This window comes from Tamandua tetradactyla, chromosome 5, assembly GCF_023851605.1.
Source record: "Tamandua tetradactyla isolate mTamTet1 chromosome 5, mTamTet1.pri, whole genome shotgun sequence".
Taxonomy (NCBI): domain Eukaryota; kingdom Metazoa; phylum Chordata; class Mammalia; order Pilosa; family Myrmecophagidae; genus Tamandua; species Tamandua tetradactyla.
Genome location: NC_135331.1, coordinates 146,238,177 through 146,307,166, shown reverse-complemented (window position 1 = coordinate 146,307,166; position 68,990 = coordinate 146,238,177). Strand labels below are relative to the sequence as shown.

The 68,990-nt window shown below is 42.4% G+C and overlaps 1 protein-coding gene across 2 annotated transcripts; it reads left to right on the top strand.

Moving 5' to 3' along the window:
• Positions 1-8,414: 8,414 nt before the first annotated feature.
• Positions 8,415-49,642, top strand: LOC143684954 (gamma-aminobutyric acid receptor subunit rho-2). Of its 2 annotated transcripts, none has more exons than XM_077162400.1 (9): positions 8,415-8,642; positions 9,383-9,489; positions 31,909-31,976; positions 34,527-34,750; positions 35,582-35,664; positions 35,870-36,010; positions 40,500-40,652; positions 42,037-42,233; positions 45,892-49,642. In XM_077162400.1, the coding sequence occupies exons 2-9, from the start codon at positions 9,471-9,473 to the stop codon at positions 46,201-46,203; spliced, it is 1,197 nt and encodes a 398-aa protein (XP_077018515.1). In that variant the 5' UTR covers positions 8,415-8,642; positions 9,383-9,470; the 3' UTR covers positions 46,204-49,642. The 2 variants fall into 2 exon arrangements, with proteins under 2 accessions (XP_077018515.1, XP_077018516.1); XM_077162401.1 differs by lacking the exon at positions 8,415-8,642 and adding an exon at positions 8,648-8,762.
• The last annotated feature ends 19,348 nt before the right edge of the window (positions 49,643-68,990 follow it).

Below are 68,990 nucleotides of genomic sequence, written 5' to 3'. Positions count from 1 at the left end.
GAGCATCAGACACAAGGTTTTCACATTCACAGAGTCTCATTGTGAAAGCTATATCATTGTTCAATCATCATCAAGAAACATGGCTACTGGAACACAACTCTACATTTTCAGGCAGTTCCCTCCAGCCTCTTCGCTACATCTTGAACGACAAGGTGATATCTACTTAATGCATAAGAATAACCTCCAGGATAACCTCTCCACTCTGTTTGGAATCTCTCAGCCATTGATACTTAGTCTCATTTCACTCTTCCCCCTTTGGTTGAGAAGTTTCTCTCAATCCCTTGATGTTAATTCTCAGCTCATTCTAGGGTTTTTCTCAGTCCTTTGATGCTGAGTCTCAGCTCATTCCAGGATCTCTGTCCCACGTTGCCAGGAAGGTCCACACCCCTGGGAGTCATGTCCCATGCAGAGGGGGAGGGTGGTGAGACTGCTCGTCATGTTAGCAGCCTAATTCTTAATAGCTAAAACTGGAAACAATTCAAGTGCCCATAAGTTGATGAATGGGGTAAACAAAATGTGCTATGTCTACAATGGAACATTTGGCAATAAAAGGAATGAAGTAATGATATATGCTACAACATGGAGAAGCCTTGAAAACATGCTAAGTGATAGAATCCAGATACAAAAGACTATTTTTGTATGATTCCATTTATATGAAATGTCCAGAATAGGCAAATGTAGACAGAAAGCAGATTAGTGGTTGCCAGGGGTTGAGGGGGAATGGAGAGTGACTGCTTTGGATTATAGGGTTTCTTTTGGGGATAATGTGAGTGTTCTAAGTGGTGGTATTTGCATAACTGTGAATATGAAAAAACCCACTGGATTGTACACTTTAAAGGGGTGAATTATGGTATGCAAATTATATCAATAAAGTTGTTAGAATAAAAGTACCATCCAACTGTGGTTTTCTCCCTACTGTAATGACAATAATCAAACTATAGTAATAGAGGGGCTTAAAAGAAAAAAAAAGGACCAAAAGTTGTATCCAGAATGCAATAAAACTAGTATTTCTTGAAAAGTAACAGCATCCAGGCACAATTTTAAGGCCAGCCAGTCCTTCATAGTCTTGTTCCAAATAGAAGAAAGAAGAGCTCTTTGACAAAATGTATGGATTGGTACTTTAAAGTCCCACCTTTCCCCACCAGATCTTAAGGAGTGAGACTTTAAACAAATTACCTGGGTAAATTCAGAGTGGCCAGATTTGGGGACTGCATTTGTAGTCCCCAACTGAATTATTTCCACTCCTGAATTCCCATTCAATCCATTATAATTTGGCCTCCTGCCACATCTCACAACTAAAACTGCATTTACTGAAGGTAGGAAAAAGTCTGGTTGCCAGATCCGATAACCTATTTCCTGCTTTCACTTTCCTTGACTTCTGTGTAGCACAGACTGATAACTACTTCCTTCTGATGAAACTGTACTTTGGTTTTCAAAGTCAACAAATTTGCTAGTTCATCTGTTTGTTCTGCTGCCTCATCTATCCTTCAGGACTAGATACTCCAGGATTCTGTACTTGGACCTCTTCTATTTCCTGCAAAATCCCACTTTTCCCTATGGTTAAACTGCCACCCATGTACTGATGGCACCAAATCTCTAGACCTTTTTGCTGAGCTCAAGACTCATATTCCAGTTGACTGTTGGGTATCTGGAGGTCCCACGGCCTCAAACTCCAAAACGTCAACATTTTTCTCATCTCCCCACCAAACTTGTCCACCTCTAATAGCTTATCAATTAATGATGGTATCATCCACCAGATTTCTGAACTAGAATCTTTGCTGTCATAGTTGATGTCTTTCTCCTTCACCTCCTACTCTATTCAGCCACCAAATGTAATCTACTTCAGAAATCACTTGACTAGGACTATCTCATTCCTCTGCCTTCCTGCCTCTTCTCCTTCCCTCCTCCCTTGCCTTAGGATAGGACCTCATCCTCTTTCCTTATTGCAACATCCCTCTGTGTCCATCCTTCCAACCGATCCCAACTAGGAATTCCTCAAAAAATAAAGTGAATCAAGTAATCCTGTTTTGCTTAAAAGAGTCAAAAGAGCCTCTTCTGATTTCTCTTTCCTACATTTTAATAGAGTTCTCATTTGTGACCACTCCTGACCCCATCCCCATCTCCCTATGTTTCCATTACACTAATCTTCCGTCCATTCCCAGGACACAGCAGGCAAGCAATAAGTAGTTTACAAACAATTTATCCTGTTCACTAGATTAAATATAACCACATATTACTTTGTGCTTCTAATGTGCAAAATCTCAGGGGAGGAATCAAACCGTATTTATAATATTTGACTACAAATTTTAGGGTTAAAGACCAAAGTTAGTCTAATGTTTATGATAGGAAAAAAACTTAAATAATCATGAATTCTCCTTTAGTTTATTCTTTTCTTCAAAATAAAAATATGTTTTATGCTTGGATATGTATTTTAAAAATTGATGTATATTTGGGGAAAAGCAAGCCTCCTTGGTGATAGGCAAAAGTATAGTCTTTTAGATCAAGAAATAAAACAACCTTATGAAAACATAATCATCGTGTGTTTATTGAACAATTTCCTAAACAAATTCATGCACTCACTCATCTGTGTATCCACCAGTGCTTCCTTGCCAATCCACTCAGAATCCAGGCTGGCTCCCTGGCGGATGGATGAAGCTAGACTCGTTTTATGTAGTCAGAAGGATTAGTGATCTCAGCAAAAACCTGGCATGTTCATGAGATTAACTTTAAAAAATTTTTTTTTTTTATGTAACAGTTTTAGCTAAAGCTGTTCTAGGACGGTGGAAGCAGAGTTTAACAGAACAAACTTTTTAACTAACGGCCAATCATTAAGCATCAGGAAGGAGAAAGCTTTGGTGTTTGTGTCATGGCCTGCCAGGAGGTAGGGGGTGGAGGTGGGGCAAACATCAGTATCAGATATAAAATCGAAAAAATCAGCCTTGCTAGCTATGTCCTCACAACTCCAGGAAGCTCCATCACTGTCACGAGGCAGCAGACTGAATCAATGGTTAAGCCAGGGGGATTTGCCCTGCCGCAGGTTACTGGAAAACAGCTTGCTGCATTATAGACATCCACAAAATGCCTTGTTTTACAAGACTCATTTTGATTGTGTTTTGTCTGATGGTTCTTGTGGAAAGCAGAAAGCCCAGGAGAAGGAGATGGACAGGGCAGCTGGAAATGCCCAGATCAAGGTAAAGTCACCGGGAAGGGGGATCGCTTCGCAGCAGTAGTCTCAGTTCCTGTGAGACAGCTGTCCGGGAGGGCTGGGGGTTATATCATCTTTATGGGATTCTGTTTTCCAGCAGGAGCTAGAAGGGGGTCTCAACCTTACTGAAAACACTCTCTCACTGGACACAAATACTTTATCTAGTCACAAGCAGTGACAGCAGAGTTGCACTGGGTTGAGCCTTTCATTCTGAGGCTGGTATCAGCCAAAGCATTGTGATTTAAGGCAGATAAAAGAAATACTCATTGAAGATTTAGTGGATTAAAAAATCTTTGTACTTTTCAGATTGTGATGCTTTGCTTCTCAAGATTTACATCTTATAGGTGATCTGCTAAGTAATTATGCCCTAGTACTTTTTAGAACTATATATAGGAATTTAGCCTGAACTATTGAGAAAAATTGCATCTGGGAATTAACATCTTTATTTGATTGGGAATGATCTTGTAAGGTTACATTTTACTGTTTTGAACCTTAGAAAAGATATTCATAATTTGGTAGATTATCAGAAATATATATGTAGACCATATATGTACATGAATGTCATTTGTTGCTGTAACGGAAATATTTCCAAGAAAAACTGATTGGGTCCAGAATTTTCATTCAAAATCATTACAGTTCTAAATCTAAGTTCTGTAATAAGTTTGCTTTAAACTGGATGTATAAAGCCTGGTACTTCAGGCCTGATGTAGACGTAAAGACCATTAGACATGAAGATAAGAAAAGAACATGCAGTTAAGATATAAACGCCATGTGTGAGATGTTATGCCTCTATTTTCATTCTACTAAGCATCATGTGGCTGAGTGGTTATGACTAATATCATAAGCCATATTTTCTAGGTCATTGGTCTCCAAATATGTTTAATCATGCACTGTTATCAGTGAAAATTTTTTGAAGCCATGCCTCCAATATATATTTACTTACAAATTGTATACATTTTTTATTATAAATATATTAAAGAAAAGCTTGATTGCTTCCTTGTTTTCTAGATAAAAACTAAATAAATAAAAGTTACAATCTTGACTTCCCATACCCCATCTTCACCACCTCAGGTGCATGCCCCTGCCTTGGAGACTGTTGTTCTGAGCTTAACTCTCTATAGGGTTTACTCCTTTCTACTCAGTCAGAAAACAGATTAAAGCCCCTGCAGAATGACAAGAAAGAGGCACTGCTCTGAGAGACTCCTAGTAATGTTGCCAGAATCATGGGCTGTCGAACTGGAAGGGACTTCAGAGGCCATCTGGCTGGGCAATTACTCTGAGGTCTAGTTCTGTGAGATACTGATATGTGTTGGGGGTTCCAGGGCCAAAGAAGCATGAGAATCCCTGGTTTCGACCATTTTAAACAGATTTCTTTATAGCGAACTTCTCAGAACACGTATTATGCAAATAGGCATTGTGAATCATGAAGAAGAGGATAAATTTATCCAGCATTTCCCAAAGAGAAAACAAACCCTATTTCCTTTGGAATATCTTCTGGGATTCATATTCCAAGAGACCCACATTGAGAAACACTGTCCAAATCCAGCTCATTTTACCAGCGTGGAAACGACAGCTGTGAGGCAAGAGTACTCATCAGCTAGTGGCTTGCCCGGGACCAGAATCCGGCTCCTGGTTTTATGCAGACTGGGGGGAAAACATCTTCAAACTCTGTTCCCCTAAGGATAGTGCTGATGTTGAGCATGGGCCCCTCAGGGATCCTTAAGGGATCCCTTGGCTGTCACATCCCTGTCACTTCTCCTCAAAAGACCCACATTCTCCTCAGAGAACAAGCTTGGGGATAGATTGAATCTGACTCTTAGGAAAGAGGAGAATTTCTTAAAATTGCATCCTACGAGGCATTAAAGTCAATGAAAAGATGAACATATCCATTCAAAGAAAATAAAAATTATTGAACTGAAGTTGGAATAAAAGGGAGAATGTCGCATCAGGGAACACGGTTCAGGGCCTTTCTGCTATGTCTCTCTCTGAAAAATGCCAGCCAAGCATCTGACAGTTTGAATTTTCAAAATTATTTTCATTGTTGACACCCAAGGATTAGGCTATACCAATATGTAACAGGAATAAAGTGCCCTGATCTTTTCTGTCTATAGTCCTAGCGCTCTTTACATCTTAAGGATATTTCCTTTTCTTAGAAATTTCTGTTCACATGCAAACCCACAAACACTGTCACACACACACACCAGACTATACACATGATTTCACACAGTCACACAACATGCATGCACAATGTACAGTCACAGTTGCACCTACAATCACACACAGCAACACAGTACTCACAACCCATGATCACACGCAGTCATAATTACACACACACTCTCAAGTGCTGGTAAGACCTTTTCTGACCTGCCTTAAGCAATTCCCTGCTTTACCCTGCAAACGTGCCCCACAGAACAATCATTCTGCCCAGCAGCTTTTTTTCACAAAAACCACCGGGTTTTCTGACCCTATGTGTCCCTATTTATTGACTTGCTGCTGAGTGAGGCTGTTTTCTCTTAAATTGTTTATTTTGGTTTCGCTTTCCTGCTTTTTAGTCTCCCAGCTTCATTCCAGCTCTTCCTGCTCTGCCTGCCTAATGCGCAGCCAGTGACGCTCATTCCTTCTCAGAGAGGCCCAGAGAATGAAAGGGGCCCAGATGTCAGGGAAATCAGGTTCCGGCCCTGGCCGTGTGGCCATGTTTCCTGACCTTCTGGCCCCTGATGAGGGTGGTGAGATGGTCCCTACGAGGATACCATGAGAGTGGGGTGAGCTCAGGACCTGGCGCACAGAGGAGTGCTGATGACTGCCATTGCTGTCGCAGAGCCCACCACACACTGACGCCAGCCCTGCTTTTCCTTCTCCTCTTGCCCTTCCCTGGTTCTGAGGTCCTGTGATGGTTCCAGTTGTCCCAACTGGGGTAGGAGCTCAGGATATGGTCCCTCAAGTCTGAGATTTGAGGGCTGAGGCTCTCAGGCAGGCTATGCAAGGATGCTCAAGAATACACAACTCACGCAAATAGTCCAAGGCTTAAGATATTAGTGGCCCAAGTTATCAAATAACTGGTCCCCGAAAACAAACAAACAAAAAACCCAGCTTCCAAGCCCTCTTAAATGGCACCCGGGTTTAAATCTCCTCTCTCTTGCTGGGCTGCTGGCATTCTGGGACTTCCGCTCCCCAATCCTCCCCTCTAAACGGATATGGAAACTGTGCTGACCAACAGGGATTTGCGGTCTGTGAGAGAGAGAGGCAGTGAGCCGGCTGGACTCACAATTTAATGTCTGCAATCTGCTAAGTGCTTGGGTCAATTTCACCAGTCTTCCTGGGGCATCTGAACAGAGTCCCTCACACAACTGCTGCCCAAAGAACAAGACCTGCTCCCACTTGTCTCCTGGAGACAAGGCTTAGAAACACTCTGACCATGACTACGAATACTTCCGTGGGAACTGGGCATAGGTTGCATATTCCCACTAACGGTGAGGAAGTTAAATTGAACTTTTCTCCTCTGCATCTGCAGCTATAAGGTCTAAACGAGAATCAGATCATGGCTTCCTCCTTCAACTGTTTAAAACACTTCACTGTGTTCCCATTGCCTTTGGAAAAAGATAAAATTTTTAAGACCTTTTTCTAGGCTCTGCATGCCCTGACTCCTGCTTGTTCCCTCAGCCTCATTCTCTCCATTCCGGCCACACCTTCCCCCTTTTCATCTAGTGTCCACTCACCCTCCAAGCCAGGTCACTGCAAACACAGCTCATCCCAAACCAAATAGCACTTGAGGGCAGGGGACATTATACTCTGCATTCCATATCCTTGGAACCCATGTATATGCTAAGTTCAAATTTCTGTAGGTATGTCTTAGGTTCTTAGGGCTACAGAAACAAGTACTACTAATTGGATGGCTTAAAACAATAGAAATTTATCGTCTCAGCTCTGGAGGCTAGAAGTCTGAAATCAAGGTGTCAGCAGGCCCATGCTCCCTCTGGAAGATCTAGAGAATCCCGCTTTGCCTTTTCCTAGTTTCTGGTGTTTGCCACAATGCTTGCTAAACCTTGGCTTGCAGATGCATCATTCCATCCTCAGTCTTCACATGGCCTTCGCTCCTTGATCCATCTGCTGTTTCCTCTCCCCTTCTTAAAAGGGACACCAGTCATATACGATGAGGGCCCATTCTAATGTAGTCATATCTTCAAAAATCCTATATCAAAATAAGGTCATATTCACAGGACCAGTGGTTAAGACTTGGCCATATCTTCTTGGGGGGACACAGTCCAACTCATAACTGTTTAACTGGAGAGATTCAGTCAGGCAGTTAGATGTAAAGGTCTAGAGCATTATAAATTTGGGAATTATCAGCATGTTAATGACATTTTAAGCGAGGGGCACAGGAAAACCTACCCAGGAGAGTGTAGAAGGAAAAGAGAAGGTGCTAGGACAGAGCCTGGGGACACTGGCATTATCAGGGTTGAACCAAGGACGAGGGGGCTGCAATGGGGACTGGGAAGGTAAACCCAGAGTGCAGCCAGATAGGGTGAGAAGTTCCTGGGAGTGAGGAAGTGGCATCAGCTCCAGGAGTGAAGCAGTGGCAGCAGTCCACAGAGCACAGCTCCTTGAAGGTAATTATTTACTTACCGGAAGAGGGAAAAAAAAGCTTTTCAAAAGGAAATACAGAGAAAATGTAACTAACGCACATATTCCTACTACTTCTCAATAAATTTTGGGTCTACGTAGTTTCTCTGCTTTGATTCAAAGTGGGAGAGACTTGAATCCGGTTTCAACGATGACCCGAGTGCGCAGAACTAGGGAGAAGTCAGGGTGAGGGTGCTTGAGGGCGGAGTTCAAAGGACTCTGGGGAGGGCCTGGCACTTCTCCCGAGCCCCCAACTATCCCCAGAACTGGCCCCAGAAATGGGCCAGTTTTTCCCATTTGTAAAAGTTCAAGCCTTCATTCCTTCCCACCCCAAAAGTACATGAATCCCCCAGGGGTGAGGAAAAGGGGATAGGAGAGCCTGGAAGGTAACGTGTCCGCCGGGGGGTGGGGGTGGGGGGGCAGTTCTCTGGCCATATTCCCTCCAGCTGAACCCGGCAGAGGCAAAAGGGAGGGTCTGGTGAGAGCGCCCCCACGCGGCAGGCGCCCCCAGCCGGAGCCCTCCGCAGAGGCGGGGCGGATGGACAGCGCATGCGCGCCCGCAGTCTCGCCGCTCCTCGCGTGGCGTCTGCCCTCGCGGCGGGGGACCCTGACCTGCTTTGCCTTGAGGGGGGCACGCCGCCGGCATACTTGACCATCTCTCTCAAAACCAGCTCAGAGCACCCAGGAAAAGGCACAGGCTGGCCCGGCCATGCTGCCAGACGACGACAGAAAGAGAACTGTGACTTAACATAGATTTTTTTGTTTTACATACATCGGGAATTAAAGATCTTACGTGGTTAGAGGCTCCCCAGCGCAGGTGAGGGGGTGATCCCTTACGTCGAGGACAGACGTAATGAGAGGGGGAGGGGAAGGCAGGCCCATGGAGGCGTCGTGACCCAGATGTGGGTTGCACGCGGCTTGTATTTCCTTTGTTGAGGTAGGAAGTGAGGATACGTTTTTGAATAACAGGGAAGTGATGAGGGAGAAAGTTTGAGGAAAGTGAAAAGGGGTGGGAATAGCCACGTGGAGAATGGGGACAGAGGTCACGCGATTCCTGGGCAGTGCCGTGGGCCACCTGGAGCAGGACACGGGCACCGAGAGGGGCCCCCACCTTCAGGGCAGTGTCATTTTCTCGCAGTAAGCTGTGTGCGTGCTCCCAGACGGCAGCCAGAAGCGCCGTTCTCAGGAAGGGGCAAAGGAAGGCCACTGAAGCAAAGAAGTTGAGAATATCTGCGAACTGTTGGCTACAATGCAGAAGGAAGTGAGCATAGGGTGGGAGCAATTAGGAAGATGGTGATGAAAAAATTTGAAACTAGATAGTGGTGATGGTTGCACAGCATTGCGAATATAAATGAATGCTACTGAATTGTACGCTGAAAAATTAAAATGGCAAAATTTTACATATGCATTACACCACAATTTTAAAAAGGGGTCGGGTGGGGTGGCTGGGAGAAAGGGTGTGTGGCCAGCACATCCCGTAGAGCATAAACTCTGAAAAATCATCTCTTTCAATGTCTTTGTGGGCCGATGGGAAATAGTTCTTTCTTGTCATTGCAGTCACTTCTCTAAGAAGAATCTCGATGTAACGAAAATCCAAAAAGGAAAACCTCAGCCGCTTCTCAGGGTGAACGAACATGACTTCACCATGAGGCCTGCCTTTGGAGGTAGGGCTGTACCCTCCCCTTGTCCTCCAGGGCTGCGTGGGCTCTGCTTTGTCGGTCTGTCAGGTTCTCCTCGGTAGCCCTCCCTCGGGTGCTGTGAGTTCCACAGTCACAGTCAAATAAGCTCAAACCCACTTCCACAGTCACCTGTTTTCCTGGGGAGAAAAGAGCTGGAAGGAATTGAGTAGAGAGGGTGGTTGACCAAGCAGAAGCTGAGCAGTCACTAAGAAGTTTATATTCAGAATGGAGATCACCTACTGCTGCCAACTTTCTTTTCGTAAAAAAAAAAAAAAAAAGAACGGGTCGGGTAAGCCTGGACACAAAACTGCTACTCAGGGGACTAGCTGGGAATTTCCCAGTGCAGCAACAATTTGATCCGTTTAAGTGGCCCCTCTCACAGACCTACTCCTGGAAGGGATATGGCCAGTGGCTGTCCTGCCCAGGAGCTGGAGAAATGCCACAAGAGGGCCGGAGAATGAGGCCCTGCACTTTTCAGGCAGGGAGATGGGCGAGAACAACAGAATGCAAGAGGTCCTTGGGCCAACTGCTCCTTTGTGGTTATGGGGAAATGGAGGGAGGCCCAGAATATTTCAGAGCATAGACCCAGCTTTTCTTTTCTACTTTATGTCTCCTTGATCTCTTAGTGTTCCCCTGGCGTGGGGAGGAGTAGTGGTAACCTTTGGTAAGTCATCTAACCTCTCTGAGCCTTCATTTGCTCCATTGTAAAATGGGGATCATAATCCCTACGTCTGTAGATGTGAGAATCAAATGAGATAATGTATGTAAAACCTCTGGAACATATCAGTTCACTTCCTCTCGGAAAAATCCAGCTGTCAGAATCTCCTTTTGTGTGACTATTAAGGGATTAATGAAATATAACCCTGAGGTCTTCGCATTTTAAAAGTACACAAAGCTTCCCACTAAACTGAGCTCCATCGACACCTGCCAAGCGGAAGGAGGAAAGTGGATGGCAGATTAGTTCTGTAACTCTCCTTCCCCACCAGTGACATCCTCTCTCAGGTCAAAGCCTGCCGTAGTTTGGGTGCCCTTGGGGACCCTTGCGGACATCTCTCCAAGGCTCCCCATATTTTATAAAAATACATTTTTTTTCTGAATAAGCAACTTGAAAGTAGCGTATCTGCCCCGGGAGGTCCAAGCAAGATGTATCTCAAAGTGGGATACTCTGCCTTGTCTTTCTTGGGCAATGTTGGTTAAGAACCAGAGGGTCAGCCAGGTGGATAGGGCCAACAAGAGCAAAATGATAATATTTATGACAACTAATACTCATATTGTGATTACTCTGTGCCAGCCACCATTTTAAGCAAGATACTTTACATGTAGGATTTTAGTTTAATCCTTGTAACAACTCCATGAGATAGATACTGTTATACCCAGATAAGGAAACTGAGACATATATAGGTGAACTGTCTGGCCTGTGCCACACTGTTGTGAGGTTGGGCCCTTCTTCCTATCTGGGTCTCTTTCTTGCCTCCTCTATCCCCATGTCCCTTGATACAGGACTCACTTATCTATTAGGCAGGTAGACACTGAGCCCAGGGCCCACAGCATTTTTAGAGGCCCCCAAAATTGTTTTAGTTTTTTTTTAATCAGAAGAAAATGAAATTTTAGGTGGAAGGAAGTGTTTTAATATATAACATTAATATATTCATCTTTGTACCAACAGAGTAATAAAATACACTTTTTCACGTTTTTTTTTTCAATGGAAGAAAGGGCCCATGAAGGCTACAATGCTCAGGGCCTCAAAAGTCATAATATGGCCCTGTGTCAGTACACCGGTTCTGTGGAACAGGTGTGTGTGTCGGGTGTGGGTGACATTCTGAACAATGCATTGTAACATCTCACATCAGCTGTTGAGATCCTCAGTCACCAAAGCTTAGAATGTTGCTACTGCTCCCTCTTTCTATCCCCCTCACCCAAAACAGCTTTTGTCCCCTGCAGGGCTTTCCTGGGAGAACAGATATCACTTGGATGAAACAGAGGAGGGGTGGTACAAGGGTTCCATGTCCCATGAGCCTATATATAAGAGCCTATATATGTTGTCGCGAGAGAGAACAAAGGTGGAACCCTGAGTCCTGGTGAAGCTGCAAGATGGGTAGTCACTGGAGGGAGCTTCTCACCCCCTGCAGTTTCAGTGATCTTTATAATCTTTAATCTCTGGGAGTCTGGGATTTGGCTTAGAGCCAAGAGGATTTCCCTGCAGGTGCTCCTGAGAGCCCCCATTTCTCCCATGGCCCCATCCCTGGGCAGGGACACTGCCCAGGAAGTGTAGGTCTTCCTGTGTGAGGAAAGAGGCTGGGCAGACAGCACTTAGGGACTCTGAAAATAATAGAAAGCCCCCTGCCCCAAGTGCCGGCCGGGCCTGACAACCCTCTTCCTTTAGCATCCAGCATGCTAAGCTGCTCACTGGGACAAAGATGTTGGTAGACAACTTTACATTCTTGTGGGTATGTTCTCTCTTTCTCCATCTCCTCTTTTTATTTATTTCTCTAAGAAGGACTTCCTTGAGTATTGATGTTGAAATAGTTGACAGAGGGAAATTGTCCAAGATGAGATATCTATTGGATAACCTTTTTAGTTTGAGAAAGATTAAAACTCTAGCAGCCTCCTCATAATCCCAGGGATAAGTTAAAACAAAATACATTGTCTGAGCAACCAGCTGCCTGATTTGGTAGAGTGTCCCAGTTACAGGAGTCTCCAGAGGCCAGAGTTCTCTATTTGTTGGAAGAAACAATGAAGTGCTGACTTTTAAGGAGGATATAATAAATCATGGGTTCTTTTGAAACATCCAAGGAATTTGCCAGAATGGGCAAGAAAAGTGGTGGCAACAAAGTAGATTAGGGTGTGTAGCCACAATGCTTTTATTCATTGACAGATAGGTATTTTTTGAGCTGCTGCCTCCTTGGCAGTGTGGACTCAGGGATGAGTAAAACAGACACAATCCTTGGAGTTTACATCGTGGTGGAGGAGACTGGTGTAATCGAGTATTCACATCAAGATATCAAATTGCAAGAGCTGCTGGGAAGGGGCTGTGGGTATGTTTGCAGGTCTGGTTGTGGGCAGCTGGGAAGGGCTGCCCCAAAAAGGCAGTGAGGAAGATCACAGAGGAGCTGGCCTGGTCTGGGAAGCTTGTACCATTGGAGTCCTTTTTACATAACTATACTTTTTCATTAATGATATTTGGTTCTTGAGGCGCTAACAGCCTATAGGGGAAACAGATAAATGAATGAAGTACCTCAGAAGCAGGGAGGATGTCTCTACTGATGGACAGGGGGAAACAAAGGAATGGTCAGTTCTCCCAGATCAGAAAAGCCTTCATTCCAGAGGTGATACTTGCAATGAGTCCTGAAAGAGGTGCAGTGGGCCACCAGTAGCAGGTGAGGAAAAATAAGGACAACAATCCTGGGAGAAGGATGCTCATGGACAAAGGTACCAGCCATTGCCCCTGAGCATGAAGCACATCAGGGAAATGGAAGCAGATTGATGACATCAGGTATGGGTTGAATGGGAGGGAGTGCAGGGAAGGGGCACACAGAGGAGGCTGGAGGGGCTGGCCGGCTCTTGGAAGACTTTACTAGGGAGGCTGAGCTCTCAGCACCTCAGCCTAAGCTCAAGAATGACAGGGTCACATTTATGCTTTAGGAAGATCACTGTGGGCTTGCATGAGGGTGGCTGGAGGGGTTAGGAATGGGTGCAGGACCCTGGTTGTGCCCTTCTATTGGTGCAGACAAGAGCTGATGAGAGACTCAACTGAGGCTGTAGAAAGAAACTAAGGGACCTCAGAAATGCCAAGGAGGGAGAATAGTCAGATCTTATGTCTGATGGGATCAGAGGGACAGGGGCATCCCCTAAGTGTTGGAGGGTGAGATCATCCACTTAGATGGGGCACAGAGGAAAAACAATTGGGAAAAGATGCAGCATCAGTCGGGAAACAGATGGTCTGTTTGGAGGGGCTATCGAAGAAGAGAGTTCAGCGAAGGTCTGTTGACAAGGGTGAGGGCAGGGTTAAAGGAAACCAACAGGCTCTGATGATGAACCTTGGGCTGGCAAGAGTAGAAACCGTTACAGGTCTGGGCATGAAGGGTAGGGGGAGGAAGCAGTTATCTGAACCTGGGGAAGAGCTCTCGCGGTAGAAAAGGGCTGCCCAACAGGAGCTGTGGACTTCAGGAGAGGGAGGCAGCCCAGAGCTCTGAGGGGAATGATCTGGAAGAATCATTTCCTCTCTTTACCCCCTACCTTCTGATACTCACAGGCACCTCCATTGGCTGAACCAACCAGAAGGCAGAGGGCAAGGAGCCTGTTGTCAGTGGTACCTGTAGACCAGGCAACAGGGGCTCTGTCCATGTACCTGCCCTCAGGGTGAGGAGTCTGTGGGTCCTAGGGGATGAGCCCACCTGGTGTCTCCTCCCTTTCCAGCTGCACTCTGGGTACTGTGCCCCAGAATCACCTGTCCAGAAGCCATCCAGAATCCAGAGCCTGCTTGCAGGGCCCATGTTGTCCTCTACCCCAGCTCCAAGTCCCTGAAGGGGACTGCCTTGCTCCTCTGTTCAGGCCTGGCCCTGAGAAGGCCAAAGGTAGCTGCTGAAGGGTGTGGATATTGGTTAGATATGCAGGCCAGGTGTAAATGTGCAGGAAGATGGTCTTCTCTATGTAGGGTGCTGCTATGGGTATGAAAAGAAGAAAGACCACTCATGGGCTGAGGGCCCCTTCTCCCTGCACTGTCAAGTTCTGGCCTGAAACTCTGAGGAATTTGAGAAATCAGAAGCTGGACTTGGCCTCTGGGCTGTTAGGAAGATAATTTGTGAAAGAAGTAGGATGGGCATATTTCATTTAGTAAATTCCTAACTTGATTTATACTCTTTAGCTATATAGGCATGTGGTTTATGGCCTTCAGCTGTATTCTTGCCTCTGAGAAAGCCTGCAAATGATGCTGTCCACAGAGGTCAGCTCCCTGGCACAGAGCAGGGCAGAGAAGGGTAGAGAGCAGTTCTGAAGGGGAAAACCAAGCTTACCCACATAGGTACTGAGATCACGTTCAGGTGGGTTGGGTTTGAGGTGCCAGGGGCACTTCCCTTCTGGAGCACAAGCACCAGCTTGCCACAGATACCCTACTCCAACTTTCACTTTGCTCTAAAATTAATCTTCTCTTCCTGCCCTCTGCTCCAAACAGCCTAGCCCCTCTTCTGCAGCCACGCTCAGGGCCATCTCACTCCTTCTCTAGTTTGTGCTGCTTGATGTATCTGAGCACAGGTGACCAGCGAGGCCATCATGTCCCTGAACCACAGGGGTTTGGGCAGAGGGCATGTCTGGGCCCCAATAGACTAGTTGGTTTGGGGAGGTTTTGTCTCAGAAGTTGGTTAGATGTCCAGTGGAGACCTCTTTTGGGCATTTAAAGCCAATTAGACAAAAGCAAAAAAAAATAAAAATTAAAAAACAAACAAATAACAATTAGACAATTGGAGTTTAGGTCAGAATTTGGGGCTCGACTTTAAGGGGAGAGTTGGTTGTGTGAGGGGCTGAGTGTCTGCGGAGAAGAGAGGGGGCCTAAAGATGAGAAGTCAGAAAGGGATGCGGAATAAAGAGAGCTGTCAGAGATCACAGCGGGAGAAAGTTTCAAAAGGGGGGTGGTCAACAAAGAGAGGCCAGTAAGGCTGTGGCCTAGGAAAGGTCTGGCTGGTAGAGATAGGACAGTGAAAGGGCAAAAGGAAGTGGCCTCCAGGAGTGGGAAACTGAAACCTCACTCCTGGAAGTCTCCTCAAAGGTCAGTGGTTCTCAAACCTGAGTGTGGATCAGCATCACCTGGAGGGCTTGTTAACCCCCAGACCCCTGTGCCCTACCCCCAGAGTTCCTGATTCAGAAGGTGGGGCTGGAGAATTTGCAGATCTAACAAGTGCCCAGGTGGTGCTTTTGCTGTTGTCCAGGTAAGAACCACTGCTCTCCCTCTCCTCCCCCACCCCCACCCCTGCCACCAGTCAGAAGGTTAAACTCACGTGGATCTCACTACCCATTTAAGAGGTAGTGTACATCATGAGAGAAGTCAGGCCTGGCTATTTTAAAACTGAAATGTTCAGTTAAACCCCCCAAACAGGAAAAATATCCTCACAACCAATATTTCAAGTTAACTCAAACTGTGCAAGACGCCCCCAAAGAAGAGGTAGGGATTTGGAGGCAATGCAAATTCAAGCCACCCTTCCTCCAGTAATGAGAATTCTCCTGCTCCAGCAATGCCCAGAACAGCTGGGCTCAGTCTGGTGACCAGAGGGCGTCCAGTTGCCACCATAGCACCGATGCCTGTGGAAACTAAGATCAGCTTTGCACCCTAGTAGGGGCAGGGTAGAAAAACATCCCCCTCTGAATCTCTGCCCACTCAGCATTTGCTCAGGCCCTTTAAACTCTCTCTGTGATGCAAATGCTGATATGTTTCCTAAAAGAGTTAAGCACCCAGTTAGTGGAGAAGAACAAGGCGCTCACAGGCAAACATGTTTTAACAGAGGCAAAGGGAACAAGAATGTTCCCTAGGGGAATTGGCTGCTTTGACTTTGTGCTTAGGTATTCTATGTACTTATTCTTCATACTTGTAGAGCTAATTGTTTGCAGTTGTTCCAGCTTTCTCCCCAATCCACGTTGGCTACTCTCTGTCTCTTTTCTTCCCCCCAAATTGGCATTTTTTTCCCATTTTTTGTATATATGAAAAACATATATACAAAACATATATACAAAAAAGCAATACGTTTCAAAACATACTACACCAATTACTTATAGAAGAGATTTCAGAGTTTTGTATGGGTTACAGGTTCCACAATTTTAGGTTTTTCCTTCTGGCTGTCCAAGACACTGGAGATTAAAAGAAATATCAATATAATGATTCCGGAGTCATACTCATTTTAAAAATCCTGTCTGGCTACTCTGTCTTAAAACATTTTTTTTTTTTTTTTAGGTAGAATATTGTGTTTGTTTTCTATAGCTTCTGTAACAAATGACCACAAACTAAGTGGCTTAAAACAACACAGATGTATTATCTTATAATTCTGTAGTTCAGAGGTTTGAAATAGGTGTCCCTGGGCCTAAACCAAAGTGTCAGGAGAGCTGCATTCCTTTCTGGAGTCTGTAGGGGAGAACTCATTTCCTTGCCCTTTTCAGCCCCTGGGGCCAACTGCCTTCCTTAGCTGGTGGCCCCCTTCTGTCTTTGAAGTTAGTGGTGGCTGGTCAAGTCTTCTCACAATGCCATTTTTCTGCTTCTGACACTTCTGCCTCTCTCTTTCACATTAGGGACCCTTGCTGAAATGTTGGCCCAACCCAGATAATCCAGAATACTCTCTATTTCCCTATCATAAAATAGGCTGATTAGCAACCTTAATTCCATCTGCAACCTGGATTCCCCTTTGCCATGTAATCTAATGTATTCTGGGTTCTGGGAATTAGGACATAGACGTCTTTGGGAAGACTATTATTCTGCCCACATGACATATATATATAGTAAAGTGCACAGATTTTAAGTATATAGCTTGAATTTTTACATATGTTAATTTTTACATTGTAAGCAGTACTCAGATAAATATGTAGAACATTTCCAGCTCCTTTCTCAAGGGTAACCACTATTCTGACCTCTGTCTCCCTCAGATAGTTTTGCTCATTTTTGTAGGTCATGTGTATGGACTCATGCAGCATGTGACACTATTTCCTGAAGTAACCACAATCTTTGGATTAGGGAAACCATTGGAGAGTTTTTCATCATGTTGAGTGTCAGCCATTCTGAGGCTTCCATACTAGACCTTGGCTGATGTCACGATGGTGTCATTCAGAATAAGTCTCCCTACCACATGACCATGCTTAACATAGTTTAAGACACCTGTTTTCCCAGAGTTTTAAATTTTGCAACATTAATAACCCATGTCCTTTGACCATTCCTGACTGTGAATACCTCCAGTGCCACATAGTTGTTTCTCAGTCTATTCTTTTCACAGGGGAAGGGTCTTGGTTCCAAACACAGTCTTCCTCTAGATGTGTTTGAACCGAACACAGCTGGAGCAATCACCTCTTCTGTTGTCCTAGATGCTTGAGCATCCCTCCAAAGATATTTTATGCATATTTGAGAAAATTGGCATATGTGTTCTCCCCCACGCCACATTTTAGGCAATTGTTAGCATGCTATGCACACTGTTCTGCACCTTGATTTTTAACAATATCTCTTGGAAAACTTTCCATATAAGTTCATAAAGAGCTTCTTCATATTCCATGCTTATTATTCCATCATATGGAGGTACCATTCTTAATTTAGCCAAAGTCTTATTGAAGGACACTTAAGTTGTTTCCCATATTTTACTGTCACAGATTCTGCTTCAATAGTAACCTTGTACATATGCCATTTTGTAATTTCGATTATCTCTAATTTTGGTAATCATGGGATTATCTAAATAGATACAGAGAAGGCTTTTGATAAAGAACATCTCTTTATGATAAGAATCTTAGCAATCAAGGATCTTCTGGCAATCTACAAAGCAAAAAGAATTAAACTCTAGTAGAAAAATGGACAAATAATATGAACAGGGAGTTCACAGAAGATGAAATCCTGAAGCTACAAGCATGTGAAGATGCTCAAACTCATTGATAATTATAGAAATAAAAGTTAAAACAACACCAAGTAAAATTTATACCTATCAGAGAGGCAAACATTAGGAAGTTGGATCGTGACTAGTGTTGACAGGGATTGGATTTAACAGCGCCCTCATGGGCTAACAATGAGTGTGTGATGATGGTGGTACAGTCACAGTAGACATTGGTTCATATCACTTAGTCACCCATGACCCGAGGTCAGCCTGAGTTTAGTCAGGAATACAGAGCAGTTACAGGATTATGGGAATAAGAGGTTTTATTGGAATATAGGAATACACAGAGTGTATATATATAGAGAGAGTTTGCCAGATGTGGGAGAAGCTGGGAAAGTGAAGGTCTGGAAGGGGGTGATTGGAGATCAGAGAATAGTCACTACCCTTGTCAGCTTGAAGCCTGGTTGGGGCAGGCAGATGGAGTTTGCAGGAGGCCTTTGTGGGCCAGTAGCCAGTGCCTAGTGGGGGCTTGGGATTGCTGTTGGTCAGAAGGTACTTCTAGAATCCATTCCCAATTTGCTTTTCCACAGTTTCTCCCAGAGAACAAATCTCTATACCCTTTATGCTCTTCCCATATGGAATTGCTCCCTGTTCTCCATACACAGCTAAACCTTCATATTGTTTCACTGTAACAAGGATAATGGTGGATATTGAATCAACATATTTTTTAAAAATATATTTTTATTGACAAATGTTCACGCACATACAGTCCATACATGGTGTATAATCAGTGGCTCACTATATCAGCAAATAGTTGTGTATTCATCACCATGATCATTTTTAGAACATTCGCATCACTCCAGAAAAAGACATAAAAAGACAAAAGAAAAAACTCATACATCCCATACCCCTTATCCCTTCCTCTCATTGACCACTAGTATTTCCATCTACCCAATTTATTTTACCCCTTATCCTCCCTATTATTCGTTTATTTTTTATCCATATTTTTCTACTCAACTGTCCATACCCTGGATAAAAAGAGCATCAGACACAAAGTCTTCACAATCACATAGTCACATTGTAAAAGCGATATTGTTTTACAATTGTCTTCAAGAATCAAGGTTCCTGGAACACAGCTCAACAATTTCAGGTACTTCCCTCAAGTAAGTATTCCCTCACTCCAATACACCATAAACTAAAAAGGAATATCTATATAATGCATAAGAATAACCTCCAGGATAACCTCTCAACTCTGTTTGAAATCTCTCAGCCACTGAAACTTTATTTTGTCTCATTTCTCACTTCCCCCTTTTGGTCAAGAAGTCTTTCTCAAGTCTGTGATGCTGGGCCCTGGCTCATCCTGGGAGTTCTGTTCCATGTTGCTAGGAAGAGATACACCCCTGGGAGTCACGTTCCGTGTAGCGGGGAGGGAAGTGATTGAGTTCACCTGCCGGGTTGACTTAGAGAGAGAGGCCACATCTGAGCAGCAAAAGAGGTTCTCTGGGGGTGACCCTTAGGCATAATTATAAGTAGGCTTAGCCTATCCTTTACAAGAATAAGTTTCATAGGGGCGAACCCCAAGATCGAGGGCTTAGCTTATTGATTTGGTTGTCACCACTGCTTGCGAGAATATCAGGAATTCTCCAAATGGGGAAGTTGAATATTTCCTCCTTTCTCCCTGGTACCTCAAGGGGACTTTGCAAATACTTCTTTATTCATTGCCCAAATTACTCTGAGATAGATCAGGGCATCATACTAACCTGGACAAACTAGCAAGTACAAAATAAGGCAAGATCTCATGCCCTATTCAAGATTCTGTGTACTTAACGATATTCAACTAAGTTGACCATACAAGTTAAATTAGGTTATGTGCTCCCCAAAACATAAATTTTATACTAAATAAACATCTCTCCCTTTGGTCTCACACAGAAGTTGAAATTTTAAAATATGGACCATATCATCCCTTACCCTGTATTCTGATCTACCTTAGTCCTATCCAGATCAGCTTTCTTCGTATCTCTAGTCAAAGTCTGATCCCTTTTTCAACTTTTTAAACAGTTCCTGTGTGGGGTAGTGATGACTTTCATAGCTTCAGAGCTCTAATTCTGTGTTTCAGGTGTCACATAAATACCTGAAGTTTCTGGGAAAAACCAGGTTATATACAAACAGCTCAGTATCTCAGAATTTAGAAATAACAGTTATAACTCCAGAATATATGTGACTTTTGTTAAGAGTTTACAATCTAGGATCCTTTATAATAGCTCTCAACCTGATAACCCATGCTTTTGACTTCAATTCACTGAGTTTTTATATTATAGCTAGTCTATATGAGCGAGGCATGACAATATTTGTCTTTTTGTTTCTGACATTTCATTCAACATATGGCCATTCCCCTACTTGCATGCCTCACAACTTCATTCCTTCTTGTAGTGCTCTGTTGTATATATATACCACAGTTCCCCCTTCTTTCATGTTGTAGTTTGAAAGCTGCCAGTATGTGATATACCAGAAACAGAATGGCTTTTAAAAGGGGGAATTTACTAAACAAAAAGGGGGGGGGGGATTTATTAAGTTGCAAGTTTACAGTTCTAAGGCATGAAAATGTCCAAATTATGAACAGTGAATAGGGAAATATTTGCAGAGTTCCCCTAGGGGGAATGGTGAGAAAGGGGGAAAATTCAACTTCCCCAAGTGGAGAATTCTTGATATTCTCGCAGGCAGTGGGGACAGCTAAAGCAATAGGCCGAGCCTCCAGTCTTGGGGTTTCTTCATATAAAACTTAATCCCTCAAAGGATAGGCTAATCCTACTTAAAAGTAGGCCTAAGAGTCACTCCCAAGAGAACCTTGTCTGATGCTCAGATGTGGCCTCTCTGTCTTGGCCAACAGAGCAAGCAAACTCACTGCCCTACCCCTCTATATGTGGGACGTGACTCCCAGGGGTGTGGAACTTCCTGGCAACGTGGGACAGAAATCCTAGAATGAGCTAGAACTCAGCATTAAGGGATTGAGAAAATCTTCTCAACCAAGAGGGGAAAGAGTGAAATAAGACAAAATAAAATGTCAATGGTAGAGAGATTCCAAACAGAGTCGAGAGGTTATCCTGGAGGTTATTCTTACAAATAGATATCACCTGTTTAATTAAGATGTAATGGAGAGGCTGGAGGGAACTGCCTGAAAATGTGGAGCTGTGCTCTGGTGGCCATGTTTCTTGAAGATAATTGTATGATGATATGGCTGTTGCAGTGTGACTGTGTGGTTGTGAAAGCCTGTGTCTGATGCTCCTTTTGTCTACCTTATTGATGGACAAGTAAAACATATGGATTAAAAACAAATAAATAATAGGGGGAACAAATGTTAAAATAAATTTAGTAGATTGAAATGCTGGTGATTGGTGAAGGGGAGGGGTAAGGGGTATGGTATGTTTGAATTTTTTTCTGTTTTCTTTTTATTGCTTTTTCTGAATTGGTGCAGTGTTCTAAGAAATGATCATGATGATGAATATACAACTATGTAATGTAGTGTGTTATTGATTATATAACAAGAATGGAATGATCATATGATAAGAATGTGTTTGTATGTGGTTATGTATCATAAATAAAAAATAAATTAATTAAAAAATGAAAAAATTGTCCAAATTAAGGTACCAACAACAGGTTACCTTCACTCAAGAAAGGCTGATGAAATTTAGGGTTTCTTTCTCAGCTTGGAGGGCACTTAGTGATGTCTACTAGCTTTATCCCCAGGAATCTTCAATGGCTTCCTTGGGACTCTATTAGTTCTGGTGACTGTCTTGGCTCTGGTGGCTTTCTTGGCTCTCAAGCTTTTTCCAAAATGGTTCCCTCTTAAGGAGCGCCAGTAAGCAACCCACCTTGAATGGGTGGAGACACATTTCCATGGAAACCATCTAATCAAAAGTTACCACTCATAATTAGGTGGGTCATATCTCCATGGAAACAATAAAAAAAGACCACCCAGGAATATTGAATGAAGATTAAAAGACATGACTTTTCTGGGGTATGTAACAACTTCCAAACCAGCACATTTCCTTCAGTTGTAGTATCCTTAGGCCACCTTCATCCATTGTGTATCAGGAACACTGCTGCCAGAAACACCAATGACCATTTGTGCCCCCACACTCAGTTCCTTCAGGTGTATACTGAGCAGCGGGTATCAGGATCATATGGCAACCTCACCCCTAGCCTTCTGTGGAATCACCACACTGCCCTCCAACGGGCTGCACCTCTCAGCTTCCCTGCCAATAGTGAATAGGTTCATTTCTTTCTTTGCATTTTCTCTAGCACTTGTTTCTCTCTGTTCATTTTTAAACAGATTTTTGCCACCTAATCTATATGAAGACATTTCTGTTTCTTCCATAAAGAATGCATACCCCTCCCCCATGGCCCCCTCCTGTTGACATTTACTTTTGGCATAATACCTGTGTTATATTCAGTGGAAGCATATTACAATGTTACTGTTGACTATAGACCCTAGCTTGTATTTAATGTACTTTTGCCTGTATACCATCCATTTTCAACACCTTGCAATGTTGACATTCATTTGTTCTCCCTCATGCAAAAATGTTTTTATATTTGTACATTTAATCACCATCATTAAAAATGTGGTGATTAAATCCTAGACATTCCTAAGTTATACCATCTACCATCTCAGTCTTTATCCTCTATCTTTGTACTTTTCATATGGAATCAACGTATTTTCATTCTCACTAATCCCTAGACCAAGTCATCTTGGGCTCCCGTTTCAAGAACCATGTCAAATAGCCCATAGTTGTTTTTTTGTGTGTGTGTGGTGGTGGTTGTTGTGAAGATAGGGCTACATTTCTGCCTCAAGGTAGAGAAATGAGGCATAACTCCCCTGGGGACAAGAAGAGGAGCTCTTGTGAGACAGGAAGAAGAAATAGAAAGTCCATCCTTCTACCTAGAGGCAGATGGGTAGAGCAAAGAGGTCAGCTCACTTCCCCTTGTATAGTGTGTGTGTGGAGGGTAGGGGTGGGGGGGGGTTCAGTAGAAATATCTAGAGAACTATGTTGGAGCCTAAGACTTTGTGAATGTGTGTGGGCGTGGGGGAGAAGGTTGATGGTCCACTGTCTTGGCATAGCTTGGGAAGGTTTTATTTTTGTGTATGTGCATGACTGTGTCTCTTTGTGTGCACATGCATGTGTGTGTGTGTGTGTGTGTGTGTGTGTGTGTGTGTGTGTATGCTGCCACATCAATCAGAAGGGTGGAGTGTTGTGGCCATGGCATAGGAGATATCTGTACAGATGGAGGTGAGACTGCGTTCCTGGCCACCTGAGACCTGTGAGGGGCATGGCAGGCATTTAGCAGTCCATACGTATTCAGGGAGCAACCACTGAATGCTCAGGTGGTCAGCAGACCAGCACAGGACAGAGACCACAGGGTTGGGGGATTTTGTGACTGGGTAAAAGGCCAGGACCATGAATTTGCCAAAAGACCAGTGAATCTATTATACCTCAGCTGGTGCATGTCTAGGGGTGAGTCCAGACCAAGTGTTCAGTTGCAGAGACCAGCCAGCATGGAGTGGAGTATCCCTTTCTCCTGTATGCCACAAGGTCACCTAAGGTGGGAGGAAATCTAAAAGACATAAAACTGAACTTAAGGACAGTGTGATGATGGCTCAATGGCAGAATTCTTTTTTTTTCAAATTAATTTTTAATTTTTTTTCTTAAAATACCAAAAAAACGCAAACATTCATAACTTTTGATCATTCCGTTCTACATATATCATCAGTAAATCACAATATCATCACATAGTTGCATATTCATTATCATGATCATTTCTTGGAACATTTGCATCTATTCAGAAAAAGAAATAAAAAGAAAACAGAAAAAAATTCATACAGACCATAACCACCACCCCTCCCCTTCACCCATCACCAGCATTTCATTCTAAATTTATTTTGACATTTGTTCCCCCTATGATTCATCTTTATTCCATATGTTTTACTCATCTGTTGATAAGGTAGATAAAAGGAGCATCAGACAGAAGGTTTTCACAATCACACAGTCACATTGTGAAAGCTGTATCATTATACAATAATCTTCAAGAAACATAGCTACTGGAACACAGCTCTACATTTTCAGGCAGTTCCCTCCAGCCTCTCCACTACATCTTGACTAACAAGGTGATATCTATTTAATGCGTAAGAATAACCTCCAGGATAACCTCTGGACTCTGGAATCTCTCAGCCATTGACACTTTATTTTGTCTCATTTCACTCTTCCCCCTTTTGGTTGAGATGGTTTTCTCAATCCCCTGATGCTGAGTCTCAGCTCATTCTAGGTTTTTTTCTCAATCCCCTGATGCTGAGTCTCACTCAGCTCATTACAGGATTTCTGTCCCACGTTGCCAGGAAAGTCCACACCCCTGGGAGTCATGTCTCACGTAGACAGGGGGAGGGTGGTGAGTTTGCTTGTTGTGTTGGCTGGAGAGAGAGGCCACATCTCAGGAACAAAAGAAGTTCTCTTGGGAGTGACTCTTAGGCCTAATTTTAAGTAGGCTTGACCTATCCTTTGTGGGGTTAAGTTTCATATGAACAAACCCCAGGATTGGGGGCTTAGCCTGTAGCTTTGGTTGTCTGCACTGCTTGTGAGACTATCAAGAATTCAACTTGGGGAAGCTGAATTTTCCCCCTTTCTCACTATTCCTTGAAGGGGACTTTGCAAATACTTTTTTATTCACTGTTCAAATCACTCTGGGATTTATCGGGGCACCACTCTGGATAAACCAACAAAATCTCATGTCCTACTCGAGGTTCCATGTACTTATGGTGTTCAGTTAAGCTGTCTACATAAGTTATATGAGGAAATATACTAGTCAAAATACAGATTTTGTACCAAATAAACATTTTTTGCTTTAGTCTCACACATAAATTAAAATTTTAAAATATTAATTACCATCTATTTTCAGCACCCTGAAGTAATGACATTCCTGTGTTCTTCCTCATGCAAAAACATTTTTTTAATTTGTACATTTAGTCACTATCATACACTCTAGGCAGTCCTAGATTATACCATCTCAGTCTTTATCATCTATCTTTCTTCCTGATTTCATTTGTGCCCCCAGCCCTTCTCCCTCTATCATTCTTACATTCAGCTTCATTCAGTGTTTTAACGTAATTGTATTACAGTTAGATAGTATTGTGCTGTCCATTTCTGAGTTTTTACATTCAGTCCTGTTGCACAGTCTATATCCCTTCAGCTCCAGTTACCCAGTATCTTACCTTGTTTCTGTCTCCTGATGGTCTCTGTTACCAATGAAATTCTCCAAGTTTTTTCACTAATGTCAGTTCATATCACTGAGACCATACAGTATTTGTCCTATTGTTTCTGGCTAATCTCACTCAGCATAATGAAGAACCCCTTTTCCTATTCTGTGCTTCCTGCATTGTTCCAATGAGCTATACAGATAGGTTGAATTAGATTATTCACTACAGAAAATTTCAGTCCCAGACCAAATAAACCTTTCTTCCATTGGTCTCAAAGAGTATGTGTGGTTCTAAAATATAGATACTGTCTTTCTTACCTCTGTGTTCTGAATTACTTTAACTCCAACATGTTCGGCTTTGTTCTTATCTCTAAATATCAGATTATATATATGAAACATATTTATATATAAAACATTATATATAGAAGCTGTCTCCTATTTCTAGGTCTTGAGGATGTTTTCCTACATTTTCTTCTAGAAGCTTTATGGTGCTAGTTCTTATATTTAGGTGTTTGATCCATTTTGAGTTAATTTTTGTGTAGGGTGTAAGATAGGGTCCTCTTTCATTCTTTTGGCTATTGATATCTAGTTCTTTCATGCCCAATTATTGAAAAGACTATTTTGTCCCCGTTCAGACAATTTCGGGGCTTTGTCAAAAATCAGTTGACCATAGATTTGGTGATCTATTTCTGCACTCTTGATTTGATTCCATAGGTCAATGCTTCTATCTTTGTTCCACTACCATGTTGTTTTGACCACTGTGGCTTTATAATAGGTTGTAAAATCAGGAGTATTAATCCTCCCACTTCATTGTTCTTTTTTAGGATGCTTTTGGCTATTTGGGGTCTCTTTTCCTTCCAGATGAATTTGATAATTAGCTTTTCTAAATCTTCAAAGTAGGTTATTGTAATTTTGATTTGTACTATGTTGAATCTGTAGATCAATTTGATGAGAATTGACATTTTAACTATATTTAGCCTTTCTGTCTATGAGCAGGGAATGTCTTTCCACCTATTTAGATCTGCTTTGATATCTTGTAGCAATGTTATGTAGTTTTCTGTGTACAAGTCCTTTACGTCCCTAGTTAAATTCATTCCTAAGTATTTGGTTCTTTTAGTTGCTGTTTTGAATGGGATATTTTCCTTAACTGACTCCTGAGCTAGGTCATTGCTTGTATAGAAATGTTGCTGACTTTTGCACATTAATTTTATATTCTGCCACCTGGCTGAATTTGTTTGTTAGCTCAAGTAACTTTGCTGTAGATTTCACAGGATCTTCTAAGTATAGTATCATATCATCTACAGATAATGAGAGTTTTACTCCTTCCTTTCCAATTTGGATACCTTTTATTTCTTTGTCCTGCCTGATTGCTCTAGCTAGAACTTCTAGCACAATGTTGAATAATAGTGGTGACAGTGGCCATCCTTGTCTTGTTCCTGATCTTAGAGGGAAAGCTTTCAGTCTCTCTCCATTGAGTTTGATGCTATTGGTTTTCCATATATTGCCTTTATCATATTGAGGTAGTTACTTTTGAGTCCTAATGAATTTGATAATTAGCTTTTCTAAATCTTCAAAGATTTGATAAAAAAATTTGATAATTAGCTTTTCTTTTATCAGAATAGGATGCTGAATTTTGTCAAATGCTTTTTCAGCATCAATCAAGATGATATTGAGGAAGTTACCTTTGATTCCTATCTTTTGAGGTGTTTTAATCAGAAAAGGACGTTGAATTTTGTCAAATGCTTTTCGGCATCAATCGAGATGATTGTGTGATTTTTTCCCTTTCCATTTGTTAATGTGCTGTATTACATTAATTGATTTTCTTGTGTTGAACCATCTTTGCTTTCCTGGTATAAACCCCACAAAAAAACAAGTTTTGGTTTTATTGTTCTTTTGTTCTCCCATTCATTTATCTCTGCTTTAATATTTGTCATTTCTCTTCTTTTTGCTTTGGGATTAGTTTGCTGTTCTTTCTCAAGTTCCTCCAGATGTGCTGTTAAGTCCTCGATTTTTTGCTCTTTCTTGGTTTTTAATGTAGGCATTTAAGGCAATAAATTTCCCTCTTAGCACACCTTTGCTGCATCCCATAAGTTCTGACAAGTTGTATTCTCATTTCCATTCATCTCCAGATAGCTGCTGATTTCTCTAGCAATTTCTTCTTTGACCCACTGGTTGTTTAAGAGTGTTATTTAATCTCTGTATATTTGTGAATGTTCTCATTCTTTGGTGAGTATTGAGATCCACCTACACCCCATTGTGCTCAGAGAAAGTGCTTTGAATAATTTCAGTGTTTTTAAATTTATAAAGACCTGTTTTGTGCCCCAGCATATGATCTATCCTGGAGAATGTTCCATGAGCACTAGAGAAGAATGTATATCTTTGTACTTTGAGGTGCAATGACCTATACATGTCTGTTAGGTCTAATTCATTTATCAAGTTATTTAACTTCTCTGTTTCCTTGTTGACCTTCTGTCTAGTTGTTCTATCTATAAAGGAGAGTGGCTTATTGAAGTCTCCTACTATTATTGCTGAAACAACTATCATTCCCTTCAGTTTTGCCAATGTCTGTCTTATGTGCTTTGGAGCTCCTTGATTGGGAGCATAAACATTTATGATTGTTATATCTTCTTGGTGAATTGACCCTTTATAGTGTCCTTCTTTGTCTCTTATGATGTCTTTACATTTAAAGTCTATTTTGTCCAATATTAGTAACTACTCCTGTTTCTTATGGTTACAACTTGTGTGAAAAATCTTTTTCCATGCTTTCATGTTCAATCTATTTGTATCCTTGTGTCTAAGATGAGTCTCTCGTAAGCAGTATATAGCTGGATTATGATTCTTAATCCATTCTGCCAATCTGTATCTTTTAATTAGTAAGTTTAGTCCATTAACATTCAGAGTTATTACTGAAAAGGCATTTCTTGAATCTACCATCTTATCTTTTTTATTTTATTTGTCAGATCTATATATTCTTTTCCCTCTTTCTCTTTATATTATTTAAATTACCCTTAGTGGTACTCTTCAATTCTGTGCCTTCCTCCTGACCTTCCTCTCTTGTCTTCTTTTTTTTTTTTTCAGTCAGCAGAACTCCTTTTAGTATTTCTTGTAGGGCCAATCTCTTGTTGACAAATTCTTTCAGGACTTCTTAGTCTATAAAAACTTTACTCTCTCCCTCAATTTTGAAGGACAGTTTGGCTGGGTACAGGATTCTTGGCTGGAAGTCTTTCTCTTTCAGGATCTTGAGTATATCATACCACTGCCTTCTCACCTCCCAGTTCTGGTTGAGTAGTCTGAACTCAGTCTTATTTGATTTCCCTTGTATGTAGTAGATTGTTTTTCTCTTGCTGCTTTCAGGATTTTCTGCTTCTCTTCAATATTTAACAGACTGATTAGCATGTCCCTTGGGAAAGACCCATTTGGATTTATTCTGTTTGGAGTTTGTTGGGCTTCTTTGACTTGTATAATTATGTCCTTTATGAGGGTTGGGAAGTTTTCCCCTGTTATATCCTCAACTCCTCGCCTACCCCTTTACTTCTCTTTTCTCCTTCTGAGACACCAGTGATTCTTATATTTGTGCACTTTGTTTTGTCTGTCATTTCCCTGAGATCCAATTCAGTTTTTCCCATTTGCTGTTTTGAGTCTTTGAAGTCAGTTATCCTGTCTTCTATATCACTATATCATATATCTATTATGTTTATTTGGTCAAAAGATGCTTTAATCTCTGTGATTTCTGCTATTTTTCTATTTATTCTTTCAAATTGCTCTTTATGCTCTTGTACTGTCTTCTTGATCTCCTTTATGTCATTTGTTCCTCTACTTATTTTATTAAGTAGAGTTGTATAAACATCTTTGATTAGTTGTTCCAACATCTGTGTCTTCTCTGGTGCTTTAATTTGGTCATTAGGCAAGGCTATTGTGATATTGTCTCCATTGTGATATGCTTAGTGATCTTCTGCCATCTTCATGGCCTGTAAATATCTTGATTGATTTACTCGTAGTCTCAAGTCTTGTGTTTGTGGGATGGCTGTACAGCAGGGAGCAGGGTACGGGGCGGGGGCAGTACTCAGTGCGGTGATTTGTTTCAGGGGAGGTATGGGCACAGTTTGGGGATGTTATGCTGATGCTTGTGAACGTGAGCCCCCAGCAGCCAGGAAGATGTAGCTGTGCAGGTGAACCAGTCTAGGGGGAGGGGCATAACCCTGGTGTGCGCTGTTATAAGACATGGGGCCCTTTGTGCGCATGTGTAGAGCTATGGCAGCAGGTCGGTGTTATGCCTTTGTGGATTGGGGGCAGAGTTGACCCAGCTGCACAGTCAGCACTTTCTCAGAGCTGGTAAATGCGGCTGAGGGCCATGTACATGCACTGCTCTAGGATTGCTGTAAAGTGTGGTTCCCAGAGTTGAATGATGTGATTGGGGGCCCATGCACATGCATGGGCCTAGGATTGCTGTAAAATGATGTGTAGACCTGGGATGAGAGGGGTGCATGGTGAGGCTGTGCAACACTATGAGCAGGAGAGCAAGGCTAGCCTGGTATGGAGGTTAGTGCCCACAGCCTTTATGTGCTGGCAATAGCCTGCAGGGAACAGGGAGGGGGAGGTAATGCTTGGGAGGGATGTAGGAGAGGTGGGTTGGGCTGCACTTGGGGTAGGGGTTGGGGCAAGTACATGCACTGAGGGCTCGTGGAGTGGGGGCACTTGGAGTGTCAGGAATGGGAGCGGGTGATGGGGTTCGAGTGCGTGGGGTATGGAGTGAGTCACCAGTCACAGGGCTGGCTGGTGAGTGCAGCATGCCCAAAGAACGCGGCCTGGCTTACTTCTTAGTCCCCGACTCCCATCCGTGCACTGCTGTGGGTTCAGCGCCTCGACATCAGGCTCCAGTTTTCTGCCTCTCTGTTCATCAACCTCTGCAACCAGGACTGCCTCATGTGGTGCAGAAGGCTCTCCCAGGTCAGCTGCACTACTGAATCACCGCCTCAGTCCCCCTCCTGTCCCTTCTCTAAGTTTTCCATGGAGCAGGGCTAATCTTGAGCTACTTTATTCGGCCATCTTCCTGGAAGTCCTTAGATGGTATTTTTATTGCATTTTAATTCTACGTTCTTTTTCAATCCCACAATATAATATTAACATTATTTAATACAGTCATTTCACTTATAATTATGCACATATGTCCCATTTTTCTTGTTCTTTATTCCTTCTTATATTTCTGTTTATCTTCTGGTATCACATTCTTTTCCCTTGAATAATGCCTTCATTTAGGGCAGGATACCTGTTGGCAAATTCTCAGTTTTAGTTTGCCTGAAAATGTCTCTATTTCACATTTATTCTTAAAGAGTTGGTGGGAAGAAATTACATATTCAAAACTGATAAAATTCCAATGATGTGCTTTTTTGGACCACGTGAGGAGAAATACTAGAAAGGCTAGGAACCAAAAGAGCCTGGGGCTATCCACATACCCATGTATTTTGGCTATCCCGCCTGAAATCCCACCAGGGTCTCCTCTGTGGCTCACCAGACCCCTCTCTTAAAGCAGAAAAGCCCCTCGGCAGTGTTAAGGAGGCCAGTCACAAATGCCTAATTGGTTAAATTTGATTATTTTCCTCCTGATAGCTGAAGAACTCAGCCCACTTAAAACATAAAAGTGTTTATAGAAGGAGGTGGAGGTAGGCTAGTAATTTGGAACATTTTTCCCAAAACAAGCTTGGGAAGGGCCACAAAGTGGAGAGCCCAGGAGCATTAACCTTGTGCAGTGAAATGGGTCCAAGGCAAGTCTCAACTTGTTTGCTGCTCACACCAAGGAGGGCAGGGCCCTTATTCTCAGTTCAGGCTTGAGGTTTGAATTCTCCTGAATGCAGCCTGAAGCCTCCTCTGTAAAGAGTGTTTACCTCCATCAGGTCATCTGAGAACTTAACCTTCAGTCCCACTTGGGCGATACCTGTAGAACATGAACGGATGCTACCCTCACAGGTTTTATCAGATTTCTTCTTAGAAGGGCATCTGGCGCTGTGGAGAGCAAGCCAGGCCCTGGAAGCAGAGACACAGTAACAGGCACTATGTAAACTGATATATTTTATCAGGAGTATGTCCTCAAACAACATCAACTCCTGATGAAACAGTGGGCACATTATCTGAAAACCAGGCCACTAGGAAGTGTGTCCAAAGAGGGTAATGGCTATATTGTTTCTTTCTTTGGTGCTTCAGAGAAAGAGAGTGAGGGGGAACTGGGGAGCAGGGGAGAGTATAGCACACCGTCCATGAGAGGCAGCTCCTCCCTGAAGTTAAGAACTCAGACTCTGGGGCCAGGAAACTAACCAACCCCACTTCCCCGATGGTAATGTCGGAAGCCCTTAGCACAACGTAGAGGTCTAGGTCCTGGGAGAGTGTCTACCAGGCTACTTCAAGACCCTCCTGCAAGTGGCAAGTCTCACTGGAGAGGGGGTGCAGAATAGACAGCCTTGAGAATGGACCTCCTTCCTGCACTTTCCACTTCTGGCACCTCCTGGAACCTGGAATAAGAAGAGGTTTCAGCTGTTAGAGAAGGGGGTTGTAATGGGCCACTGATCTGAGCCATTATTTGAGGAACACAGGAAAATAACCATCAGCCTTTGCTCTTCTGCAGGCCCTGCCATCCCTGTGGGCGTGGATGTACAGATGGAGAGTCTGGACAGTATCTCCGAGGTAGACATGGTATGTGGCACCCTTGGCAGGGCAGCCTCCAGGGAATAATCAGATGGCTAAGTTCCTGTGGGAGCTCCTGGTGTAGGTGGGGCCTCCTGGATGCAGGCTGTGCCTGTGTGGGCAGCAGCATGAGTTTGAGGGTCTTGGTGGTGGCTCAGGTGAAGTAAAATCTAGAGCAGGGGTCCTCAAACTTCATGGGCAAAAATAACTTGGAGAGTTGTTAAATGCGTATTCCTGGGTCCAAGCCCACCTGGGGGCGAGGCCAAGGACTCTGTATTTTGAACCCTCCTCAAATGATGATGACTGAGCTCTCTAGAACCATTCCTGGCCTTCTCCCCCTTTTGTGCACTGCTGTTTTAGTTTGTAGACTTCCTGTTTCTTCTGCCACTGGTACCTTGAACATGCTCTTGCTCTGGCCCCCCCATGCTGCCTCGTTCTCATCCTTTAGTCTAAACTGAAACAAAATTTCTTCAGAGACTCCTCTGACCATCCAGTCTGGAGAATTTTTCCTCATAACCCTTGTCACCATTTGCTTTTGTGCTATATATTCATTTTTGTGTTTTTGTAGCTCCCACACTTGACTTTAAACTCCATGAGTACAGGAACTTGTCTTTTATTTTGCACCACTGTGTCTACAATTCCTAGTGCAGCATGGGCCCATTGAGGCCCTCAGAACATGTGGAATGAATAAGAGTAGAGGAGGTTCCCACTGCCCATTGCAGTGCCATGTGTTCCCTTAAAGAATGGGGGCCTTTCCTGACACCTAGTGGACTGGACCTAGCAAAACTGATATGATGCTGATGCTGTGTACCCCAGACAGTACCTGGTAAAGGATGGGGTCCAGGTGTGAAAGGAGCAGGTGCGATAGTCTCCACATGTTAGAGCACACACTGCCAGACCCTTTACAGTACCCAACAGTTGGGTCTGGGGTCACCTTGGCTGCCCTAGCCCTAAGCCAAACCAGCCATCCAATCTGGATGTGAAGACCCTCCTCCCTCGTGTGGCTCAGAGGGAGGGGCCCAGAGTGACTTGCCTCTCTAGCATAAAGAAGGTGGTAGGTAGATAACACTGAGCTGGCCAGGTACAGCTGTGTTTGTGAATCTGCCATGTGGCACTCCGCCTGAGCAAAGTCCCTCAGAGCCTGCTCTCCATCTGTGTGACCTAGAAGGGAAAGAACCAGAAGGGGCATATGGCCTCTTTCTACTCATGTTCTGGCCCTTTTCCTTGGGTGTGTGTATTCTTCATTTCCTAGGGCTGCTGTAACAAATTGCCAAAATTGGATGGGTTAGAATACCAGAGATTTATTCTCTCACAGTCCTGAGGCTAGAAGCCTGAAATCAAGGTGTCAGTTATATTGGTACCTTCTGGAGACTCTGAGGGAGAATTTGTTTCCTACCTCTCTCCTAGCTTCTGGCAGTTGCTAGCAATCCTTGGTATTTCTTGACTTCTGGACAGCATCTCTCAAATTTCTCCCTCCATTGTCACATGGCCATCTTCTCCTATATGTCTATGTCTCTGTATCCCAATCTCCCTCTGCTTTCTCTTATGAAGAGACCAGTCATTGGATTTAGAATCCACCTTGATCCAGTGTGACCTCATCTTAATTTAACTAATTACATCCCAAAAGACCCTATTTCCAAATTAGGCCACTTTCACAGGTATTAGACTTCAACATATATTTTTGGGGGGACCACAATTAAATGCATAACAGTGTATAAGGAAGATTATGGCAAGTGCTGATGCATTGGAGGCCAGGAACAGTGTAGGGACAAATTGTCCTGTGGACACTATCTCAGGGCCCATTCTGTCCTTCTTTCCTGGGGTTCCCTCCAGGCCACCACACACTCTGAACTTCATTGCCTGCTGCCTGAAGAAAACCTTTTGAGCAGTCATTTACCCAATTGCATTTTGTGTCTTACCTCAGGCTATGATTAAAGGCAGCAGCAATACAGGTGGGGAGATACTTTATTTTTTTTTTAACAGAATAAGCTCTCAGGCTGAAATCATAGTAGGTATGCAGTTGGCAACCAATCATTCATTCATTCCTCCATTTTTCCAGCCTACCAGTATTTATTGGGTACCTACAATTTGCCTTGACAGGCACTAAACTAGGGCCTGGGAATTCGAGGTGGGCATGAGACAATCTTACCTTTAAGGATCTTACAAGTTTAATGGCAAAAAGCCTCCTAAGAGGAACACTTGACCAAAGGGTCTAGAATCCTGGAAGTAGCTACTAAGTTGAAATCCAGTGGCTAACCAGGTGGGTAAAGATTTAGGTGAGAGAGAGAGCAGGGTTTTGGAGAAATCCACTTTGCCTGCAATCATCCAAGGATGTCAGCATCACAGCTCAGTCTCCTGGATTCCTACCTCCTGATACACAAGAATAAACCACTCTTTTACCAACTGCAAGAGAACCATTGCTACAGGGCTGCATGGCTCTTTACCTTGAGACTGGAGGATGAGCCCAAGGTGTCCATTACCTTAGTGGATGATGAGTAGATTGTAAGAAAGAAGCCTTTCTAAGATACCTCTCTCTTTGTCTTGCCCTGGTTCCCACAGGACTTCACCATGACCCTGTACCTGCGGCATTACTGGAAGGATGAGAGGCTGGCCTTTCCCAGCACCAGCAACAAGAGCATGACCTTCGATGGCCGACTGGTGAAGAAGATCTGGGTCCCAGATGTCTTCTTTGTTCACTCCAAAAGGTCATTCATTCATGATACCACTACCGACAACATCATGTTGAGAGTGTTCCCGGATGGTCACGTGCTGTACAGCATGAGGTAACTGTGTACGGTTTCATTTTGTTGTACAGTAACATTCCAGTTTGTGGGGTCAGTCCCTTTGGCCCTGAAGAGTTTGTCATTTGGGTGGGGTCTGTGGGCCAAGCCTTCTGATGCCAATCAGAACTGACCAAAAATGAAATGGCCAGCCTAGTATGTGGTGACTTCCCTATCACTGGGGGTCTTAAGCTTGGATTAGAAGACAGCTTGGCCTTGACTAGATTGAAGGAGATCATGATCTTCTATGTACCTTCCTCCTTTGAGAGCCTATGATTCTAGTCGATCGAGTCTAAAAAAAAAATAGCAACAGTTACCATTTTCTCAGTGCTGTTGCAGACTGCTTCTGGGCTAACTTGAGAGATTTACAATTGTATTCCCACATATTCCTGTCCTGCTTACATGCTTCACCAGAATTAAATACTGTTAACAGACACTTACTGGCCTTGGTTGGGGAGTGGATGGTGGGGGTTGAGGAGACCAGCATAACCTCCCAGGCCTGGCTGGAGGCAGATGTTTCCCTGGGCCTAGGGCAGTTCTCAGGAGAAATGGTACAGCAAGTGTGGGCCCTTAGCAGCCAAGACCCATAATAGCTGGGGGAGGGTACTCTGGTCCAGTGTAGGGCATCTGGGCTGGGTGCCACCAGCACCTGCTACAGAAGATAAAGTTCTCAAAGTACAGGTCCTGTAACTTAGATAACTGTCCCTAAACTTCTGAAATAGATGTAAGAGGCAGCTCCTCTTGGTGGTGTGCCCTGTGCCCTGCTCTTTACTCTGGGTAGTTCTGTGAGCCAATAACTCACTGTACATGCCAAGTTATGTTTGGGTTATCTAGGATTACTGTCACTGCCATGTGCAACATGGACTTCAGCCACTTCCCTCTGGACTCCCAGACCTGTTCTTTGGAGCTGGAAAGCTGTAAGTATTTCCAAGCGTTCCTCTTGAACAACCTTCTCCTTATTCCCTCTCTGACCTTTGTGACATTTTATTATCGTTGTACTGAGTACTGCCTGCCAGCATAAAGAACTGTTTACTCCCTCCCAGATTGTCAGAGGAGTTCTCTGTTGCTTCATCTTGGTTCACAAACAATGTGGTCAACCTAACTGTTTTCCTCTTTCCAAAGATGCATATACAGATGAAGATCTGATGCTGTATTGGAAGAATGGGGACGAATCCCTGAAAACAGATGAGAAGATATCCCTGTCTCAATTTCTGATTCACAAGTTTCACACCACTTCCAGGCTGGCCTTCTACAGCAGCACCGGTAACTTTTGCCACAGTCTGATTCAATGTGGAAGAAAACACTGAAATTCTTCAACCTTAAATCTTTTCCCTCCTAATGAAATGCATTTTGATGATTAAAATAATATATGTTCCCACAAAATATAAACAACATTTAAGAGCATAAAGCAGAAAGTAAAAAAGTTGCTATCCTCTAAAATCCCATCACCCAGAGCTAAACATTCCTAACAATTTAGCAAAGCACCTAGAAATCTTGATTTGATTATACAGTTTGGCAAAAGTAAAATCATGCTGTTCTAGTTTGCTAGCTGCTGGAATGCAATATACCAGAAACAGAATGGCTTTTAAAAAAGGAAGTTTAATAAGTTGCTAGTTTACAGTTCTAAGGCTGAGAAAATGTCCAATTAAAACAAGTCTATAGAAATGTCCAATCACAGGTATCCAGGGAAAGATACCTTGGTTCAAGAAGGCCGATGAAGTTCAGGGTTTCTCTTGCAAGTGAGAAGGCACATGGCGAACACAGTCAGGGCTTCTCTCTTGGGTTGAAGGGTACATGGCGAGCACGGCGTCATCTGCTAGCTTTTCCCTCCTGGCTTCCGGTTTCATGAAGCTCCTTGGGAGGCGTTTTCCTTCTTCATCTCCAAAGGTTGCTGCTGGTGGACTCTCTGCTTCGTGGTGCTGCAGCATTCTGTGCTCTCTCTGAATCTCTCATTCTCCAAAATGTTTTCTCTTTTATAGGACTCCAATAAACCAATCAAGACCCACCCAAATGGGTGGAGACATGTCGTCACCTAATCCAGTTTAACAACCACTCTTGATTAAATCACATCTCCAGGGAGATGATCTGATTACAGTTTCAAACATACAATATTGGATAGGGATTATTCTGCCTTTATGAAATGGGATTTAGATTAAAACATGGCTTTTCTAGGGAACATACATCCTTTCAAACCAGCATACATGCTTTGCATGGTATTCTGTAAACTGATTTGTTTTACTTAACCATATGGCATGAATAGCTTTCCCAAGTAATAAATAGGGATCCTATACCTTAATCTTAATGCTTAGGGTGTCCTCTTTTGGGCCCCTGAGCCATGTTTGAGAGTATCCACTTATCAGCTCTTCTCTAATTTCGCCATTAGCTCTGCAGTGGTTATGGGGTCTTAGAGGCCTTCCTGCACACTTACCTTTGCCCCCGTGCTGAGAACCCCTGGCCCATCCATGGGAAGTCTTCATACTCTCCCCTACACCTGTAAGGTCAACACCTCCCTATTCACCTGCACCCACTTCTCTGGCCACGGCAACAAACGTGATGGAAAGAGCAAGCCCCAGTCATGGTTGTGTTGGGGTCAGTACACCTCAGGCCTTGCTCAGTTCAGGCCTTCAGCTTTCATCCTCACTCCTCTTACTTTTCACTTAGATTTGGGTTGCCACCCAATGTTCTTTTCTTTCTATCTTAGCAAGTTCAAATCAACTCTCTTTCTAGACCCGTTTCTAAATGGCTTCATTCTCTTTCTGAAGCCGTAAGAGATTTTTAGCAATTTTACCATGTCACAGGCACAGTTCTGAGTGCTTTTTGTGGATTAATTAATTTCTGCTCAACAAACCTATGGTGTGGATATTGTTAATAGCCCCAGTGTACAGAGTTGAAGACTGAAACAGCGAGAGTAAGCGGTTTCTCCAGCTTGCACAGCTGGTAAGTAGCCAGGCAATCTGCCTTAATCACTATACCTTAATCATCAAGCTGCTTCTTAGATGCTTTCTTTATCAGAATAATATTCATTTGTTTGCTTTATTCCCCACTGGAGCCTTTCTGGAATCCAGATTAATATGCATCTTCTACTCATATTATGTTCTGCACCACACACTCAATATTTGTCATCCCGCACCCTGTGCCAGGAGCTGTATCTCCCTGCCCTGTATTTGGAACACAGAGTACATTTCCAAAGCTCCTAGTTCCCTTCCAGCATTTCCAAGGCAACCCTCACCTGGTTCTCTTAGACAAAGGAGAATAGACTAGTCCCTAAAGGAATAAAGGCAGTTTTCAGCCTTTCCAGCCTGCAAACCTAAGGAACAATGTGATTTGTTTCATGAATACCCATTTGAGGAGGGAAGATTACACCTTTTATCTGGGTGAGCTGACTTGATTGAACAAAGGCTGTGACATGAATAAATGATTAGTAGTCTCTGCCATCTTTGAAGATTACTTTCTATTTATCCAAAAAGCCCCTGTCTCATTCAAATAACCCAGGAGCCTACACAGTAGCCATGTGTCAAGACTGTCTGGACCCACCCTGTTGTTTCAACCTCTCTGTTGACCGAACACCTTCCTTCCCTAACTCAGTACCACCCTTCCACTCCAGCCAGAGGGCTTTCATCCCATATTTCTCCAGGTGAAGCCTGGGCTCTCCCTGTATCCAAACCACCAGGAGGGTATGATCAATAAATAGATTTCCGAGTCCCACTTTAGGCCTAAGGAATCTGAATATCTGGTGTTGGCACCCAGGTAAACAGCTCCCAGGTAAATTTTGTGCACATCAAAGGACAAGGATCATTAGTCTGAGCCAGTGGTTCTCAAAGTATGGTGCCCAGACTGGTAGTATCACCATTGCCTGGGGTCACTGGTGGTGAGCCCAGCAATCGGTGTTTTAACAAGGCCTCTACGGAGTAGTAGACAGAGATTGCTGGACCAAGCCCCACAATTTTGATCCAGTAGGTCTGATGTGGACCCTGAGAATTTGCATTTCTAACAAGTTTCCAGTGATGCTGTTGTTGCTGGTCCACAGACCCCATCATGAGAACCACTGCTAAGGCAAATGTTTTTTTCTAACTCTCGAAGAGTATTTGAATTACTAGGGAACTTTAAAAATGCACCCTGTGTTCCCACCCCAAACCAGCTAAATCATGATCTCTCAGGAATAGGACCAAGGCTTTGGAGAATTGTCAAAGCTCCCCGATGGTCCTGGATAGCCCAGTCTCCTGTCCGCACTGCTCACTCCCCTCTCTGAGCTCCTATTCTGTGGTTTTCTTGTCCCAAATTCCCTCTTCACCCCATCCACCTAACCAGCTTGCACTCTTCTCTTCCATGAGTCCTTTCTCAGTTCTCTCTTTTCCAAAACCTAAAGCACTCACTATTTACATGGGTGTTTTAGCACTTAAATAAACCCTATTCCACATCTCAAGTACCTCCGTTCTATGGGACTTCTATTCAGCTCTTTGAAAATCCTTGAGAGCAGGAACTCCCCCTCTAACCCCAGCACAGTGCTCACAAGTGAGAACCCCCAATGACCACCCGCTGAATTGAAGGGATATTGTGTGAGAAGAGCCCTGAAATAGGCATTGGACACCTGAGTTCCAACCCAACTCATCCATGACTCAGACAAAGCTTTACCTCTAGATGTCTCCATTTCCACATCTCCCAAATAAGAAACCTCAGTTATTCACATAACACCATTGCAGTGCTGGTTTTACTTATTTTATGTATACCTCCTATGCTATCATTGACTTAAAGTTTTTCTTTAAATCCACTCCCTTTTTGTACTTTTGAAAAGAAATTTTATATCACTATAATCAGTGGAAAACTGGTATCATTTACCATGAATAGAAGATGACTTTAATGATAAATATGATGAACAAAAACAAATGTGCCTGCCTCTGTACCCCTGAAATCATCTGTGTACCACCATTATACGCAGTCCCCACTTTGGGGCACATAGGGCTGGAATGAGTTCCAATGCTGTTGGCTTCCCTCTCATGCTGTCCTTGGGCATCTTTTGATCAGGATGTTTGGGTGATGATCTTGTAGATCATTTGAAACCTTACATTTTTAATCCTTCTTTACAACCATGAGTAAATGATTCTCAGATTGGCATTGTGAAATAGATTATTTCAACATCATCCTTTTTCACCTGAGAAATGATCAAATAATAGATAGCTATCCCAAGGCAGATGGAGTGTCAGAGGTAGAACCCATGTCTAATAGTTTAATAGTCATGTGAAGTAATTAATAGTAAGGTGAGCATTCTGTTTCTCCTTGTAATGGACATAACAGAGAGTAAGCTGACCCGTCTCACAATAAATGGGAAAATGCAAACAGCCCCGCTCTCGTGCCTCCTGCGTCAGGGGACTTGCCTTAACAAAATAGAAGTACTCCAACTCCTTATGCTCCCCAGCAGCAAGTTACTTAGGGAATATGTTGTGGTCTGCAAATAACAAATACCAAACAAACAACCAAATCGACACCTCTTAGTTACTACCTTTCCTAGGACTGCTGTGACAAGAAGTTAGATAATACCAAATATGACAATAAATGTACTAGATACTGATAAGATATTTATAGGAAAGAGGGCCTGGATTTTAGAAAGGAAAAGAATTACATTAAGCCAATTGATCATTAATTTTTTTTCCTGCTGCCAATGAGAGGCAATATCGGGGAAAGAAGAGCCCCCAGTGAAGGAATTGTCTTTCTACCTCTCACACTATCTCACTTGCTTCTTCCTTGTGTCCCCCAGGCTGGTACAACCGTCTGTACATTAACTTCACCTTGCGTCGCCACATCTTCTTCTTCTTGCTCCAAACCTACTTCCCAGCCACCCTGATGGTCATGCTGTCTTGGGTGTCCTTCTGGATCGACCGCAGAGCTGTGCCCGCCAGAGTTTCGCTGGGTAAAAGCATTTGAAAAGGGTGGGAAGGTGGTGAGTTTTTCAGCTGGTCACCTTGTAAAGAAAAGGTAAAATTGCTATTCCTCCCTGGATTAATGTCCCAGGGCTACCATGACAAATTCACACACTGGGTGGCTTAAAATAATAGAAATGTATTGTCTAAGTTCGGAAAACAGTGTCAGCAGGGCCATGCTGAAGGCTCTAGAAGAGAATCCTTCCTTGCCTCTTTCCCAGCTTCTGGGTGCTGCCAGCCTTCTCTGACTTGTGGGCATACCACTCCAATCTCTGCCTCCTTCTTCTCCTGGCCATCCTCCCTGTGTGTATGTATCTCTGTGTGTGCTCTCCTCTTCTTATAAGGGCACCAATCATATTGGATTTAGGGCCTACCTTAATCCAGTATGACCTCATTTTAATTAATTATATCTGCAAAAACCCTATTTCCAAATAACATCTCTTCCTAAGGTACTGGATGGATCTGAAATTTTAGGGATACTATTCTATTCAACCCAGTCCAATCCCCAAGAATAAAAGTCTGAAGGGACAAATTTTCTTCCTGCTTCTTGCCTTCACTATTTAGGAACTGGCCTCAGTTTTCCCCACTACGTTATGGAAACCACAGGGATCTAAAACTGTACCCACTTTACTTGAATCGCTTTATAAGCAGTAGCCTGTTTAGGGTATAGACTTCCACAATTCTCAGTAATGGCACTCAGTACTTAGATAATTCTGCAAATGTGAAAAACTTTGCTTATTGGTCTTGTTTAGATAGACTGAAAGTTTGGAAACAGCATCCATAATATATGATTTCTGAGAAGGAGAGGGCTGCATTTCTTGAAGGTGTAGTTTGAGCTCTTGACTGACCTTGAATTCCAGAGTGAAAGTTTATAATATGTCAGAGTATATTTGGACAAAGTGAGGTTGGGCCCTAAGAAATGTGAGGGCTTAACCAGCAAGCCAAAGTGAAGGAGAAACTAGCATGAGTATCTTCCAAAGTTCCCACAGTTTTTATAGACTTAAATGTGATTTAGATAAGCATGGATGAATACATTCCTTAAGATTTGGGAAATTTCCTTTTGAGGTGTCCTTTAGTCACTGTTTTACATGTCACATCCAAACATCCTTTTTCTGAAGCATTCCTGACCTTGCCATATCATGGGAGCCCATCTCCTGAGGTGCTTACAGTGAGAGGAGACACACAGTGAGTTGTCCTCCTGACAGTAGGATGTGCTCCTGGCGAGCACATCCTTGTACATCTAAGAGGTGGAAATATATCTGGGGAATTTCTCATTAGATGTAAGAGATGGAGAATGTAAAATTAAGACTTACCAGAATGTGTGAGCAGTTCTGTGTGGTTGCTGGGGCTGAACTAAAACCGGGGTTATCGTAGGTATCACTACGGTGCTGACCATGTCCACCATCATCACGGGCGTGAACGCCTCCATGCCCCGCGTCTCCTACATCAAGGCCGTGGACATCTACCTCTGGGTCAGCTTCGTGTTTGTGTTCCTCTCTGTGCTGGAGTACGCGGCCGTCAACTACCTGACCACAGTGCAGGAATGGAAGGAGCGGAAGCTGAGGGAGAAGGTAGGAGAAGTTACATTCATTTCCTCATCTAAGCCCATGCTGCTGGTTGGATGAGAAGTGAGAAAGCCAGGGGTTTGGGGGAATGTGGGTAGACAAGGCAGATGTTCACGTGAAAGGAGGAGCATCCTGCCCTAGAACAGGTTCTGACTTTTACTGCAAGCATCCCAGAAAGCAGAAAGTCTGTACAAAAACTGGGAATAGGAAGACTTGGGTTCTTAGGCTCAATTCTGCCATCTATGCTGGGCCTCAATTTCCTCATCTATAATAAGGGGATGACAGAATACTCACCCTGCCTTCCTCACATAAGATAATGTATGTGAATATTGTTTTGAAAATTATAGGGTTCTAGGACATCCAAAAAGTATTAATACTGAACTTGTCTAAGGAAAATGCCTCCATGTCCTATGACCAGATAGAGGGTAGAATTCTAGAATGAAAATCTCCTTTATTTATCAGTGCTCTGGCCCAGTAAATATTCAGTCACATAAGATGTTAGCTTTTAGACTGATTGGAAATATGGTACTATCTATACTTCACTGCATTCTACTCTACTCTACCATACCATACCACCATACCATACCATCCTGTATCCTAAGAATAGAAGGCAACTGGGAAGTTCTACAAGGCAATGCATATGGGCCTTTGCAAGGAGGAAAAGTCTATTCCACTCATATTCAGACTCTTAGCAAATCACAATAAGAAATAAAATATGACTTGTTATCAAGTAGTTTGTTAATTATTGCATTAATCAAAATACATTTTCATCTTAGAGGTGCAAGGATCAGGAGACATCAGAATCCCATTTACTTTATACTTTACTTAGCAAAATGGAGCTTTGAATTTCAGGAAAAAAGGATATATTGCTGTTTTGGTTTCTTTGGCTGCTCAGGCAAATACAATGAAGTGGTTCGGGCTAAACAGTGGGAATTTATTGTTCCCAGTTTGAGACTGGGAAAAAGTACAAATCCAGGCATCAGCAAGGTGATGTTTTCTTCCCCAAAACTGGCATTCTGGGGCTGACTACTGGTGATCTTTGGTCCTCAGATTGTCAGAGGGCAAGGCACATGGCAGCATCTCCTGGCCTCTTCCTTCTTTTTCAGGTTCCATTGAATTTCAGCTTTGCTTCTTGTGCTTTCTCTGTGTATGTGTGTGTTTGAATTTCACTCCACTTTTAAAGGACTCCAGTAATAGTATTAAGTCCCATCCTGACTGAGGTGGGAAGATCCTACGTACAGTGGGTTCATACTCAGAGGAATGGATTTTTCTGGGATACATACAGTTCAAACCACCACAGTTGCATTTTTAAAAATAGACTGTTCTTGCCCACATTATGCCTGGCAATATTTCTCCAAGTATGCTAAATTGATTAAGAATTTATTTTTAAAACTCTACCCAAACCTTTTCTACTTGGTTAAATTAAATGGTTTATACATTGATCATTGTCAAATGTCTTTGGATTATATTTAAACACCTGATTAATAATCCATTAGGTCATCTTGTATAGGGCTGTTCAAAAAATAGCAAAGGCTTTATCCAACAAATATGGGCTCAGGAGTCATTAACCTTGCAGAGCTTGTATTCAGTTGCTTCCTTGACCTGTCCCTATGTGATGTGTCCTGGTCATTGTTACTGATTATATGGCACTGTCTAAAGAGCAACAAGGAAATCATGCATGGTAAGGACCTAGGCCCCTAAGTCTGTCTCCCTCTCTGAGAGTAGACATACAGGAGGTAAGAGCTTAGACTTCACTTTTCTCAAATGTGTGATTTGAGGACTAAGAAGCCATAGTAGCTGGAGGCCAGGCAGTGAGGGGAAAACCCAAAATCTCTCCCCTGCTGCTTCACTGAGAAACCACTATTCATAAACATTAAAATGGCCCCCAGTGGAGCTGCATTCTTCAAGGTGGGAGTCAAGTTTCTCCTACCTTGGAATTATTTCTGAGCCTGTTAAAAATAAAGATTCTGGGGCCACAGAACCTGATGATTCGGAATCTCTGTAAGTGGCATGTTGGAATGGGCAATTTAAAACAAGCTCCCAGGTCTGATGTCACTGAAGTTTGACTTTTACCAAGTAACGGGCAAAGCTGACTGGAACCTGATAGGTTCAGCCCTGGTTCAAATGGTGGATAAGTGCTGCCTGGGATTGCAGGGGCCAGGCAGAGCACCTGAAGTGCGGGGTCCACCTCCTCTCCTGTGCTTATTACTTTGGCTGATCATCCAGAACTCATCCAATGTGTCAGGAGCCACTAAATCTTAGAAACAAGTTGATGGGGACAACAATTGGTATTTTTTATCATTTCCTGCTTCTAACTCAAAATCTTGGGAGAAAAATCTGTTTTAATTTTAGCAGAAAGAACTCCAGTTTAAAGCAAGGAAAATTAGAGCAAGGAAAAAAAGTAGTAAAGACTTGTGCTTTTTTTTTTCCTTAAGTCCCAAGGACAATAACTCACAATTTTATCAAAGTTTGGGTACCTAAATGCAAAGAGCTGGATAAATGACTGCTTATCAATTTTTTATTCCTAAAACTTATGAGTCTACATTAATGATCTAGAAAAGTATTTATGTGTTTCTTAGTTACTGTTACTGGGGGGAAGAGACATAGAAATAATAAACATTCATGCCTGATTAAAAAAAATAGCCTGCCAAACCACAAAGACTTTTTCAATTATAAAAATACTTCAGGTAATTCTTATTTTGCATGAAACCATTCATCCATTTTTACATTCTAAAACTTCCTGTTATTTGCTTGAGTATTTCAAGATCCATAACAACAGGAGGAGCTTATGAAATGCCATTATTTCACCTTCCCAGATGGAAAAATAGAGGCATTGAGGGGCTGAAAGCTAGTTCAGAAACATAGCCAACAGGTTAAGAAGAGAAACCCAAGGCCAATTGGCTGTGCCAAGCAGTCCTCTCCACTTCAGTCAACACCAGTCCAGGGGCCAGTTGGACATCCATTTTGCTGACTCAAATTGTGGGGAGAAGTCAAATGAAACCATTTCCTCTCCTCCAACTTAAAACTCACTATAAATATTTTTATACTTGGAGAAACCATTTAAAAAATAGAATTATGCACATCCCTATACCCCCAACCCCCACTAGATCCAGTATTAACATTCTTCCATTTTTGTGTGAGCTCTCTCTCCATGGAAACATGTTTCTGTTGTTGTAGCGCAACCATTTAAAAATACATTGCAGGCACCACAACTCTAACCCTTAAATGTAACTCTTCAGAGTAAGGACTCTCTCTGAATATGAGTGCAAAGAAATGGGGTCCAGCAACTGCAATCAGAACATGTGGATTTCAAATCCTTTTGCACTTCCTAGTGTGATCTCTCTGATGCTTAATTTTTGCTTCTGTGATTGAGGATGTTTGTACTAGATCTGTGGGTCTCAACCCTGGCTGTACATTAGAAACACCTGGGAGGTTTAAATTAATTAGTCTAGAGTACGGTCTGGGCTTGGCCAGCTTAAGGAGCTCCCCAGGTGATTCTAATATACAGCCAGAATATTGATTCATTGGACCAAGTAATCTCTGGAGAGTCTTTTAGTTCTGCCATTCTGTGGTTCTGTAAGCTTTGCTTACAATCAAGCTCCCTGCTCTCCCCACCTCCCCAGGCCTAAGTGAGTCTGACATCCTCTTGTGTTTGTCCCGACAGTTCCCATGCACCAGTGCAATGCTTCCTTCAAGAACCATGATGTTGGATGGAAGTTACAGTGAGTCTGAGGCCAACAGCCTGGCCGGGTACCCGAGAAGCCATATTCTGACAGAAGAAGAAAGGCAAGATAAAATAGTGGTCCACCTGGCCCTGAGCAACGACTCCAGCACTTCTAGGAAGAAGGGACTTTTGAAGGGCCAGATGGGCCTTCGTATCTTCCAGAACACCCATGCCATTGACAAATACTCCAGGTTGATATTCCCTGCCTGCTACATATTTTTCAATTTAATTTACTGGTCAGTGTTTTCCTAGGGATTCTGAGGCTGTGCCTGGGAAAAGGCATGGCCAACTATGAGGCTTGGCTGGCCATCAGCACATGGATCTGCTGACCACACTCCCCTCACCGGACAGAGTGGCATCTCCTGGATCTCTACGAGCAGGACCATCTCTGTGGTAGTAGCCCAGGAGCCTTCCAGCTGCCCTTCCCCTGGACTTGCTCATTTGTGCTCTGTTACATGTTGTACTTTATGGTTCTCTGGGCCCATCTTCTGTTCTTGTTTGTGAACTGGTTCACAAGAGTGTCCTTCCTATGAAAAATGACTCAGACATTCTGAGACCTTTAGGAAGCTTAGGATTCAGTTGTGGAGGAAAGGGGTTTAGAAGGGGCAAGCTTAGGGGCATTCTGAGTAGAAGACAGGAAATTAGGTTTCAAAATAGAAATGAAGAAATCTGTGAACTAACATAACTGGACAAGTGCCTAGTTAGGAAGGAGAAATGGTCAGATACTAGACAGGAAATGAGTTGTGTGAGTGTGGCAGCCACATGATTGTGCAATATTATGGGACATCATCCATCCATCCATTCATTCATTCACCATTCATTAAATATTTAATACCCATCCTGTGCCAAGTACTGTGGAAATGAACAAATATAAGCCTCTTTTCTCAGAGAACTTTTCTAAGGCTATATTCATTCTACACATGACGTAAAGTACTTCTGCCCTTCTTCCTCCCTTATCTCCTTCTTAACTAAGATTTCTTCTGTTTGCTGGTGCTTTGATTCCAGTCTCCTTGAGGCCCTCTCAGAACCATCTTAGTGCTTGTCTCCTGGAATCCAATGCAAGACAAGCCCAGGGCTGGTGGAGGGCAGGGATGTGAAAATTAATGTAGCAGCACATGATCTTAGGTAAGAAGGGGGCATGTGTCTGCTGTGGAAATTTTTTTCATATGCTAGTCTACTGCACTTTCTGGGCTCTTCTCCTTCTCCAGCACATCAGAGTCCTTAATAATCCTTGTAACCGAGCACTGTCCCCACCCCCAGGAGCCCTCCTATGCCAATCGAAAGTGCCCCACACTCTAGAATGATCTCTCCCTTCTGCCTTAAGCTAATCACCCTTGATCCTAATGCAGCTAAGCTCAGAGTTAAGAAAGCGATCTGGTTTATGGAACACACACTGAACTGTGAATGACCATTTCCCTTAACCCCGGCTATAGGTGTTTTTTTGTTAACTTATGTGAATCTCTAATTAGTGAAACTTCAAGTGTGTATAAAAAAATGTTTTGAGAAGGGGCCCTTTGTTTAAATCTCAGCGCTTGGAATCAGAAGATTATCCTTGGTGAGTGAGGTTGGGGGATGCCTACTGCAGATTCCTTACTTACTGAAGGCTGTTATTTTGTTCTTTTTCTCCCTTTCCCCTACAACCTTCCTGCCCAGGATCTGGTGCAAACTTTGGTCAACAGTAGGCAAGTAGTACAGCAAAAGAGAGGGCAGAACCCTGCTTTATATCTGATAGGCTCTGGTCTTTGGATTCTGTCCAGAGCTTGATTCACAGGGGCAGGGTTCCTTGGGATCTGAGGACTGGGGCACACATGGATACCAGAGCCTCCAAAGGTTTCAGGTTCAGAAGCCCATTCACTCTCTTACATGACTCACCCCACAGTAGCTCTGTGTACCCCAGGTTGTCTGTCCTTTCTCCTGGGTCAGCCCCCCCCACTATTCACTCTGTTTTCATATACACTCCTTGTGCTTCACTGATTGATCCTGGTCCTTACTTCATTAGCCCAAGCTGAGGACCAAACTCGTCATCTCTGGCCATCAGACCTGTTTTGAATTGTGGCTCCCAGGCTACCAGTCCAGAGGTCAGCTGATAAAGCTGGGATTCATGGAGCTGGATTTTTAGCTAGGCTGACTTTAGGCAATTTTATGACATTAATTATCTTGGGTGACACTTGTCACTTCCTTATTGTGAATGTTAATTGCTGTGCAGCTATTATATATACTTATGCAATGCATCCCTGTGAGGTAAACTTTTCAAAAGCACCCTGTAAGGTAAACGGTGCCAGGTATAGGGAGGTTCAAATTAGGAAAAAGAAATGGCCTTACCTCTTAGAGAGGAGAGAAAGGTTCCCATTGGGAAGACTGGGTTCTACAGAGAAAACAACCCTTTGAAGGTTGGGGATTTGGACAAAAAGAAACAGAGCAAAGTACATACTATATCTGCACTGTTCAATATATTGTCATATTGGACTAGTTAATATTAGCTAATTTAGTTCAATTTAAATAAAATGAAACAGTAGCCCAGTCACACTAGCCTCATGCCAAGTGGCCATATATGGTAAGTGTTAGACAATGCAAATGTTGAACAAACATTTCAAAAGTTGCAGAAAGTTCTCTTGGACAGTACTGCTCTATATGAAGGGCTTAGCTTGAGCAAAGGTAAGGAGAAAGGCAGAAAATCTTGGACTCCAGAGTGTAGGGTTTGTGGGGCAAGTTATCTATTTTGGCTGGAACCTGGGCTGTAGGAAGAGGAAGTGAGAAACTCACTTTTCTGTAACATGAGGGCTCATGGTCAGTGCACGTGGGATTATCTGGCAGGTCCCCACCATGACAGTGCTAATGAGGACAGCTTCCCCTTCAAAGTGTTGCCTGGCTCAAGACCACTGGATTTTCCAGCCTTATAGTCATATAAAGAATGAAAACATATAAAAAGGAGAACTGGATGGAATAGGGCATCTGGACATGTTTAGGAACATTTAATCTCTGGAGACTCTTCTAGGCCACAATGCTACTCAAAGAAGATAATTATATTGTCATTAAATATATCATATTACTTCGGTTGTAATTCTGATTTTACTCCAACACTGTTCTTGCTTCTAACTACTTTATCTTCATAAATTGTAGTTGATATAACGTGGTTGGCTGTTTCCATAACTTAAAAAAAATAACGTATGGGCCACAGTGGCTCAGCAGGCAGAGTTCTCACCTGCCATGCTGGAGACCCGGGTTGGTTTCCCGGTACCTGCCCATGCAAAAAGTGTATTTTGTTAGGGTATACTTTTAACTGGAGTTAATCCTATAGCAAACATATTTAGAATCATAAATAGTGTTTTATTACATGGGAACCGTGATACAATGACACGACACCGCTATAGTTAGAACTGCCTTATTGCAGTATAATGTTCTGACTCTACTTGAGAAAAATAGAAAATTGAAAGAGATAAAGAGGAGACAATAGAGTGAGTGGAAATAAGAACTAAGAAAATGTTGAGAACATGGAATGATTCACCCAGAGACAGGAAAACAGAGGAGCAAGCAAAATTATTATCAGAGATGCTTGAGTAATAATGTAGTTCACTGAATCCAAGATATTTTTATATACGTAAGATGCTCTTTATTTTATGTACCATTAAGAAAGAAAAAAATGCTGCTAATTAAATTATGGCATACTAATGATTGTAAGATAAATCCTTATTTCACCAATATTAAATTGTGGAGAAATGCTCATGTTAGAATAAAATAAATAGATATTATACAAAAACTAGTGATGGGATGTACTTCATTGAAACCAAGGAACCAATGTTTGTTAAACACTTTCCTTCAAGGCCTTGTGCTGGTTTGGAGGATGGGTGGCGGCAGCTGTAGAAACAAATGAGAACCCCTCCTTTAGTCTTCAGGAAGCTTACCCTGTAGTGGACATGGTTCAAAGAAGAGCTAGATCACAGAATTTGAGGAGTACATGCTGTCACTGATGGGTTTTGAGCAAGTGGATACATAGAATCTTAAATAATAGAAAAGGAGGGATGGGGATGATAACATAGCAGAAAGCAAGCTAAGGGTATGTTCAGAAGGTAGTGAATAGACACCCTACCAAATTATAAGTAGAGACAAGGATAGGAAAAGTACAGTGGTGTAAGAGTTTTGAGCAGGGAAATAGTAATCGTTTTGGAAATTGATTAATTTGTCAGTAGAATATAAGCTGTAGTGTTTTCAGAACTCGCAGTTATCAATGACAGAAATACAAGGGGATTTATTGGAAGGATACTAGAGTGCTTCATAGAGTGAAAGGAGAATTCACAAAAGGCAGGGAAGCTCTGGAGACTTGAGGGTTTGGAACGGACTCTTGAATTCGTTTCCTAAGGCTGCCATAACAAATTACCACAAACTGGGTAGCTTAAAACAACAGAAATTTATTCTTTCACAGTTTTGGACGTCAGAAATTCAAAATCATGGTGTTGGTAGAGTTCCAGGGAAAAATCCTTCCTGGCCTTTTCCAGCTTCTGGTGACCCCAGTTGTTCCTTGGCTTGTGGAAGCATAATTCCAATCTCTGCTTCCATCTTCATATGGCCATCTTCTCCCAGTATGTCTCTGTTTCTGTGTCCAAATTTCCCTCTTCTTTTAAAGGCATTAGTCATATTGGAGCAAGGCCCACCCTAATCCAGTAAGATCCCATTTTAACTTGAGACATCTGCAAAGGCCCTATTTCCAGACGAGGTCACAGTAACAGGTACCAGCAGTTAGGACTTGGACATATCTTTTTGGGGGACACAGTTCAACTAACAATAGAACTCAATACCTTCAGGGTTACCTCTTTATCCACCATTCATCTATCTTCATTTTCACCTGCTGCAGACAGATTTTTTCCACTCAGTGAGGAAGGTGTCAGCCACACCATTCTATTTCCATGACTTTGGTGTCAAGGGTCCTTTTATGTTCATTACACTTAGAATGAACCTAGGGAAGGAAGGGTCTGATCTGGGCCATGTGTATCGAAGATGACCAGAGCTGTGTGCTGGTTTTAAATTTAGACAGTTAAAACCCTTCAAAAATACTTCATTTGGTTCAATCTTTTTGTAAATATCTGTAGAAGGGACCATGAATTTGAAAACCTGAAAGCTGCTTAGGGAAATAATGAGGCAGGAATAATGATGATAATAATAGAGGAAGTTTATTTTAAGTTCAGTTTTGTGTGAGACCTACAGCCTATGGGCTGACAGGAAGATTGCCTGGGAAGCCAGAGGAAAGAGCTGTTTTGCATGGAGAACTATGAGTTTGGATTTGACAAGCAAGTGGAGATGTCAAAGAAAAAGTTGTAAATGTTGGTCTGGAGCTGGGAAGTAGATAAAATTTGGGAGGACTCTTCTAGATATGTTCAATGAAGCAATAAAAGTAGATGAAACTCCTGGAGGAGAAAACCAGAAAAGAGGACTGTGGGCAAGAGCCTAAGAGAATATATTTAGGTGGGGAAAGAAGGACTGATCAGAGAAATAGGAGAGCCAGAGAACTTGGTGTCCAGGAGAAGGGAGGCAATCTAGTGGAGGAAGGTGAGGCTGAAGACAAATACAGAAACGTTGAGAAGAATAAAGACCATGAACAGAGGGTGGTTATTGGGAAATGGCTGCTCATTTTGAGAGAACGTTTTTAAGAAAATGAAATATACAAATTTAGGGACAATAATTGCCAAGAGAAGCCTTAGAGTAGGCAGGACAGTAAGTGTGATCAAGGTGTATGGACTATCCTTGGTAAAGAAGAGGGACATTTCTCTAAACTACAAGTCATTTAGGTAGATAGAAGGGAAATGTTCAGAGAATTAATGCCTTTTATTGTGAGAAGATGATTATACAATCTTCTTTTACTTTGTTCTCTGTTACAGACATTTGAAAGAGCAAAACTTGATTGCCAAAGCAATAACTTTTAGGGTTTGAAAGAAATATTATAGACGCTTGTTCTCCTGGAGGATTTAAAAATAACACTGTGGACACATGATCTGGATGAAGGGTTGTGGTCTCAACTGGTGTCATGGTTAGGGACAGGTGTCAACTTGGCCAAGTTGTGGTACCTGTTCATCTGATTGGGCAAGCGCTGGCCTGTCTGTTGCAATGAGGACATTTCATAGGATTAGGTCATGATCACATCAGCTACATCCACAGCTGATTCCATTTGTAATCAGCCAAAGGGGAGTGTCTTCTGCAATTAGTGATGCTAAATGCAATCATGGGAAGCCTTTTAAGGAGGACTCAGAGGAGACAGGTTCCATTCCTGCTTTGGCTGGTGAGCCTCTTCTGTGGAGTTCATCCAGGCCATCCATCGGAGTCATCGGCTTCGCAGCCTGCCCTGTGGATTTTGGACTCTGCATTCCTACGGTCACGTGAGACACTTTCATAAATTTTATATTTGCAAGTGTTCCCTGTTGATTCTGTTTCTCAAGAGAACCCTAACTAATACATCTTGGTACCAGGAGTGGGGTCTTAAGGAACAGAATCTTAAAAATCGGTTTTTATGAATGGTTTTCTACTCTGACTGGACTCAGAGACACTAAGGACTCTGATTCCCATAATCAGAAGACATTCCCCTTTGGCTGATTACAAATGGAATCAGCTGTGAATGTAGCTGACGTGATCATGACCTAATCCTATGAAATGTCCTCATTGCAACAGACAGGCCAGCGCTTGCCCAATCAGATGAACAGGTACCACAACTTGGCCAAGTTGACATCTGTCCCTAACCATGACAACTGGTTCCCCAAACTATTGTATTGAAATTTGGGGGAATGGTCCAAGAACATTGTTTCTGACCTGATCATTAGGTTTATGGATCAGAGCTTGGGAATCAACAACCTTGAGGACTTGTGTCATCCCTGCCAGCCCACTCTTTCCCTGCAATACATGGGGTGGGTGCCATCAGGGCTACATAGAAGGTGAGAACATACTTTATGGCAACTGCATGTGTAAAGGGCTATGTGAGCACATTCTCTGCGTCCAGCACCATGCGAAGCCCCATGCATATGGTTCCCCATTCAGTTCTCACATAAATTCCATCCAGGAAGGAAGAGTTTTGTCCAACAACTTACCCACTAAACTGTGTTGCCATCCTCAATTGTATTCAACACATCTAGGTTGGTGGACTTTGCATGAAACAATTTTGTGTCTTATAGTTTTTTCAGGGGAAAAGTGATTATTCTTTACTTAGATGGATAGAGAAGGGTTGGAAAGAGTAGAAAAAAACCTAAACTAGTCTGGGTAGTGCTGAAGCATGTTGGCACTAAGTTGTTGCTATACCTGGGTGGAGACTTGGAGCTAAACCAGGACATCTGGTTAGCTCCTTGTAGCTGGAAGCTGGCGATGTGGGATGTGCAGCTATTCAGGGCAGCCAAGGCAAGAGCTTTATGGGTTTCCCACCACATAGGTGCTTAATTGGTACTCTTTATTTAATGAAGGCACAAGCAGAATTCATTGCCTCCCAACCCCATCTCATTTGAGATGTTTTCCCCTTTTTCACTTCATTGAAAGAGAAAGGATGGCTGAGGCCTGGGGGATTAATACTGGATTCAAAGCAGCTGACTCCCCCACTCCCACCAATCACCACAATTAGGACATGTGGAAGACTGTGTCCTACATGTGTCTGTGGGCATATGTGCAGAACTGTTCAGGCAACAGCTAAATCCCTGGCCTGGAGGGCTCTGCGTTGCAGCCTGTTCAACCCCCAGGGCCATCCGGAGAGTGTCTGCAGCTGAAATGTAAAAACATTTCCCATTAGCAGAGTGGCATGGAACACTCAATTCTGAACCTCAGACCTGCAGATGTCTTTAGGAAATGACATTTGTGCCAACCATTGAAAACACTAGGTTTGGGATTTATTTGAAAAGACAAGCTGAAAAATGAACGTTGGTAGACTGCTGCTTAATCAAATCGGTCAGATTCATGATGGTGAATGCTCTTCTCCACCCTGTCCACTTAGCCCAAAGCAACCCAAATTTTAATATGCATATGCATAACCTGGGGATCTTGTTAAAACACAGATTTTTGTTCAGCAGGTTTGGGAGGGGACCCACGATTACACAATTGTAACAAATACCGTGGAGAAGCTGATGCTGCTGGCCTGCAAACCATCCTTTAAGAGGCAAAGCTCTAGAGACTTCTGCTCATCATTTAAAGTTGAGCTCAAGTGTCATCTCCATTCTGTAGCTTTTCCTGAAATCTTCTCCCTTCCCAAAGCAGAATTTGTCATTACCTCACCTGTGTTCCCAAACCACCTTATCCATTTGTGCATTGAGGCTCTTTCTTTATGGTGTGATTATTCTTCTAAAGCAGTGGGTTCTGTAGGCCAAGAGGACAAGACCTCTTCCCCCATGATGTGACCAACCCCTGACAAATATTTCAAAAAGCTTCTCCCACCTCAGCCCATGCCTTTTTATCCTCCAGCAGCTGCATTCTTGCGATAAGCCCCCATTACTCAACCTCCACCCTCTGGCTGCTACATTCTTGCGATAAACCCGCCTTACTCAATACCTGCCCTCCAACAGTTACAGCCCTACATAACTAAGACAGCATTTAAATTTTAAACCTCACCAATGGAAAGCTGCCAACTCCCAACTTAGCCCCCTGCTTCTAAAAACCTACCAATGAAAGCCTGCCTAAACCCTACCCCCAATTCCCTACCCCCAAGCCATAAAACCCTATTCCTTGCCACTTCAGGGTGGTCACTCCTCTCTTGAGTACTGTCTGGACAGTTCCGTTTCTTCCTGAAATAAAACTTTGCCTGAACTTCTTCGCCTTGTTTTTGGTGAGTTTGCCTTTCAGGTTCCAACTCTGGCTGCACATCAGTGACCTGGGAGGCTTTTGTAAAAATACCAATGTCTGAGCCTCACTCCGAGTATCTGCTTTTTGGCCCCAACCCTTTTAAAAAAATTATTTGTATTATACTACTCTATTTAAAGCAGTCAGGGTCGGGGATTGAGCTTGGGATTATGAGGAGGATTAGAGTTAGAGTTAAGTTTAGGTTTAGGGCTAAAGTTGGTAAGGTCCCAAAGACTAAAATAAATTTCTTTGAGAGAGCATTGTCTTACATGGTTTGCATATTTGCAAACTGTGGTCCCTGGAACCCAAGAGGTTCTCTGTAAGCACTTCAGGGTCCATTCTGGGGATGAGGGTTAGGAGAACAGGAATGAGCAGAGTATATGGAACATGAAGTGGGGAGCAGTGAGGAGAGAGAAGACCATACTTCCTCTTTTCCCAACAATTTTATCAAACTGTCCTTGGGTAAACAAATCAGCCCAACAAAGAAATATTGGCCCTGCTATGAGCAGCTGTTTTTACAGGCACTCAGTCCTTTAATTTTTCTAGGAGTCTGGGGACGTAGAACTGTATGGAGGAGATAAGAGGCAAAGATGGCAAGTTACAGGGTCAGGCTTGGAAATGGTGTCTCTGGGCAACAACATTTCGTGGTTTTCTAAAAGAAAGCTGTGGTCTAACACAGAGACAGGGCTCAAGGGAAGTTTCGGTTTCCTATCAACACTTCTCAGATCAATCCAGAAGGCACCTGGCTTCCTCGTGGAGTCGGGCAGGGCATGAGAGAGACAGTGCACCAGCCTCCTGCAGAACTTTGGCTTTCTGCTCTGCCATTGCATGGACTTGCTCAAGATGCTTTGAGGAAGTTTCTGGTTCCAGGTCCCATCCTCTGGCTGCCAACCCTCTCTGGCCTCTAGCTTTCACCCACCTTCTTCCTTTACCTCCATCTTTCCTTTTTAGAGAGGGCACCACTGCTCTACCTCCAATAGAAAGCCGGCAAAAGCTGGCCCCATAGCTCCCCCTCTTCCCAGAGCTCCAGTTTGCCAGTTACAAAATCCTATGCCAGTGGGATATGTCGAGTGGAGCATGGCCACAGCCCATTTTCATTCCACCTGCAAGCAGAAACAGTACATGTGGGTGAAAGCTGCTGCAGAGGGGATTAATTAGCATCACAAATGTAATAAACCCTGGAATGTAAGTTCCATGAGAGCAGGGATTTTTGTTTCTACTTAGGTGCTGTATTTCAGAGTCTAAAATAGTGCCTGGTCTATGGTAAAAGCTCAGTAAATATCTATGGGAGAAATTAATGAACAACCACTATTTGTAAGTGCTCGCTCTGTACAGGACACTGTGCTAGGTGCTCTGCTTACTTCTTGTCATTTGCTGTTAACTTTTGAGATAGCTGATTCATTTTCAGTATGGAGGCAGGGGGGTGCCTGGAGGTTAAGAGAATGTACGTTGCAAGCTGTGTGGTCTTTTTTTAAAAAAAAAAATTTAATGCAATTTTATTGATACATTATATATTCACATACCATGTAATCACCCAAAGTGTACAATCAATGGTTCACAGTATCATCATATAGCTATGCATTTATCATCACAATTGACTTTTTTTTCTTTCTTGTGAAAAATAACATATATACAAAAAAGCGATAAACTTCAAAGCACACTGCAACAATCAGTTGTAGAACAGATTTCAGAGTTTGGTATGGGTTACAATACCACAGTTCTAGGTTTTTACTTCTAGTTGCTCCAAGACATTGGAGACTAGAAGAAATATCAATATAATGATTCAGAAATCATACTTATTTCTAAACTCTACCTTCTCTGAAATAACTCCACCATCTCCTTTGATTTTTCTCACACTTTCAAGGGTGTTGATTTTGAATAATGTGCTTAACCTCTCTGAGCTTTAGTTTCTCCATCTGAGAAAAGAGACTGTAAATTTGGCTTCTTAGGACACAGGGAAGGGGTAAGTGAGTTAACATGTCTGAAGTGCTCAGCCAGGTGCCTGGCACAGAGAAAATGCAAAGTAGAAGGAGAGGGGAGGAGGAGAGGAAGAAGGAGTGGAAAGAGGAAGAGAGGGAGGAGGTGAAGGTGGCAGAGCAAGAGGGAGCGGAGGGGAGGAGTGAAAGAGTAGGAGGAGGAGAGAGGAAGAAGGAGGAGGAAGAGGGAGCAATAGGAAGGAAGGATGATCTATCAGAAGACAAAAGATTGAGTCATGACCTCACTCCAAGTACGTTCTTGTGGCTGTCTCAAGTGTAGAGCAGACAAGTCAGAGGTAAATGGGCCTTTCTAGAGCATTGGGTTGGTGTCAGCTTCTGTGACTACTGAGCTCGATGAGATGTAGGATACTTCCGTGCCTGGAAATAGGATCTTGTGGTAGTTAGATTCAGTTGTCAACTTGGCCAGGTGAAGGCAACTAATCCTGCTGCTGTGGAATGAGCCAATGGTGCGTGACCCTCATCTGTTGCTGATTACATCTGCAGTTGGCTAGGAGGCGTGCCTGCTGCAATGAATGACGTTTAACTTAACTGGCTGGTGCTTAAATGAGAAAGCACAATGTAGCACAGTCCAAGCAGCTCAGCATTCCTCATCTCAGCACTCACAGCTCAGCCCAGGCCTTTGGAGATGCAGAAAGGAATCACCCTGGGGAAAGTTGTTGGAACCCAGAGGCCTGGAGAGAAGGCCAGCAGAGATCATCCTGTGCCTTCCCACATAAGAAAGAACCTCAGTGGAAAGTTAGCTGCCTTTCCTCTGAAGAACTAACGAAATAAACCCCCTTTTATTAAAAACCAATCCGTCTCTAGTGTGTTGCATTCTGGCAGCTAGCAAATTAGAACAGACCTGGATACTGAATTTTCTGTATTTTGGAAGAATGCAGGGATTTCTCCTTTTCCCCAATCTCTGCCAATTTGGGGACATACAAATGGGATCAGCAAATCCAAGGCAATTCTCTTGTGATAGACAGCCCAAAGCCCCCCCCCCCCCCCGTGCCAGTTTGAAAGAATGTATGTACCCTAGAAAAGCTGTTTTAATCCTAATTCCATTTTCTAAATCCAGCTGTTTCTTCTAATCCCTATTTAGTACTATATGTTTGAATCTGTAATTAGATCATCACCCTGGAGCTGTGACTCAATCAAGAGTGGTTGTTAAACTGGATTAGGTGGCAATGTGTCTCCACCCATTTCAGGTGGGTCTCGATTAGTTTACTGGAATCCTATAAAAGAGGAAACATTTTGGAGAAAGCTGGAGATTCAGAGAGAGCAGAACGACACAGCCACAAGAAGCAGAGTCCACTAGCCAGTGATTTTTGGAGATGAAGAAGGAAAATGCCTCCCAGGGAGCTGGAGACGAAGCTAGCAGATGATGCCATATTCGCCATGTACCCTTCCAGCCAAGAGAGAAACCCTGACTGTGTTCACCGTGTGCCATTCCACTTGAGAGAGAAACCCTGAACTTCATCAGCCTTCTTGAACCAAGGTATCTTTCCCTGGATGCCTTAGATTGGACATTTCTATAGACTTGCTTTAATTGGGACATTTTCTCAGCCTTAGAACTGTAAACTAGCCACTTATTAAATTCTCCTTTTTAAAAGCTATTCCATTTCTGGTATATTGCATTCCGGCAGCTAGCAAACTAGAACACCCCTGCTGCCCCCAACCACTCGACCCTCCACTGTGACCGTGTTCTGGAGGCCTAGCTGGCCTGTTCTCCCCACACCCTTAGGGACCTTATTATGAGATGAAAGAGGGAAGGACAGGGCTAAACTGCACAATATTTTCATGACCTTCATGGTGATTCATGGTCTTAGGCCGCTCTCCCTAGAGGGATGAGGGGTTTGCCTTGAGTGACCCCATATTCTTAGTGAACAATAGTACATAATTTTGAGCTATCTTGCTGTCTTAAAGGTATAAATGTGACCATAGAGAAGAGTTTGAATTTCTTTAAGAAACTGAGTTGGTAAACAAATATTATCTATATGAATTAAAAATGAGAGGAATCCAGAGTGAAATAAGTAGCTAGACTTAAATGTTCTGGAGGTTCTTTTCTAATTAAAGAAACAAGACTCCTTTTGCAAACATCATTTTAGTTTGCTAGCTGCTGGAATGCAATATACCAGAAACAGAATGGCTTTTTAAAAAGGGGAATTTTAAAAATTGCAAGTTTACAGTTCTAAGGCCAATTACAGAAAGTCTATAGAAATGTCCAATCTAAGGCATCCAAGGAAAGATACCTTGGTTCAAGAAGGCTGGTGACGTTCAGTGTTTCTCTCTAGGCTGGAAGAGCACGTGGCGAACATGGCCACATCTGCTAGCTTTCTCTCCAGACCTCTTGCTTCATGAAGCTCATTGGGAAGCATTTTCTTTATTCGTCTCCAAAGGTCACTGGCTGGTGGACTCTGTGGTTCTCTCATCCTTCGGTCATGGTTCTGCAGCTCTCTCCTCATTTTCAAAAGGAATTCTCTTCAAAATGTCTCCTCTTTATTATAAGATTCCAGTACACTAATCAATTCCAACATCGAACGGTGGAAACACATCTCCATCTAATCAAGTTTAATATCCACAATTAATTTAGTCACAGCTCCATGGAGATAATCTACTCAAGTTTATAGGGATTAGAAGAAACCCTTGCTCCCACAAGATTGATTAGGATTAAAACATGCTTTTTGAGGGTACATAAATCCTTTCAAACCAGCACAATCATTGTGAACAATGATGTGTTGTGAGTTGAATCACCCCCCTGAAAAGATATATAGTCAGTTCCTAGCCTCTGGTACCTGTGAACCTGACCTTGTTTGGAAGTAGGGTCTTGCAGATGTGATCAAGTAAAGATGAGGTCATATTGGATGGCAAGGTGGGAAGCTACATCCAATATTATTATGTCCTTCTCAGAAGAGGGAAATTTGGACCCAGGGATGGAGACAGAGTGAAGAGGGCCGTGTGAAGACAGAGGTAGAGATTACCTACAAGCCAAGGAACCATTGGGGACATCAAAGGCCAGAGGAGGCAGGGAGGGCCATGGCCCTGTGGACACTTTCATTTTGGACATCCGGCTTCCAGAACTGTGAGAGAGTGAATTTCTTTTGTTTCAAGCCACCCAGTTTGTGGCAATTTGTTACCGTCATCAGCCCTAGGAAACTAATACAATATGCTAGTAAGCGGGTTAGTAGTCTGGACCATTTGCTGCTGCTTTACCTTAGAGTCAATGGTGCCCAAGAAACAAAGGCACCTTTTGTTTTCTCTGATATTGTTCTGCTGCTGTCTGTTGTATGTTAACCAACATTCTGCCCCGATGTGGTATCTAAATATTGGAAATGTGTAGTCATATCTGTATTTCTGAAAACATTATCTTTTAATAAACTTAGTAATGTATAACTATATACCCACAGCTCAGCTTTTATTGAGGTATGATTTACATGCCACAAAATGCACAGATTTTAAATGTACGGTTAGATGAGTTTTGACAAATGTGTTCACCCACTAACCCACCTTCCTATCAAGAAACAGAACAGTTCTGATATTTCCTAAAGTTCTCTCATGCTGCGTTTTTAGTCAGTCCTTGTCTTGTGACTCCATCTCACAATCGCTATTCTAAGTTCCATCATCGTAACAATAGTTTGCTATTCCTAAAACTTCATATAATGGAATCACAGGCACATACTCTTTTGAGTCTGGCTTTTTTCATTCAACATTTTTAAAATCAATCCATGTTATTGAATGTATTAATAGTTCATTCCTGTTTCCTGCTGAATAGTAGTCCATTCATGAAAAAATCACAGTTTCTTTATTGTGTTGATGGACATTTGAATTGTTTCCAACTTGGGGCTATTATAAAAATAGCTCCCACAAAAATGTGTGTACAAGTCTTTGTGTGGACATATGCTTTCATTACTCCTGGGTATATAACTAGGAATATAATAAGCATGCGTACTTTTCTTTGGTAGCAGCTTTATTGAGATATAGTTCACATATAATGTACTTCACCTATTTAAAGTATAAAATGGAATGTTTCTTAGAATATTCAAAGTTGTAAAACCATTGTCACAATCAATTTTAGAGCATTTCTAACACCCTCAAATGAAACCCCATGCCCTTCAGCCATCACTGCTAACTTGCCTCCATTTCTTCTCTCCCCAAGCCCTAGACAACCACCAATCTATTATCTGTATCTATACATTTGTCTATTCTGGACATTTCGTATAAATAGTGGCCTTTGTGTCTGGCTTCTTTCATTTAAAGAAGGGCTCATTTCATTTAAAGAAAGGCTCAAAAAATCAATGTTGTCCATTTATAAAATGGGCTAAAAATATGAATAGGTATTTTCCTGAAGAGCAAATACAGATGGCTAAAAAGCAAACGAAGAGATGCTCATTTTCATTAGCTATGAGGGAAATGCAAATCTCTTTTATTGCTCACACCTATGAAACAAACAGGAAACTATAAATGTTGGAGAGGATGTGGAGAAATTGGGACACTTATGCACTGCTGGTAGGAATGTATAATGGTATAACCATTATGGAAGACAGTCTGGCAGTTCCTTAGGAAACTAAATATTGAGTTGCCCTATGACCCGGCAATGGCACTACTCAGTATATACCCAGAAGAGCTTAACAGTGACACAGACATTTTCACACTGATGTTCATGGCAGCATTATTCACACTGCCAAAAGATGGAAAGAATCCAAGTGCCCATCAACAAAGGAGTGCATTAATATACAATGGAATATTATGCAGCAATAAGATGAAATGACGTCCTGAAGCACATGACAAGATGTATGAGCCTTGAGATTTAATGCTGAGTGAAATAAACCAGACACAAAAGGATAGACACTGTTGATTCTACTTTTATGAGCATGGTAAAGGTAAAAGCAGAAGCTTATAATATAGAATATAGGTGACCTGGAGATACACAAAAGCTAGAGATGGGTGAACAGTTAGCTAATGAGGTTGAATTTAAATGTAAGGGAATAGATAGAATTGAAAATGGTTCACTAGTGGCTCTATAAGTAATATTCCCATGTGGAAGATGATTGAAAGGGGTTACATAGACCCATGTGTCCCACTGATTAACACCAAAAATATAGATAAGGGCTTGCATGAACTACAGCAAAACCATGAATCTTGTTCAAAGAGTATATAAGTTTGGGGTATAGAGGGAAAACTGTTATTGCATGCTATGGGTTATGTTTAACAGGAAAACATCAACAGTACCACAGCAACACGAGAGGCAGATAATGGGGGGAAGGAAAATAGTTAAGGGGAGGTTTACACTTTCTATTTGGTAAGGGCGTGTTTTTCGGTTATCTTTCTCTTGGGAACAATGAAATTATCTAAAAACTGAGTGTTGATGGACTGTTGACTTTGATATTATACATGATGTCCAATGAATGCATGTGGCTAAAGGATGCACTGACTGAGAAGTAGATTGGCAAACAATGGTGTGTACATATGATAGATTATTGTGCTGCTACAAAAGGAACAAAGTTGTGAGGCATGCAACATTGTGAGTGAACCCGTAGGAAATTTGGTGAGGCAAAATAAGCCAGAAACAAAAGAGCAAAGATTATATGGTCTCATTTAGAAAATGCTTATAAGAAAACAGGGGCCTAGATTGTAGCTCTTATAGCATCACATTTAGTCCAGAGTTGTAATTGTTATTTCTGGATTTTGAGAGGCTGTTTTATACATCTATAACCTGGTATTTAATGATAAGAATGAAGCCAATCTGGTCAGGATTAAGGTAATTCAGAATACAGGGTAAGGAAGACATTGTATATATTTTAGAACCTCACCTACTCTTTGAGACCAAAGGAAGAAAGGTTTATGTTGTCCAGAACCTTAATTTTCTGTAGCACATAATATAACTCAACCTGTCTGTATAGTTCATTTAAACAATCCAAACACAGGGAGCCCAGAATAGAAATGAGGACCTTTAATCCTGTATAGTTTAATGTAATGCCTGGGTATATCCCAGAGTATAATAAGCAGATAATCAAAAGTATTGGCAAAGCCCCTTGAGGGATGGGAGAAAAAATGTGGGACTATTAAACTTTACCATCAGGGAATCCCCCAATACTGGTCAAACATTAGGGACACCCAAATCAGTAGGCCAAGCCCTTGATCGTGAGGCTTACTCTTGTGAAGCTTATGTAGGTAGTGGAGAAATTTAGCCTACCTATAAGTATGCCTAGGACCTCCTTCCAGAGGAAGGATGCTCACATGTGGCCTTGCTCTCTCTAAGCCCAATTTTGCAGGTGAAATCATTGCCCGCCCCCCTACATGGGACATGACATCTAGGGGTGAAAGTCTCCTTAGTGGCACGGGAGATGACTCCCAGGGATAAGTCTGGCCCTGGTACCGTGAGATAGACAATGCCATACTGGCCAAAAGTGGGGAAAAGTGTAGCAAATAAGGTATCGGAGGCTTAGAGTTCAAATAGAGTTGAGAGGCTGCTATGGAGCCCACAGTTAGACATTGTTACCTATCATAACTTGCCAAACCCCAACCAAAACCATTCCAGCCAATCCTAAAGAACACCTATGGCATTATATAAGATCTATAAAGGTTCCAGACACTAGGGTAAGTTTCCAGAAACCTACAACCTCCAGATGAGTCCCTGGACCAGATAAGTCCTGAAACCTAGAGGGGCCATCCTCTCCAGAACATCAGCTAGTTCCATCCCCCTATTCCGTATTATCAACAGCTCCTTCCAGCATTGTCCAAATAGCCCTAAAGAGTGGGAGAAAGATCAAAGGTGATGGTGGAGTTATACAGAGAAGGTAAGGCTTAATAAACAAGTATGATTGCTGAATCATAATATTTATATTTCTTTTAGTCTCCAGTATCTTAGAGCAGCTAGAAGAAAAACCTAAAATTGTGTAATTGTAATCCAAGCCAAACTCTGAAATCTATTCTACAACTAATTTTTGCAGTATGCTTTGAATTTATTGCTTTTTTGTATGCATGTTATGTTTTACAATAAAGTTAATTGTGATGATAAATAAATAAATGAATGTAAAAAAACCCACATTGTAACATGGATCAGCACATCATTTTTATTGCTGAATAATATTCCATTATACCATAATTGTTTATCTGTTCATCAGTTAATGGATATTTAGGTTGCTCCACTTTTTGGCTACTATGAATAATGCTGCTATGAACATTTGTGACATGTTTTTGTATGGACTATTTTTCATTTCTCTTGGGTAAGGAATGAATTTGCTGGTAAGGAGTGAATTCTCAGTTTGATTTTGCTTTTGGTGTCATATCTAAGGCACATGTACATTTAACTTGGTAAGAAACTTATGTGTGTGTTTGAATGTGCATATATTTTAGCTCAGAAAAATGCTCACCAAACAGAAGATACTCTTGACTGAGGCTCACATGTGGCAATCATACAACTTTAACTTAGTTTTGAGTAGACACAAGGGTGAGGGATGAATTTGCAAAAGAAACTGGTAGACATTTTCATGTAATTTTTTAAAGTTGTTATTTATCACTTTCAATCAAATGATTGAATGAATGAATGAGAGACAAGTTGCAGCTATTAGGCTTTTAATTGCTCTATCTTATGGTGGAAAAATTCTCGGACTCTTAGTTTCTGCATATGCAAGATGGAGCCAGTTATTCCTGCTTGGCTTACCTCCCATTGTTGTTGTGAGAAGCAAATGAGAGAATGCATGGAAAAGCATCTGTCAGCTTAATGCCCTGCACAGTACAGAGTGATGGTGTGGCCTATGACAAACTCACACAAAGCTTCCCTATAAGAATGATTTAATGTGCCAGGCATTGGTCTAGAATTTTACATTCATTAACTCAATTACCTCTCTAACAAGTAAGTGCTTTTATGTTCATTACTATTTTACAGATGAAGAAACTGAAGCCCAGAAGGTTTAGATAACCTTCCACAGGGCACAGAGGTGTGAATGACAGAAGTATGATTTGAACACAGACACATCTGCCTGGAGTCTGAGTCATTCTTATGGTGCCATTTGCCTTTCTAAAAAGATGCCATTGCGGCTCCTCTTAGCATCCCTGCCTTACAGTAACTCTTCCCCTTTATTACATATGGGAGGGTTGCCATATTCAAGTTCTTTGGTGCATTATCCACTAGACATAGAAAAAAACTGAAGGTTTGTTTAAAATCATAATGATTCCCCAATTTTGGTCTTCTCGGAGGTTTGCACTGTGACTGCTAAGTCAGCCGTATTCTCAGCATGCCCAGTGACAATCCTTGTACTTTCAGGGCAATCAAATCATCCACCTGATCGAACAGAATTTGTAGGCTCCTATACATAGCTTTGCAAAATGTGGTAGCGTGATGTCCAACTGAGGTGGGAAGTGCTCTGTAGCACTGAGTACTAAGAAGTCAACACCCCACGTCCCAGATGTTTAGTCATTCTCTCAGATGACCATCTCTCTGTCCTCACTGCCTGGACCATTCAGGACTCGCTTCTTACAGGCTTCTCTCTAGGGCCCGGGTCTCAGCCTCCTTTTGTTTGAGAAGCTGTGGATAACAGAGATGGAGAGCTACGTCTCATGACTGGATGGAGACAGGTTGAGATGGATAGTATAATATTTCTTTTCTTCCCATTTAAAAATTTCTAAAGACCGCTAATTAACACCTGCAAACCAACCTGAAAGTAAAGCATAGTTTTGTTTTTCTGGCAGTTTAATAACAGGTCTTTATTTTTATTCTTTGAGTTACAAATATGCACAGAATGGCAGTGATTATTGCTGTCAGAGTAGAAGGATTTGTTTACTGACAGATTTTTAAACTTGTCTGAATAACTAAAATATATTATAACTGAGCTACATGTTTGAACTGAAGGAAACTGAAATAAGAAATTTTGCTAGATGGGAAATGCCTCACAGTGGCTTGGTATTTCAGGCTGGAACTGTACCATATGGAGATAACATAACCCATGAATTCAACCTCAGTAAGTGTTCACTGATGAAAATGGTACTCATTGCGGTAAATAAAACAGTCCAGAGACGTGGCCACCAGGCAGTGACAGCCCTTGAAATAGAAACAGCAAGGTATACGGTTGGAAAAAATAAACCAAAGTAAAAGACTCTGCAAAAATAACTGCTTGCTACCTAGGCTTTGTGGGCAATATTTTAAATATCTTAAAGAAATCATGTTTAAAACTAGATTCAACTGGTCAGCTAATCATTACAGGATCCAAGTATATTATAATAAAATATCACCACCCTTCTCATCTTTCTCTGTTTTTCCAAGGCTTTAACTAATGGAGATTCATTTTAAAAAAAACAACAACAACCACCCTGTAGTCTATTGTATCATATTGTTGGGTACTAAGACTTAATATTAATACATATCTTTTCCCTTTATTCTTTGCTTTTAGCTTCTAGGAATCTCAGTCTAAAAAAATAGGTTAAAAATTAGTCCACATCTACTCAATATTTATCTATATCCTAGGATGTCTGCGTATTTTTCAGTACTTACTTTGGAGTTATTGAAACTTCTAAATGAGAGTCTGTATAAGGCTAAAACACAGGCTTTAAGCAAAATAGTCATGGTTCTTGAAAAATTGCATGCCACCATCACTGAGGTTTCAGAGTCTAAGCTGTGGAAATTCTAAAGTTAGGTGAAACTTAACTCAGCAACTCTTGAATTACTGAATAGTCAACTCAAGCAGAATCCACTGAGAAAACCACCTGTGCTGCTATCTCCAACATTTTCTACAGAACAACTTGAAGCAGAGATCACAGCCCCCAAAACCACAACATCAGAGACTGGCTGGCTGGCGCTACCTCCAGCGTCAACTAAAATGGACAGGACAGGAAATTACCAGTTGTACCTAAATGGAACAAATGAAAACAAGAACCCCATACAACTCTGTAGCAACATGGAAAGAGCAACCCAAACCAAATTGTCCATCTGAGGCTGATTTCTGTTGATAGAACAAGGCAGCTTAATTTGGGGATCCTCCAATACCTTTCCCAAATGAACAGCCATGATCCTCTCAGATGACTAAGGTAAGCTGGGACTCCCAGTGATAGAGGCACACGCTCACAGGACTGCAAACGCCACGCGTGCATGTGCACATGCGCGCACACACACACACCAACCTGTGATTTATGTTCACATACAAGCTGCCCAGGATAGTCTCCCAGTTGAGGGATGGGTCATGGCATGAGACTGTGATTTCAGAGGCCCCCTGCCCAGTGGTTCTTTAGGGAAAGCCTAACTCTAACCCTTGGAGGCAGGAGTAGACATAAATCTAAGAAAATCATTAGTTCCACTGGCTTATGAAAGATTCCCAGTGTTTTAAAGATGGCTCAAAGCAAACTGTCAAGTCATATGGAGAAAGAAGAGATAAATACACTCTGAGGCTTGCATTTTGTTTTTGTTCAACAGAATCAAAGAGAGAGGTAGCAGTGGTGGAGTTTATATGAACAGATTTTAAGGAATTATAAGCAACCAGAGTTAATATGTGAGCCAAGACACTTACATATTGGAAGGAGGTTAAGTAGTCATGCTACCAGACAAAGGCTGTGATTTCTTTTGCCCGACACGCCCAATAACCAATACCTGAGATAACAGGGTTTCAAAGAGAGAAAGAGTTTATTACTGGGTGAATAGTAGGAGAGCAAATGGCCTAGCTTCCAGAAGACTGTCTCCCCGAATTACAGAAATCTGGGTAGTTTTATTAGAGAAAATATGGGCAGGGTTTAGGATAATGAGCACAGTGGCCCCAGAAGATAGAATTAAAGGTGATGTGATTAATGAGCATGGGCAGATTGATTACATGCTTAGTCACTGAATGTATGAAAGACAATGGCAGAATGAGGTGTAGGTGACTTGTGGGTTCAAGTCTTAACTACTGCGCATGTCAGGCCACCCGCTTTGGTTAGATCCGGTCTCGGTCATCAAAATAACTTTAGATTTGGGGTGGGTTAGTTCTGGGCTGACCCAAGACCCTTCAATAATAAACATTAGGGCTGTCTTTAGTGATTACGAGACTCTAAAGGTGAAGAACACGATAATTGGGTACAAATGAAGGTTAGTCACAAGGTTTTTACAATCATAGGGGCACAAGATAAGGGCTATTAATCATTTTCAGAGATCAAGGTAGTTGGATTACAATTTAGAGATCCCAGGAATTTCCCTCTGTCTACTCCGATATACCAGAAAGCAATAAAAAAAAATAATATCTATGTAATGATTCATCTCTTAAATCCTGATTTCTCGCTTACAGTTATATATTAAATTGTACAACTGTTTGGTTGTCCTTTTCTGTTGCACATTTACCCAGGAGTTCCACTTAAGTTTGTTGTTTGCTTTATCAAAAAAGTTAAATTCTTGCTTTTTCTCCAGAACTGTTAGTTCCAAATACAGCTTCTCATTCAAAGAATTCATTCTTATCACCCACAAAAAACCTGTACTTCATTCAAATGAGTAAGTTCCTGTAATTAATAGGAAATAATGTGAAATTAATTAGCTAAAAGATCTGAATTGCCATCAAAATGCCTTGGGGGCAACATGGTAAGTAAGAAGACTATGCCACAAATAAAATAATTTTACAGATCAGTCATTTCAGGAAAGGAGGAGTAAAAAGTTGTTGAAAAAGCACAGGCCTTGGAATCAAAGGCACAAAATTATCTATTTGTTGACCATGTGTCCTTGGGCAAATAACTTAATGACTTGGGGTCTGGGATTTCTCATCAAGAAAGTAGAGATAGAAACCTGTCCTGTCTGCTCTGGGGGCTTGTTTGGGGGATCAGATGGAATCTCGATGTGAAGAGTGTTTTGTAATTGCAAAAGACCACTAAATTGTAAAGTATGATTACTCAACAGCTGTTTTGTTACTTTGGGGGACAACAAAAGAAGTCCCAGGGTTTTGTATTCAGCCAGCAGATATCACGGGGTCACTGCTGAGGTGACCCCACATCCACACACATCCCCACTTCCATCCTGGTACACCCCATAAAGGGCTCCACGTGGGGTCAAGCTGGCTGTAGACTAGAAAGATTTCCCAGCATGTCTTCTTTTCATCACCAGGTTGATGCCCTGAGTCATGACGAGCATATCAAACTCCATTAACAAAAAACTAGGGGATTTTCCAGAAGTTACATTTGAGCCTAGAAACTTCCGTTAAAGTTAAACTTGGAAACAAATAAAGGGTTGTCTTAAACAATTTTGCTATGATTCCAGCAGAGGGAGATAGGACTGCACTGATTTTCCCAAGGGAAATGAGGTTTAATTCAAAGGCTTTCAATCCT

Bases quoted from the DNA above. Each gene is read 5' to 3' on its own strand.
- LOC143684954 (XM_077162400.1), top strand. The intron at 36,011-40,499 runs GTAACTTTTGCC...TGTGTCCCCCAG, and splicing joins GGCCTTCTACAGCAGCACCG to GCTGGTACAACCGTCTGTAC. The intron at 42,234-45,891 runs GTAGGAGAAGTT...TTGTCCCGACAG, and splicing joins AGCGGAAGCTGAGGGAGAAG to TTCCCATGCACCAGTGCAAT.